Source organism: Lygodium microphyllum, chromosome 12, assembly GCF_053477565.2.
Source record: "Lygodium microphyllum isolate KBCC chromosome 12, Lygodium_microphyllum_v1.1.10, whole genome shotgun sequence".
Lineage (NCBI taxonomy): Eukaryota > Viridiplantae > Streptophyta > Polypodiopsida > Schizaeales > Lygodiaceae > Lygodium > Lygodium microphyllum.
In genome coordinates, this window is record NC_141146.1 from 36,278,410 (window position 1) to 36,350,498 (window position 72,089).

Consider the following 72,089-nt stretch of genomic DNA (forward strand, 5'->3'; position numbering starts at 1 on the left):
ATCATATTCCTCCAACACTTCAATCCACCGACGTTGCCTCATGTTGAGCTCGTTCTGGGTAAAAATCCATTTGAGACTCTTATGATCGGTTACTAGAGTAAACTTGTTACCCAGCAGGTAGTGTCTCCAAAGCTTTAGAGCATGGATGACAGCTAGTAATTCCAGATCATGCGTGGCATAATTCTTTTCATGATTCTTCAATTTCCTTGAAGAGTATGCTACTGGATGACCTTCCTGCATAAGTACACACCCCAAGGCAAGAATGCTAGCATCAGTTACTACCTGGAACTCCTTATTGAGGTCAGGAAGTTTTAGAATAGGTGATGATACCAAACTTTGCTTCAATCTGTCGAAGCTATTTTGTTCGGAAGTTGACCATGTAATGGAAGTCTGCTTCTTTAGTAAGTCTGTAAGAGGTGCTGCAATCAAAGCATAGTTTTTGATGAAGACCCTATACCATCCTGTCAATCCAAGAAAGCTACGTATCTCTTTGATGGATACTAGTATTGGCCATTCAAGCACATCTCTGACCTTGGCTAGGTCTACTAATATTCCTTCTGATGATACTATGAATCCCACATATTCAATCTGACGCTTGAAGAATGCACACTTCTTCATTTTTGCATACAGCTTATGTGTCCTCATTGTCTCAAGGACAATCCCAAGTTGAGATTCATGATCTTCTTCCTGTTTAGAATAGACTAAAGTGTTATCGAAGAAGACAAGCACAAAATCATCAAGGTATGGTCTAAAGATATCCTGCATTAGTCTATTGAAGGTGGCAGGTGCATTTGTAAGCCCGAATGACATAACTAGGAACTCAAAGTGCCCATATCTTGTATTTAAGGCCGTCTTTGGAATATCTTCTTTCTTGATCCTTATCTGATAGTAACTTGACCTGAGATCAATCTTGGAGAAGATCTTTGCACCCTGAAGATGATCAAGAAGCCCATCTATTCTCGGAATAGGATACTTGTTCTTGACTGTTGATTGGTTCAACCCTCGGTATTCAATACATAGTCGAAGTGTCCCATGTTTCTTTTTCTGGAATAGTACTGGAGCTTCCCACAATGATTGCTAGGCCGGATCTAGCCCTGATCTAACAATTGCTTGAGTTGTTTCTTCAACTCTATTGCTTCTGGTATGGACATTCTATAAGGTCTCTTTGCAATTGGCACAGCTCCAGGTACTAACCTAATCTCATGATCTACTTCTCTTTGAGGCGGAAGTTTAGTCAATTCTTCAGGGAATACGTTAGTGTATTCCTTTAGCCAAGAAGGTCCTTCATGAGACTCTTGCTTTTGATCTAACTTGTTGAGTTTGATCAGGTAAACGGGTAATCCTTTTCTGACTCCTTTTATGATCCGAGATACTTTGACCAATTGGATTCTTGGCACACCTGCCTCACCCTGAGTTGTGACAAATTCCCTTTCAGCGTTTTGAAAGGAAACTTGACCCTTTCCACAGTGAATGTGGGCGTCGTTGGGCTTAGGCCAATCCATTCCGAGTAGACACTCATGGATTCCTAAATTCATGACTCTGAATTTGACTGAAGTCTTATTTCCTCCCAGAAAGAATTCCACCTTAGCAATTTGCCTGGTACAAGTTATCTCATGACCATTTGCCAATTCCACAAAAGGGTAGGTGCTTCTACTGTGGCTATTCCTAATCTTTTTGCACATGCTGGTGAGATAAAGGAATGTGTACTGCCACAATCAATCAAGGTTTTGAAACCTTTACCTTGATAGTCTGACGGTGTCTGAATCACCGAGATTTGGTGATTCGGCCCTTTCTTGTGTAAAGCCACTACAAGATATAGACCTTATAGCGACGTTTAAAGCGACGAAAATACAAACAACAAAATTTGCCCCCGTCGTCGCAAAAAGCGTCGTTATTGACGACGCCATAGAATCGTCACTATAACCGTCGCTATATGCGTTGCTATATGCGCATATAGCAACGCATATAGCGACGGTTACAGAGAATTTGCGACGCTGATAGCGACGGCAATAGCGATGCGTGCAGTAAATTTGCGACGCAAATAGCGATGGTAACATAGAAAAAAAAAATTTGTGGCAGGGCAGCTTGCATATAGCACTGTGTGCTGTATGAGAGCCATACAAAATAGTTTCTGCACTGCTTCATACAAAGCGTTTGCAAACAAAAAGAATGTATACTGAAATCATAAAACTGATGGATGAAATAAATACATGATATCGCATAAAATGCGATTGGTACAATCATAAAACAATATCACTAATACATGTTATATTTGTCTACATGGATCGGGCGACTAAAAACTAAAGGTATGTGAGCTCTAAGGATCCAAGGGCGAGCTACAAATCGTCGTCCCCCGAAAGCTCTTCCCGCTGTAAAGGAGCATCAAACGGATTCTGCAGAAAAAGAAACAACATATCAATCCACCATACAATAATGCATTCAAATATCTCATGGTAACTACGGACAAGAAAGATGAGTGACTTACTGGGCCGCCGCGTCTATACAATCGGTCGATCAATGATCTGAGACCGTGCCTCTCCGCATATCGAGTCTCAAGGCCTTGCGGATAGCGATTTGTAATGGAGTGCTGCAAAGAAAACAAAATGCTAACTGTTAGAAACATGATTGTCAGTACAAAGAATATCTCAAAAAAACAAATAAGCAAAACAAAAGAGAATCTTACAAAGTTCTCCAAATATGTGCTGTGGCCGCCACTCCCAAGATGATGTACCGATCCGGCCTCGATTCCTGCCCTCGCCGCCTCCCGCTGCTGACTCCAACGTCCTGGCGAATTTGTAGCCTCCTCCCTCAGTCGGTGCCAGTCGTCTGCATCTAACCACTCGGGCTTTGGAGCCCCACTCTTGATTGCCTTGCGTGCGTCGGATCGTCTATGTGACATGTATGCACGCATACAATTCATCATCCAGCCCGTAGAGAATCTATCCACTGCGGCTGGCACCGGGAACTCCTCGTGCAAGGATGCTACTATGTACTCCTTGCTCCCCTCCCGTATGTTCCTCCAATGATCCAGGATGTTGTGCCGAAAAACTTGTTGGCACAACTCTCTCATGCGAGCCATCACCCTCCTCCCCTCATCATTCATGATGATGGCTCCTGACCTACCATCCACTAGGTATCCATAATCCCTAAGAGTGTACCTTGTATGGGCCCTCTCCCATCTCCGTCCACGCTCCTGGGCATATCCAGGAGACCCCTGAACATCCGGTGTACCGACGGGGGTACCCTCTCCCGGAGTGCCACACAAAGGGGTGCCACTAGAGGGTGTGCCACCAAAAGGAGTGCCACCAAAAGGCGTGACATCTGCCGACGGCTGCGCAAAAGCCGGAGTAACTGGAGTGGGCGTCCCCATAGGTGTGACAAATCCTGGAGGTGACCGAGCTCCAGCTGAACGACAAGACGGAGACACCGCGTCCGTGTCTCCACAGCAGCACCCCCCTGATCCTCCTGCAGTCGCAGTCCCTCCCTCTGGCCCAAGTCGCGAGCGTCGAGATCGTCTACTCGAAGCTGAAGCATCTGATCGTGCCGAAGCTGATCTAGCAGAGCGCCCTGACGAAGAACGAGACAGCTCCTGATCTGCTATCTCTCTGAATCTCACGAGCTGATCAGGAGACATACGTGCCATCATCTCCTGAAACTCCTCATCGCTCATCCCTCGACTCATCCTGAAAATGTCGATACCTGCACAGATAAAAAATAATGTTAGAATAATCAATTTAAACTATACAAAGCACATTAATAAAATCATTTTTGAAAAATCCCTCTTAAAATGCATATCTTGTCTACCTTTATGGAAGATCTAAACAATGAATTGAGTAATACAATTCTCCAAGAATGAAGTATTCTATGGTCCCATGTTAATCTCCTGACACAACTCTGCATACACTGGAAGGTCGATAGAGATGTCACCACAAAACAACGAGTCTGTTTCGTTCTCAAAAAATTCTACAACTTCTGTATTTCCATCATTGTTAGCCGATGCAAGCTCCAAGCTTGCGGTGGCCTCCACCCCTTGTAATTTCAATCCCTCTATTTGCATATTTTCTTCATCTATGCCTGGAACATCGCTTTGGTCGTATACTCTCGCACCTCGAGGAGTTGAAGGTATAACATACCACCATCGAGGTTGTCGGGGATTTGGATAGAAGATTACCTGTTCACAAGCACTTACAAACCGTCTTCAAACCATTGTGACATAAACCATGTCGTATTACAATTAGCAAGCAAATGCCTAGTTGCACCTGTTCACAATGGGCCAGCAACACAAAGGTGTCGCGCAAATCCATCCATTTTTTTTCGGAATCTATTTCGAGAAATCCAGATGGACCTCGTCGAACTGTTGCGCCAGCTCCTCCAAGTACCACTTTGAACCACTGCACGCCGAATATTATCATGGAGAAGCTACGGTAATCCACCGTAATAATACTTTGCAAATTCCCAAAATACTCCATCTCATCCACAACCGTGTTCGGATCCGTTGCTCGTCGCTGGCTCTCTTGCTCAAACCTTGCCATGACACCACAGTCCATTGTGGAGCGCATTTTGTCAATACGCTCCACCCGAAAATGCCGTCCGCGCGACCACGCTGCACTATATATTTTGTACTGCACATTGAAACACTCAAATTAGATGTAGGAAGCAAATTTAGATACGACACATTCTAAACCCCTCATTACCTTTGGACTACATCCCCTCGAGAACTCCCACTCCTCCATTGAGACCTCTGTCCCTTCGTTGGATGCTGCGGTCAAGGCTCCATGCAACCATCGTGTTGACATAAACCGCGGCATCTCCTCCATGCCTTTGGGATATCGAATCGGTCAGTGACGTGTACTGCGTCGGAATTCAGCTCGTGCTTCCTCTCGATCTTGCCTTGCAATCTGGTACTTGGCGAGCCACGTCTCCATGGAGGCATGGTGCAACATACAAAAGCGAGTCACCTTCTCTTCCATTGAGGCATCCATTATTTTTTCTACCCCATTTCCAACCACCACATCTCCAGTCAGCCTGTCATCGTCCTTCAGCGTCCATAGCATTTCGTTGTCTGGTTCCACCGTTGGTAGCCATTGTGAGATATGCACTAACGCCTCTGACACCAACCAACCTTCCGCCATGCTACCTTCCAGACAAGCTCATTGTCGCACAAAGCCTTTCAGGGTTTTCATGAAGCGCTCCAGGAAGAACATCCATCGCGTATGGACAGGTCCAGCAATCTCCACTTCATCCACAAGATGCACAAGAAGGTGAACTTGTATCGTGAGCATGCTAGTGGGCAGGTATTTCTCAAAGAGACAGACCGTCTCAACTGCTCCCCGCCTTGCGGATTCAATAGAGGACGTCTTAATCTCTTTCTGTGAGATCCATTGCACCAAAGTCGACAGCTTGTAAATGGCCCCGCGAATTTTTGGAGTTAGGCATCCCGCGATCGCGATCGGTAGGACAAACTGCCACAAATGAGAAAGCATTAAGAATAATGGTCACTTTTCAAATTTCAAAATGTCCACGCTAATTAAAATCCATTCTGTTCACAAACCTGACATATCTTATGCCAATCATGGGATTTTAGCCCAGAAATTTGATCATCTTTAGAAAATGCGGACCTGAGAGAACGCATCATACCTGTCGGAGTGCAGATAGACTTGATTACTTGCTTCACAATGCGCTCTTCTTTGGTAGACAAAACCCAGGGAGCGCGAGGAAGCTGCACTCCCCCTTCAGCACTCGACTGCGGCCAAAGCGCCTCCATCTTACCTACCTCCTTTAAATCCATTCGTGACCCTATAGTGTCTCTCTTTCCTGTGATGTGGTCCCATAGCAAGCTGCCCACATTTTTGAAAATATGCATGGGATCCAACAAGTGGTTGACCTGTAAGTGGGTCCAATATGGCAACTCGTAGAAAACTGAGAACCGCCGCATTCCATTTGGATGTGAGTCCGGGTTTACCATTTTCAGCTCATACCAGCTTGCAGCGTTCATACGTGCTGGAGGTCGTCCAAGAAAACCTTCCCTGAGTTCATGATCCTCCGGTAAGAAAGCGGCGTGTCCTTGATATACCATCTTCTTCATGGTTCGTGACCTTCGGGAGTCTAACTGTGGCCCACACAATGGACATGCATGATAACCTGAGGTAAGGAGACCTGCAAGGCGATCCACGACCTAGTGAATACTTCATTGAATGAAATAAAATATAGATATTACCGGCGACAACAAAGGTCTGCTCACCTGAGCACTCTCCCAATCTCGGAAAGTCATGCATCGTCCACATGAGAATGGCTCGAATGTTGGCTGACCGCCGACCATCACGCCTGCTCATATCTTGCACCGTGACCCCCTCCTCCCACAAAATCTTAAGCTCATCGACTAATGGACGAAGATACACGTCCATATTTTTTACTTTGTAGCGGCCCGGGACGAGCAAGCTAAGGATGAGATGTCCTTTCTTCGTAGAAAGCCATGGAGGAATGTTGTAGTTGACAAGCACTATAGGCGACACACTGTAAGAAGTCGAGCGCAGACCGAATGGGTTTACACCATCCACGGCGAGACCGAGCCGAAGATTCCTTGGCTCTCGTGCAAAGCCTGGGAAGGTAGAGTCAATGTGGCTCCATGCGAGCGAATCTGCTGATATTCGTTGCACTCCATCCGTGGACCTATTCTGCACATGCCATGTTGTCGTATTGCTGCGCATTCGAGGTGTGTAAACCACCCAAAAGTTGTGCATGGGATTTGGTACTTTGTACATACTTAGTTGTTGTGATTACATTTATTTTCTGCGTATGAGTATAGTAGCGAGTATGAAGGATTGCTTTCAGTCTATGTTGATCAGGATCAAGGAGAGAAGACATTACGACTATATAAACAGATGTAAGAGGAGGGCATTTTCTCAAATCTGTACACAATCAATCTTATTGCTGTGAATAGCAAATACTGCAATGGGCTGGGTTTCTTTTTCACTTTTCTTGTCCCTGAAACAAAGGGAAGATCCTTGGAGGAAATTACAGGGGAGAATAGTGATGAGCCAAGGAATCACACAAATTTACAGATTGGAACTGGGAATGGACATTTGACCTTGTGAGTAGGATATGAAGCTCTTGTTTTGTGCAACATCTAAGGCACTTGTTGGGACATGTCTTTTTTTTTGGGTTCTAGTGTTTCATATTTAGTGGAGGCATATTCGAGCTCATGAAAGGAGCCGTGCTTTGAGGGGAAAAAGGAGAAGCTTTTGGGCTATTTTTGAAAAGGAGGCTTTTTGGGGGGAAAAACCTTGGAGATTCAGATACGCAGGTTTTACTGTTTTTTTAAAAAACTTCATGAAGAAAAAGCTCGGGAATTGGGGGGAAGAAGGGAGTACGGTGGCGGAAGCAGTCGATCTTGGGGGGGCAAGCTCTGCATTTAGAACAGAGGAGGATGGGAGCTATCTCTATTGGATTGTGATGAACCGGACTGCGATGAGCTAAAGCTATGCTTACCTAAAGAGTAGAAGTCTGTCGTCATGTGAGGAGGCTTCATCAATGATAACCACAGCTATATGTTGGCAGCAGACGGGAACGCAGGCGGCGCAGAGGAAGGAACCTGAAGAAGTGCTGCAGGCTGCAGGCTCTCCACAATCTTCATTTTCTATGGTTGTCCTACAATGCTGTCGACAAGCTCCTGTCTCAGAAGCTGTAACCACGTCAAACTTTACCCATGCCAGGCTCACAAGCTTCAGGACAATTTACTGCTTACGACAGAGATGACGAAGAAGAAGTGAAAGGACGAGGACGGGGACGACAGAAAGATTGCAACGAATCATCGACGGATGTAGCTTTGAACGGGGTGACAAAGGCGAGAAGAATAATGCCGAATGCTGTTGCAGGACGAATAGTGACAATGATGCAAGGATGATAAAGCTGTGAAGTAAAAAGGAGCTCGATGAATTCTACAGAGGTCGATAGCAGGAGTGAAAGTGTATCCAGAGATTCCACTTCTCTGCACGACTTTTGTGTTGAAATCTTCCATACTAAGAGATGATGACAAGCTTCTAATCTCGTTTCAACCAACCAACGCCTCCCAGAACTATGTCTAACAAACTCAAGGTATAGGAGTTGCAACCTTGTGGATGCGAACAGAGGTGGAAAGGATGATAAGGCACCCTACTACTATTCTGGATCATGATCACAAAAATTGCAGCAGCAGACAATCTAGCATGAGAAAGGATAAATGCTAAAGTAGAGAGGTATTGTCTCGGCATCAATAGCCTGTGCATCGGCCCAAAAGAATTAGGAGAAAAAGCATAGAGAAATTGAAGTCTGATGGCGATTCATAGAATTCGACGCAGGAGGAAGAACTGGACGTAACGTCTACCATAAAACTCGAGGGAAAAAGAGGATCGAATGTTGAGGTGGAAGAGAAATGCAAGAGATTGGAAATCTGCTGCTCTTTGACATAGAAAGCCTTGGAATTAGGAAGGAGTGTAATGCGAGGATAGAAGGTCTATCAAAAGAAGAGCTTGTAGAGTGTGACTACGAGGGCTTCAAGCCATAGTTTATACAAGGATTTCTAACTCAATTTGGGGCTGATTTTCTGAGTGTGATGATGGAAAGGAAGACATTGCTGCTGCTTTAGTGAAAACTTGAAAAGGTCCCATCGAGGGAATAATCTAGTGCCTTTGATCCTCCTATTAATCTTCATGGGTGCTGCTATGGCTGGGTGTATTCATGGCAGACGTGCGAAACATGTGGTTTATGCGGGGGATGAGCGGAAAGTGTGTGAGGACTTTTTGAGGGATGGTCTGCCCTTGCAAGTCCTGTCGATACCTTTGAGCACCACACTTTGGGCATGTCTCCATAGTCTTGTATTCATCTCGAAACAATATGCAGTCGTTGATACATGCATGGATGTTATTGTAGTCCATGCCAAGCTTCTGTAAAACATGTTGCGCATCATCACGAGACTCAGGCATGGTGTTTGCAGGTGGCAATATATGATATTTCAATAACCTGAAAAAATCATAAAACACCTTGAAAAATCTATCCATGTTTGCAATAATACTGTTTTTTAAAAAAAACAATGAAGTCTGTGTGCAAGGTACCTGAATAACTCAGTCACACTCGTATCGCTCCAACCGTATTTTGCTTGCACACTTAAGAGTGCAAGCAATGTCTTCAACCAAGATACTCGGCACCCATCATATAATGGTATGGATGCTTCCTCTCTAAGCGGGTCAGATGTCTCAACATCCATGGGAATCAATGCATCGAGCATTGCATCCATCTCAGGCTCCAAGATTGTAGGCAAGTCGGGAAGGTTGTCTGTCTCCTCTGGCATTGACGGTATAAATGGGCCTTGCGAGTGGTCGATTGGCTCCTCCAATCCATCCATCGCACGTCCACGAACTCTTCTAATTGGCCGCAAAGGGTGCACTCCCCCTTGGGTTGAGACATCACCCCCCTGGATACAAAATTTACCAACAAGACCCAATCTTATTGTGTATGGTTTTCAATTAGCTTGAGAGTACAATGCATGAAAAATGCTAACTTCAAATTACCGTTTGCTGAAAGTCTGCAATCGCCTGATCAATGATCTTAGATTGAAACTCGCCAAATCGTCGTACGTGTTCTATAGACAATCGGCGTTTTCGTCTAATTGCCAACTTGCATTGAGAGCAAGGACATGGAACACGCTGATTAAGATACGACTCGCGGTCTTGAACAATAGGACCTTCTTCGTTTGCCATCTTATCTACATTACAGCAAACAAGGCTTAAATGGATAGCTTTATGGAGATGTACGTCAAGTTGCAAGTTGACCATAAACCTTGCATTGTATATAGTAGTCGAGAGATTTTCCGATGTTATATCTCGGCCTTGTATCATGCTCAACGATTTGTTTGTCCCGGTAGATAATTTTTTGTTATATCTTAGCTTTGAGTATAAGTAATCCATTTTAAAATTAATGCGCGCCATCTATGAAATTTTATAACTATAGTAATAAAATTTATTTCAATCAATTCTACTCATAGTCATAAGACCTAAGAGAAATTATCCTATACTCAATTTAAGGGTTTCTTCTTCTATAACAATAATTTTGGGTTCATTTTGATGAAGTACGTGGCCGTATGCAAAGCATATTGCATACCATTATCAATACGTATATTATCTTAAATTTCATTCCCTTCCCTCTCCCTCTCTTTCTCTCCCTCTCCCTCTCTTCCTCTCTTTCTCTCACCCTCTCCCTCTCCCTCTCGTTCTCTTTCTCTCCCTCTCTCATTTCCTCCCTCCCCCTCCCTCTCCCTCTCCCTCCCTCTTTCTCCCTCTCCCTCTCCCTCGCTCCCTCTCCCTCCCCCTCCCTCTTTCTCTCCCTCTCTCATTTCCTTCCCCTCCCCCTCCCTCTTCCTCTTCCTCTCCCTCTCCCTCTCTTTCTCTTTTTCTCCCTCTCCCTCTTTATCTCTCTTTCTCTCTCATTTCCTAAACAAGCAAAAAATAAAGTGATTTAAACATCCTCCAAGCAAAAGGGAGAGGGAGAGATACAATGCACTCTCCCTCTCTTTCTCTTTCTATCCCTCTCTCATTTCCTTCCCCTTCCTCTCCCTCTCACTCTCTTTCTCTCTCATTTCCTCTCCTAAACAAGCAAAAAATAAAGTGATTCAAACATTAAACAAGCAAAAGGGAGAGGGAGGGAGAGAGAGAATGCACTCTCCCTCCTTCTCCCTCTCTTTCTCTTTCTCTCCCTCTCCTATTTCCTCCCCCTCCCTCTCCCTCTCCCTCTATTTCTCTTTCTCTTTCTTTCCCTCTCCCTCTCCCTCTCCCTCTCCCTCTCTTTCTCTCTTACTCTCTCGTTTCCTCTCCTAAACAAGCAAAGAAGAAAGTAATTTAAACATTAAACAAGCAAAAGGGAGAGAGAGAGAGAATGCACTCTCCCTCTCTTTCTCTCCCTCTCTCTCCCTCTCCCTCTCCTTCTCTTTCATTTCCTCTCCTAAACAAACAAAAGAGAACGATTTAAACCTTCAACAAGTAAAAGAAAGAGAGAGGGAGACTCACCAATGAGATATGGCGAGCGTGGGCGGCTTCTCTTTGCAACGAGGGCTCCTCCTCTCCTTCACGAACAACGACGGTGGCGGTGGCGGCGGCGGCGGCGGCGGCAAGTCTCTTCCTCCTCTTCTCTCACAAAGCCTTGGCTCTCTCCCTCGCTCTCTCCCTCGCTCTCGCTCTCAAAAGGCGAAGAAAACAAAATGAAAACGGCGCTCTGGTTTCGGCCGAGCTTTTTTTCCCTGCGGCATCGCAATTGGCGTCGCTATATGCGTCGCTATTTGCGTCAAAAATGCGACGCAAATAGCGACGCCAATTGCGACGCATATAGCGACGCCTATAGCGACGCCGATATCCGCCGTCGCTAATCGGCGTCGCTATTGCCCCATTCCCTTGTAGTGAGTGGCATGGACTATCGCTCTTTCGAATTCTGCTTCCATAGTCGGATCTTCATCTTCTTCTTCTTCGCATCTTTGCCTATTGGCAATGTAGGCGGTTCTTCCTCTTCCACGGGTGGTGGCTCCTTGATCGTGGCTTGCTCCTTGGGAAGGCATTTGGTGATGTCCTCTGCTGAGCTTGGGACATTGCCTCTTGAAGTGATCGGGTTCGTTGTAGTGGAAACAATGGAGGTTTCGTCCATTACTTTCAGTAGGAGCAAAGTTGTTGACGTTATTTGTCATTGCTTTCTTTCTTTGTCCCTGATTATGACCTTGAACTCTCTTCATTTGAGGTCTGAATGCTCCTTTGTTCGGGTCATTATAAGACAAAGTTTTGTTACTCCTTGGTCTAGCTTACACCTCCTGAATTATAGGCACCGCTCGAATGAGTGCATCCTGAAGATCTGATAGACGTATAGATTCAAGACGGGTATTTACTGGTGGATTTAAGCTCGCAAAATTTGGACACCTACTGTGTCATGTCCATCTCTGGTGCATACTTTAAAAGTGAGAAGAATTTAGATTTTTATGCGTCAAGAGTGAGTTCTAGCTGTTTTAGCTCGTAGAACTCATTCATTTTCTGCGTGAGATATGTAGGTGGTAAGTATCTTCCCTACACGGCTTTCTTAAGCTTCTCCCAGGTAATGGATCCCTCTGAAATCCCTTGATCCCTGCACCATTGCTTCCACCAAAGTCTCGCTTCACCGGTGAGTTTTAACGTGGCGAGCATAGCCTGATTGGCGGGTGCAGTACCGGCTGCTTCGAAGTAATCCTCCATGGATTCAATCCAAATTTCAGCATCAGCCTGAACAAACCTGCCTCTCTCATCAAACTCAGGTGGCTTTATCTACTTGAGGAGGAAATTCTTCTCCTGGATCACAGCAGTACTTGATATAGGAGGCGAATTTGGAACTTGTACCTGGGGTTGTGCCTGAATAAAGGTTTTCTTAACGTTATTATATGATAATCAATGTTAGTTTATCTTTCATTTTAAGTTCATCTATCTCGTAAACAAGGTAGCTACTTAAATTTTTAACAACTCTTATGCACAACCAAATATTGATAAAAAGAAGTCTTGATTTGTATTTACATAGGCATAGCTCTTTCGAATACAACGTTCCGTGTGATGATAAGTCAGTTGTTACATTTAGCTTGGGGAGGACAACGTTGTATTGCATTTATCTAGAGGAACTGAGTAATAGTAGGGTTTTGGGTCATGGATCTTTAGGAATCGATAACTCATTGGAAGTTCAGGATACCCTTTTCTTTGGAATCCATACTTCTCATGGCGGCCCAACACTTTAATCCTGTCAGCTGGGATTACACGGGTTACTTCCTCATATACATATGAGTTCATCTCAACCCTCCGACATCGGTTATGTAAAGTTGAATTTACGTGAGCTTCCACAAAAACAAACAGCTTCACGACCTTCAAGTCTTCCAACCATTTGATCCTTTTTAGGTTGGTCTATAGATAAGCAAACCGGTGGGCGGCTATATAGTAGATTCCTGAAGACCCCGTCCATCTTCTTTCTATGTATAAAGGTGATGGATTATAAATCTGCTCGAGGATATTCATCATCCCAATTCTTTGTCTATAAAGCGGAGAATGCATTGCAGTCATAAACATGACCCGAAATACCAAAAACTTGTTCCACACTTCAGAATTCTGCAAGACAGCATTGAAGGTAAGGAAATGTTTGGACAGCAACAATTTCTTTACTTCATTTAATTGAGATTTTATAAAAGCAATTTTGTTATTGGTCGGCTCTGATACCAATTGTAACGTGTCCTCTTCGTATCATCCAGGACACGTCTTAGCAGTCCATCGGAAAGGATGTCTAGAAAGCTCAGCCCGGCACTCCCATGGAATGATATGGGACTTGCAATCTAGGTCTTCCCGCATTTGCCACGTAGCGGAAGTATCCTGGCCATTCCCACTTAGGATCGACCGGAATTAGGGTTTTCTTGATTGGTCATTATCCAACACCAACTAGCGTCGGACCCAAGCGAACTACTTTATGCAGAAACGCCAAATCCGAAGCGGATTTAAACTGCACTTGGTTCAAGGAGAATGGGAAAGGAGAGGGATGCAAAGCTCAACCTCTCTGCCATAAGGCATAGTCCCATTTCGTTCCCCTAAAATAGTGTAAATCAGTTAAGAAATAACTCTAGGTCATCGTTTTCGTTATTTGTTTTCTTTGACTATCATCCCGTTGTTCTTTGAGAAAAGTTCCCGGCTAACTGGGACCACCCAACCACAGGACGGACCTATCGCCCATCCTCCGCACTTTCCTCGGTTTGTTTTAGTTATGTAATTATCTAACACATTAATTTGACATGTAACAACCAACTTCTTTAATTAATCCGTTAAACACTGGTTCCTTCACGTAATCTTATCACGTAACATAGAAAAACAATATCAAACAAGTTCTTTATTAACATATCATCATTTTTATCTTTGAAATACAAGGAGTTCCGCCTGTAGACTTGTCCATAATCTGCCCGAAGGCTATCCAGTAATCCACAGTGATCACTATTCCAAGCTTCTGCCCATAGACTAGTATGCGGGCCTCGAGATCCAATCCCAAGTCACGTTAGCCTCTTGTGCAGGACCCGAAAGGCGAGGGATTTACGGTTAGAGCCCCCCCTGGCACCCAAACGTTCGCCTGATCCAAGTAGAGCTCAATGGAGAGACCTCATGCGGCGCGTTCGGTCCAGTTCCCAGCGCGGTCAACAACCCCCTTGGTTAGGGTCAGGCAGGCAGTCGGGGGTAACTAAAACTGCCTCTCCCTTCAGGCCTTCAACCTGAAGTATAGGTATTCATTTAATTTGTAATTCATAAATCAAACAGTGCTCTACAATCTCTAGAAAGCACAAATATTTCCATTAATCGACCGTGTTGTTTGGCAAACTGCTAAGGAATTATTATTTCCTTTTGAGTGTATCAGCACTCGTTCCAAGGTGTCTTGCAACTTGGAGAGATCCTTTATATTCCGGGTTAGGGCGTACCTTATTAACCTATCTTGGTCAACCCTAAAGTTCATTAGATACTTTAGTTTCCGGTTTATAACTTTCCTTATTTAGAAGGATATCCAAGAATACGTCCTTTTGCAAGATAACTTGCATAAGGATATGCCATCCTTGTTGAGGGTATTTACCCTTTCTCCTTGTGAATCAATCACAAGACTAAATGACTTCGTACTTGCTGCGCAAGTCCTGTGATGAAATAATCCATTTTAGATTCTTAAAGCTGACGTATGTCGGACCTAGGGTCTCTTTTTAAGAACCTCAGGGACAACCCTAGTTCTTTTACCTTTACGAAATTAATTGACCCTACAATCAGGGAAGGTAGTCAAGTGCTTAAGGTATAAACGTTTCTTTGGTCTTTAAATCATTCCCAAGGCATATTATGTAGCATAGTATTTCTAAATTTAGATTGATTTGGTTATCTTTTGGAAGGAAATATTGATCACCTCGGCATGATTTGTTATCCTTGTGACAATTGATTTTTTTTCAGTCCTAACTTTATTACTTTGTGGTAGGTAAATTCAATTTAATCTTCATTTTTCCTTGTAAACGAAACTTATGCCAATTAATATTCTTCTCCTTACCAAGATATGCAATTAGCAATGATAACTTCCTAGTAATTTGAGCACCGTTTTTAAAAAAAAAACCTTTCATGAATTTCATCATGACCCGTTGCAAAAAAAAAGAAGAGGGTTAATGGTGCAAGATGCAGCATTTATACCTTCACGAATTTAACTGAAATATACTACTATAGTAAGTAGATAATCTTGTTCATAATTCGTTATAAATGCATGATGTTATTCGAAGGAAACTACGTTCTATACATTATCATTTGTTCAATTAAAGTGAATTCCTTCATTGTAAATAACTTAGAAAAAATATATATCCTACCCTTAACAATTTATCTTTACATGATTTGACTTAAAACCCGATATAAAACCAAGTAAAAACCTGGTTTTGGGGTGAGATATCCACATGTATACCGGGAGATGACCCTCCCGCAGCTACTCCTTGGACTTTCTTAGGCGGCATCACAATTGTAACCCTTCGGATATGAAGGCAGCTTTTACTCTCCCTTTTCGGATTTCCACCGTCTCTCTTTCAAGGCAAGGAGCCGTTTAAATGATTGACCTCGAGAAGGGATAATAAGACCTTTAGGTTCTTAGCTTCTTCGGAGAGGGAAAGGTTTATAGTAGGGAGGAGAGGGAAAAGGGAACACGGGGTTAGAAAGGGCTTAGGGGTGTATTAAAAGGAATATAGGGTGAAATACGGGCTCACAAGAGGGGACTTATAGATTTAGGTACGGGGGAGGGAAAAGGAATTTTGTAGTTTATGAGGCCAAAGGATGTGGAAGATTAATGGCCCATGGAAAAAGGTTAAGACTGGGCAGGGTGAAAGGATTTTTTAAGGGGAAAAAATTGGGAGGGGTTGAAAAAGGTTCTAAGAAAAACCGGGGAGGGGGTTTTTAGTGAAAAAAAAAGGTTATGAGGGTGAAAGGGTAAAAAACACAGGAAGGGGGCTTGAGGGTTTAAAAACACGGGGGAGGGGGAATGAAAATTCACAGGAAGGGATATGAGGGGGTGAATGGGGGCTTGATTAGCCCCCCCTTAGGAAGCTTCCACTTCCTTTATCACGTGGCAGGAGGGGGAAAAACAATCTGGCGGGGGGGGGGGGGGGGGGGGGGGGGGGTGGAATGGGAAATGTAACGATGGCGCTGTGGAGAGGGAAGCTAGAGGGGATAGGCGGCAGCGGTGACTGGTGGCAGCAGCAATCGAGTAGGGTGGCATGTATCTTCTTCTCCTCCTTCCTCGTTAACCGTGTGGCCCACCTTCTTTAAATAGGGGAGGGGAGGGAATCCTCCCCCCTTGCCTATCAGCATGCATGGCGAGGGGCCTGAGCAAGCTCCAGCGAGGAGCTTGCTGGGGCCCCCCCCCTCTATCCCCTATCGGATTGCGGCGTTACAGCTCAGCTCATGCGCCGCCATGAAAGGCGAAAAATAAATTTTTTCTTTTACTTATTCAATATATTACATTTGATGAATGAATAAACAAATAGAGTTGAAGTTATGAATGTTAAAAGTGAAGAAGAGCAAGAGAGCATAATGATCAAAGAAGATGAAGAAGGGAAACTAGAGGAATTAGAAAGATTGAGGGAATGACCTCAAGTCTCATTAGAAAAAAGAGAGTAGTTAGAGAAAATTTTGAGTCTAGATTCTACTAAAGGAGATTAAAAAACAATACCAAACAATAATCAATAAATTCCCACATCTCTTTGCAACTTCATACATAGGAATCAAAAGTATATGAGTGAAAGGGCCAAAAATTGAAATTAAGAAAGATGCCAAACAAATTTTTCAAAAAATAAACCCTTTGACTTTATAACAAATGTTTGTTTTGAAAGAAGAGTGTGAGAAGTTGTTGCAAGAAGCATGCTTTATTTATCCTATTCAACATTCAAAATGGGTAAGTACAATAGTCATACCACCAAAGAAAACTCGTACTTTGAAAATTTATGTAAAGTATAAACGTCCAAATATAGTCACAAAGAGAGACCATTATCCACTTCCTTTCATTGATGAAATTTTGTATTCAATTGCGAGATATGAAAGTTATAGTGTTTATGATGGCTATTCAGTGTACTTTCAAATACCCATTGCTCCTAAATACTACAGGAAAATAACTTTTATAGCACTTTGGGGAGGCTTTTGTTATAGAGTTTTATCTTTTGGACTTTGTAATGGATCATTGGCTCAGTGTCAAGCGTGGGCAAACAAAGTGTTAGCTCCTTTCCTAGGAAAGTCTTTGAGAGATTTCATTGATGATGTTTGTATACATAGTACAAGACTTTAACATAGTGAAAAATTAGACAATGTGTTTGAAAGAATGAATAGTTATGGTTGTCATATAAATCCACAAGAATTCAAGATAGCTAAACCAGAAGTGAAATTTCTTGGTCATGTAGTTTTGAAAAATGGAATTGAGCCTAATCCCAAAAAGGTAAAAGTTCTTATTACTTTAGTATCACCTACAAATACAAAAGAGCTTATAACTTTCATTCATAAGGTAAGATATCTATCAAGATTCATACCTTTGGCATCTCATTTCTTTATCCATTGTAGATGGTAGCCAAGGAAAGATCCCTTAGAGTGGTTAGTAGAAGCTGAGAAAGTATTTCAACAAGTTAAGGAAACTATATGCCATGCATCATCAGTACCCCCAGGCACATAATTGGGAGAGGGCATTTTTTGTGAGTCCATTTGTAGAAGAAGGTGTGATTGGACCAGTCCTTATACAACAAGGAAAGAATTCTTGATACATGAGATCTATCTATTTTCCAAGTCGAATAAAGTTGCAAGTAGAAAGAATATATAGTGAAATTGAACTAGTAATGATTAGTGTAATATCTACTTGTAGAATTTAGGAGGTATTTACTACCAAAACCCTTTACAATTTTGACATGTTATACACTATTGCCACTTGAGCTACAGTATGTTATACTCTTTAGAATTTTGATAGGAGAGTTGAAAAATGGAATGTTGAGCTTGAGGAAAATCAGTATAAATTTCAAGTTGAGGATTTCACTTGAGCTACAGTGTAGGATCTTTTTGACTTATAAGAAAAGTTTATTTTGACTCAAAGGAAAGTTTGGAGATAAAGAAAAAGTGAAACAAGAAATTGAAAACGCATTTTTGATATACTTCAATGGATCATATTGAAAAGCACATGAAGCATCATAAAGAGAGATTGTAGTTTATGATCCACATGGAAAGATGATAAGAAAGAAAATTGTTAAACTTGAGGCAACCAATAACAATGAAGGTGAATATGCAACCTTGCAAGCAACTATCTTACTTTGTCGAAGGATAAGAATTGGAAGATTGAGGATTATAGACGATTCTCTACTATTAGTAAAGAAAATCCTCAGAGTCTTGAAAATCAATAATCCCAAACTTAAGAGAATGTATAATAGAATTAGAAGATATTTAAATTAGTTGGAGACTTGGAGTTTGAAATATATATCCAAGGAAGAGAATCACAAAGCTCATGATGCAACCCAAGAAATAGATTATCAAGTATTTTTTATGAAAGTATATTTTTCTTTATACAGAGGAAGAGATACCCTTGAATTGGAAGAAGAATTTATCTTAATTGGGAAAGTACCATCTAGTGTTCCTAAAGACAAGAAATAGGAAGTGAATGATATTCTTTACGTAAAGAGAGTGGATTTAATCTTGAGGAAAGCATATTAGAAGAAGGAAATATATCATATTCTCAAAATAAATCATGAGGGAGCATGTGGAGGATATTATTCCTACAAAATAACTCTTCAAAATTTTTGAAGTGAAGGATGCTACCAAGTTTTCATAAAGATGCAAATCATTGGTATGAATCATAACATGAATGTATAAGAATGAGTAAGTAAATATTAAGACCAGAAACAAGCTAAACAACTCTTGCTTATGATATTTTTGAAAAATGGAGAATAGATACAATTGGTCCATTACCACATACATATTCAAGAGGAAAGATATACTTTTAACCATAGTTCATTATCTTTCTCATTGGGTGGAAGCCAAAGCTCTAGGTAAATTCATATATGAGGACATATGTTGTAAGTTTGGGATACCTTTAGTGATTCTATCTGATAGGGGACGAAGTTTTAAAGGAGAACTAATTCATTAACTTTGTGAGAAAAGGAAGATAACAAAGAGGTTTGCTTCATCGTATTATCCATAGTGTAATGGTCTAAATGAGTGATTCAATGGTGAGTTAATAAGAATGTTGAAAAAAATGACGAACGATCATCCTCAAACATGGGACATTGAGTTTCCAAGTGCTTTGTGGGCTTACCCTTTAGACAAGAAAGATACATGCTTTTTGCCATTTTAAATTGTTTATGGAAGAGAAGCCTTGTTACCTATAGAAGTGGAAACTTGCGAAAGTTAGTATATGTTGATCCTCTACATCGCATGCATTCAAGGTCTATTTATAAATATCCTTATCTATGAGTTTTTCGTGAATAAAACATAACCCTTTTTTATTAAATCTATAAATAACCCCTTTATATTACACCCTTCTACATGTAAAAAATGTATAAACATGGTATTTTAAAAATACCTTAATTTAAACCCACGTGATGCACACATATATTGATGAGTAATGTACTCGAGAGTGGAAATACCAACTTCAAGGACACTTGAAAAATTGAGTGAGAGTGAGAACAAAAATTATCTCATAGAGAGATTGTTGCAATTACAAGAAGCAAAATTGAACAGAGAAGAGGTGTGTGATCATTATAAAAGAATTCAAGAAAGAAATCTTCAACAAAGTAATAGAATAATTTAAAAAAAGTGAAAAAAGGGGATCTGGTTTTGAGATATAATAACAAGTTGGATCATATTTCCCAAAAGAAATTCCAAATGAAATGTGAAGGACAATTTAGGATCATAGTAACTTATAAAAATGGGACTTATGCATTAAAAGATTTAGATGGAAAGGGACATAAACAAAGAATCAATGGATACATATTAAAGAAGTATGTGTCAAGGCTGATGACAATTCAACTAGAGGAGTGGTTAGAACAGAAACTCATATAACAAAAGAATGAGAAAATTGAATGGATGATAGATGTAGCATCTTTTTATGAAAGCAATTTCTATACATGAATGCTTACAAACTAGGGGGAGGGCTAAGTATGTCAAGTGCTTTTGCATAAACTAAAAATCCCCTAGAAAACCTTTAGATAGGTAAGATTTTTGTAGCTGCTTAGTTATTGTGTGATTGTTTGTTTTGTTATTTTGTAGCTCTATTTTTGTGTTTGTTTAGATCACAATTGCTTTTTGTCATTTCATTTGGATTTTTTGAGTGTGAAAACATGATAGCCTTGGTCAAGATTGGTGTTTCCTTGAACAGGTTGGAGCTAGAGTTTTGCTGATAGCTATGAAACATCTTAAAACACATGTACTTTCTTGCTGATACTATTGCACATCACGAGAGGATTATGGATCCACGAGCACTTCACATTGCACTTGTTTAGATACACTGCACCTAGGGGTTATGTCTAGATTTTATCAATTACTTCCATTCCATAGGTTGGGTTGATACATGTTTTAATATTGGTAATCCATGAATGTAACTTTGAAATAAAGTATTGTGAATGAACTAAAAAGAACATAGGTGATGATGACCTTTTCGGAATAACACACACTTAGAACACCACCATAAATCAAATATCTATAGATTTAAAAAGTAATAGCAAGATTTCAATAACAATATATTAACACACAAAGAATCATAAATGAAATTTGAAAAAATAATCCTGGTATCCAAAAAACATAGTTAATTCAAAGCAACGTGTTATATTATGTAAATCAACAATAGGAAGTGAAGATAGTAATTCCTAAGTCATTGTTGCAAAACAACTATATAGAACATTTTCATACTCATCAATTGTCTAGAAGCATAGGCTTCCACAAATGTCTCAAATTTATAAGGAAAAATAAAATTTATCCAAAACTTCATCATTCTAAAGTACACTTTTTAAAGAATTATAAAAAATGTCAAACATTCAAACCTTAAATAGGAAAACATGTTAGACTTGTGCAATCTATTAAAGTGTCCAATCCATTCGAGTTGTAGCTTGGGATATCATTAGTCCACTACCCAAAACTAGTAAAGGACACAAACACAAAATGGTACTCAATCAATATCTAACACAATGGTGTGAAGTGAAAGTTAAATATTCTTGCCTAAAAGAAATACTTTAAGACCAACGATGAACCTTCAAGCATAAAGCAATTAAAATAATTTGTTATTGTTTAGAAATTAAGCAAACATTTGCATCACCATATCATCCACAAACAAACATGTTAATGTGGTTTCTAAATAAAACAATTACATAAACAATTTGAATGTATGTGGATCCTTTACAACAGAATTGGGATAAAATAATACCATATGTAACTTATGCATATAGATGCTCAATACAAGCATCCACTGAAATAGTTCCATTAAGGGTATTATATGGAAGAGACCCAACTTTTGTTCCAAAGATACCTTTACGAGAAATACCAAATAAATATAAAGATGCAATGCATTCATAGTTAGAACAATGGAGAAAACAACCATTAATGAGAATAATAATTCAAAGAAACCTTCACATAGCTCAATTTAGACAAAAACATTGTATGGTGATATTGGAATGATAAAGTAAAAAAGTGGAGATAAAGTATTAATCTATTATCCAAATAGAAAGGAGAACTTAAATAAATCACTAAAACATAAATGTGTTGATCCATATATAATAAAAAATAACATAAGAAATAATATATATGCTGCAAAACAATTACATAAGAATACAAAAATAATTGCACAAGTGACAAAAATTAAATAGTTTTTTCAACATACATAAGAGATAGTTTCTAAGTTAGGAGGGAGTTGTGGAGCGAGTGGTGGACGCTACCCACACATAGGGCTCAAGGGACATTGGCCAATCAAATTGGCCGCCCAACTCAAATACAACTCAATGGGCATTGCCCATCCAATTGGCCACCTATCTTGGGAGCATTCAATGCTAATAACAAACTGGAGGCCATTTGATAAACTCTAGAAAAACCCAATGGACCTCTCTTGCTTGTATTTAAATAGAGCTTTGTTGAAGAAGAAGCAAAGATGTATTTACCTTACACTCCTTGTGTCTATGCATACACACACTCTCTATCTCTTTGAATTTCGCACCTCTCATAATTCAGACAATATTGAGATAAGTGTACAGAGATCGTAGTCTCACTACTGAGAGATTGGTGACAATCTTCAAGCAATGACAAGTGATACCCTTCTGGTTTATTTTTAAAAATTTCTTACATAAGGATTTCCTTCTAATTGAATCTATAGTTAAAGTAAAAATGTTGAGATGTAGAGAGAGAAGATATGTAGAAACGCGCGATAAAGAGAGAAGGGACACACAATATACGCTCCCAAAGACTATGTCATATTGATCACAATCTACACATATATAGGTGATACTTAGTCTAGATAGGGTAGCTATATATAGCTCCAACGCCCCTACTCAAACAAATGTCTCAAGCTGCTGATGAGAAAACCCTTGGGGAGCACAAGGGAAAAACTCAAGCTCCTATATATAAATGTGCAAACATGATCAATAAGAACTATTATGTGCATGTAAAGTGAATTGGTGCATATGAAGTGAAACGAAATATGTATGTACAAAGATGACCAAGAGGTCTGAGTTATATGTGCTAATGAAAATGCATCAAGATTAGCATAAGGTTGATGTAATGCTAATTGTCCATCATTTTGTAGAAAGTGAGAGTTTTTGGTAGAGCTCACAAGACAAGGAATAGTAGCAAGATGTGTAGAACCCAAACCAAACTTTTGAATAATATCTTCAATGAACTTTGTTTGACATAGTTATAAAACACCCTTTTCTTGATAGCATTGAGTCTAAATACGAAGTCATGAGTGTATGTCTCCAAGATTGACCATATCAAATGCAAAAGATAAAATCTTTTTTACTTGTTGAAGGAAGTTGAGATTATTAGAAACAAGTATGATATCATCTACATATAGAGCAAAAATAACAACACTATATTTGCAAAACTTGACATATAAGTTAGCAAATGAAGAATAAGAGATAAAATCTTGTTTTGTAAGTAAAAGATCAATCTTTTGATACCAAGCTCATGAAGATTGTTTGATACCATAGAGTGCCTGATAAAGTCTACAAGCAAGATTTTCCTTATGTTTGACTACAAATCCCTATGATTGCTCCATGTGTATCTCTTCCTTTGAATCACCATTAAGAAAATTACTCATATCCATTTGGTGAACCTCCAAATCAAACTCAACAGCAAAAACTAACAAGACTCAAATACTTTTAATATGAACAACAAGAGAGAAAGTTCCTTGATAATCAACTCTTGCAATTGTGAGAAACCTTTGGCAACTAGCCTTGCTTTTAATTTGTCAAATGTTCCATCTACTTTTTTTTTAGTCCTACAGACCCACATCCATTTAATGGAAGTATGTCGAGGTGGTACCTCAGTTAGAACCCATGTACCTTTATAGAGAACAAATTCATAGTAAGCTTCCATGGCCTCCTACAATTGCTTCTTTTGTGGGATGACATGGCATCACTATAAGAGACACAGACTTCACAAATATTGAGAGCATTCTCAAAAATATCAACATCATAAACATGAAAAGTACCATGCTCATTATTAATTCGAAGATTAACATAAAGATCAATGCCAAGGTCATCATAGTAATAATAGGTGCAAGTTGTGAATTCTGATTTGAAGAGTCAATATTATCTCATGAAGGAGGTTCATCATCATATAGAAAGGGAAAAGAAGTGAGTAACGACCTTGTATCATCAACGTTCTCTAGTGACCACATCCACCCAGCATCCTCCTGAGACCATGTGCTACCTATAAGTTACTTATTGAAAATATTATCATGACTTATGATTACCTTCTTGGAAGATGGATCATAAAACTTGTATCCCTTACAAAAAGTTGAATATCCAATGAAAATAACTTTCAAACCTAGAGGATCAAGTTTTCAACGAGTCTCTTTGGGTACATGAATATAAGCAATACATCAAAAGTCTAAAAATATGAAACACAAGCAATCTCACCTATCCAAGTAGTAATCTGTATTTTATCAGAACAAGGAGTAGTTGTAGCTGGACGATGATTTTGCACAAGAGTTGCTGTTAAGTCTACTTCAACCTAGAAACATTGAGATAAGCCATAATGAATGAGCATACATTGCATGACATTGAGAATAGTCCTGTTTTTACATTCAACAATACCATTCAGTTGAAGAGAGTAGAAAACTGTATATTCATGATGAATACCTTGATGAGTATAATAATCATTAAAATAATTTGAAATGTATTCTCCACCATTATCACTACGAAGTTTCTTGATGCGACGACCAATATGAAGTTCTATAGCTTTTTTTATATTTCTTAAAAGATAATAAAGCTTCTAATTTTTGTCAAGAGAAAAACAATTGTATATCTTGAGAAGTCATCAATAAAATTTATAAAATACCAATATTGAGATTTTGATGGAGGAAAATGTCCATAAATATCAATGTGAATAAGATCAAGTAAATCTTTAGAATGAGTTGTGGTAGAGAAGGAAAAGGGTTTGTAGAAAATGCTTTTCCAAGTGCATAATATTCACAAATACCCATATGAGAATGAGCTTTCAATTCCATACCTTGAACAAGGTCATGCCAATAAAGATCAACAAGCTTAGAAAAATCAGAGTGGACAAAGTGATGATACCATATTTTGTTTTTAAGATCGCGAGGAGCTGCAAAAACATTGGCAATATCTTCCTTTAAAGATAAATATAAAAGATTACCATTTCGAGGGGCAATAGCTATGGTTTGGACATCTTTCTCAATATGACACTTGGTATGCTCAAAATCGACTAAGAGACCAAGATCCACAAGTCTTAGAACTGAAAGAAGATTCCTTTATAGATCTAGGACATGTAAACCTCCACACAAAATTCTTGTTGAAGAAAGAGTACGGAGATATAAATCACCTTTACCCACTACAAGGAAACGCATGTATAGTGACGGCGGGTAGCGATGCAGAAATAGCGGCGTCGCTATTTGCCCCACAGGAAGAAAAAGAGGGCCGAAACCCGAGCGTGTTTCATTTCGCGCATTCGTGATACATTTCGAGAGGGAGAGTGAGAGAGAGCGACTCTTTTGCATAGAGGGTGAGAGAGGGAGAGGAAGAAGGCTTGCCGCCGTCCGCCGCCACCATTCGCGAAGGAGAGGAGGAGCTGTTGTCGCGAAGAGGAGCCGCCAAACCCTCGTCAAATCTTTACGGTGAGTCCATTCTCTCTCTCTTTTACTTGTTTAGGGTTTAATTTGTGTATATTGAGAGAGGGAGAGGAAATGAGAGAGAAAGAGAGGGAGAGGGAGAGGGAGTGAGAGAGGGAGAGGGAGAGGGAGGAAGAGAAAAAGAGGGGGAAAGAAAGAGAAAGATAGGGAGAGGGAGGGGGAGGAAATGAAAGAAGGAGAGGGAAGGAGAGAAAGAGAAAGAGAAAGAGAGGGAGAGGGAGGGAGGGAGAGAGAGAGAAAGAGAAAGAGAAAGAGAGGGAGAGGAAGAGGGAGAGGGAGGAAATGAGAGAGGGAGAGGGAGGGAGAGTGCATTCTCTCTCTCTTTTACTTTTTTAAATATAATTTGTGTATACATATTGAGAGAGAGAGAGGAAATGAGAGAGAAAGAGAGAAAGAGAGAAAGAGAGGGAGAGGGAGGGGAGGGAAAGAGAGAGAGTAAGAGAGGGAGAGGGAGAGGGAGAGGGAGGAAATGGAAAAGGGAGGGGGATAAAATGAGAGAATGAGAGGGAGGGAGAGTGTATTCTCTCTCTTATTTATTTATTTTTTAATAATTTGTGTATAATCATGAGAGAGGGAGAGGAAATCAGAGAGAAAGAGAGGGAGAGGGAGAGGGAGAGGGAAAGGGAAAGGGAGACATTAAACATAATAGGGAAATGAGAGAGGGAAAGCGAGAGGGAGAGAGAGCGAGACATTAAACATAATAAGAAAATAAGAGAGCGAGAGGGAGAGGGAGAGGGGGGGGGGGAGACGAAAACATAATAGGGAAATGAGAGAGGGAGAGGAAGGGAGAAGAAATGAGAGAAGGAGAGGAAGAGAGCAAAAGGAAATGAGAGAGGGAGAGGAGAGAGAACAAAAGAGAGAATGAGAGGAGAGAGAAAAAGAGATAAGATGTTAAACATAATAGGAAAAGAGAGAAAGAGAGGGTGTGGGTGAGGGTGAGGGTGAGGGAGGGAGAGAAAATGAGAGAGGGAGAGGAAGAGAGAAAAGGAAATGAGAGAGGGAAAGGAGAGAGAAAAACAAATGAGAGAGAGAGGAGAGAGAAAAAATGAGAGAGGGAGAGGAGAGAGAAAAAGAGAAAAAAATCATTAAATCTAATAAAGAAAGAGAGAAAGAGAGGGTCAGGGTGAAGGAGGGAGAGGAAATGAGAGAGGGAGAGAAAGAGAAAAAGGTAAATGAGAGAGGGAGAGGAGAGAGAAAAAGAGAGAGAGAGAGAGAGAGAAAGGAGAGAGAAAAATAGAGAAAAATCATTAAACCTAATAGGGAAAGAGAGACGGTCAGGGTGAGGGAGGGAGAGGAAATGAGAGAGTGAGAGAAATAGAGAAAAGTAAATAGGACCTTACAATAAGCTCATCTTAGGCTCATAGGGGTTAGGTTGATCCTCAACAAACCTAAGGGATATATGGCTAGAGAGCCCTAGCATACTTATGCCTCCTAGCATAATGTTCTTCTTGCAAAGAGACCTCTCATACATGGGGCTTGTCCTAGCCTCCACCACACAAATATACAACGAAGGCAATCAGCCTATCACTATGAAAAACATTCATTTTTCATAACGTAATCCAAAAAATAACTTTGGATATTCCATAAGAATCAATCTCTTTTTAAAAAAACAAATACAAAAAACTAAATCAGCATCATTCATATATATGCTTCGCAAAACTAAAACAACATCACCACAAGATCTCTTAGGAAACTTATCTTCAACTATTAATTTTAATTAATAAATATAATATAAAATCACTTGCAAGGAATGACACTCTTCTATCATTATTCCTCTTTCTTCCTTAAAATAGTCTTAGGAATAAATTTATGCTCTAACCCTTATATATTTGAGCATAATAACTATTTTAAGGTTTATTCTAGGAGTAGTAGTAGTATATATGCAAGCATCAAGCTAGAGATCATGCTTTGGTATCTATGGAGATCCCAATCTCATGCCCTTATGAGGAGTTTCTGGTTCCAGCCGCCTCAGTAGATAGATTTTCTACGGGCTGGATGATGGATTGCATGCGTGCAATATGTCACACAGATGATGCGATGCACGCAAGGCAATCAAGAGTGGGGCTGCAAACCCCGAGTGGTTAGATGCAGACGACTGGAGCCGACTGAGGGAGGAGGCTACAGATTCTCCAGGACGTTGGAGTCAACAGCGTGAGGTGGCCAAGGCACGACTCCAAGCGAGAGTGGTCCATCATCTTGGGAGTGGCAGCCACAGGACATATTTGGAGGACTTTGTATGTTTTTCTTTTGTTTTGCTTGTTTATTTTTTTGCAATATCCTTTGTACTGACAATCATGTTTCTAATAGTTAGCATTTTGTTTTCTTTGCAGCACTTCATTACAAATCGCAATCTGACCGGCCTTGAGATTCGATATGTAGAGAGGCACGATCTCACTTCATTGATCGACCAATTGTATAGACACGACAGCCCTGTAAGTCACTCATCTTTCTTGTCTGTAGTTACCATGTTTAATTAGAATGCATTATTGTATGGTGGACTGATGTGTTGTTTCTTTTTTTGCAGAGTCCGTTCAATGCTCCTTTGCACTACAACAAAAAGGCCTCTTAGACACACTTTTAGACGTGATTTTTAAATTGAGAGAAAATCTTACGAGCGCATCTATAAGCCCGTCTATTTGTGCATGTATCATTTCGCGTCTATAGTCGCATGTATAAGGAAATTCACACGCACCAATAGACGCACTCTAGATGCGCATATACACGCATCAATAAACGTGCATACGAAAACTAAAAATTGTTATTTATTTAATTTCTTTTGTGCATCTACAAGCGTGTCTACATGGAAAATTAGACGGGCACATAGACACGTGCATAGACGTCGTGCTGCTGCGCATCCGAGCCGTAAACACCTCCATTTTTGTTGTGCATCTGTGTTATCTTTTCGCGCGTGTTTCAATGTGTGTGATTGTTGCATTATCTTTCCGTCATTTTCAGTACCCGCATTCAATGTACATACTCCACTTATGTGTTTGTGTTTGAGTGTGATTCAATTTGTGTGCATGTTGTGTGTGTGTCAGAAAAATATGAAAAACTGATGCCAAAGAGTAATAATATGCTGTCAAATTCAATGATGAATTCCAAGAAAAGTGCAGGAAACCGTGGAATCAAAGGAAGCTTCAACATTGAAGTTATGAAGATAGAGGTTACACGTGAACAAGGCTGACGTAATATGCGGGACAAAGCATTTTTTAAGAAGAACAATATCCACATGCCTTGGTAAGAGATTTGACAGATGAGGTTCATGGCTTGAGAAAGGAATTAATCCTCAACAAAAAGATCTGGTCACCTTTTAAAGTCAGTTATGGTGTTGAAGACAAAATTAAATGTGAACTTTCCACAAGGCACACACAGTCAACAGAAGAGCGAGCTCAAGGAGTTCACTTCTGTGTTGCAAGTAAACCAATTAAATATTGGTTCAGAATTTTTGGATATGAAGACAAAAGGAAAAAGGATGATATCACGACACTACAGATTATTACTAAAAGAGTGGAGAGGACCGTCTGTGAATCGAAAAAAGGAATACGCAGATTGGAGAGGGAAAAAGCTAAGAAAAGAGGGATATTTTTGAAAGTGCTATCAATGGCGGGCTTGCAGAAAAGTCAGAAAAAGAAGGATGACGACGATCAAGAAGGACGCTTTCGGAACGAAAAGAAAGGGGACGGGGTGAACCAAGGAGAATAGTATTCTCTTAAGCTAAAAAAAAAACCACACCAGCTATGATTCATTGGCTGATACGGATCTTGAAGGCAGACAAATGGGGTCTTTGACTTGGAATATTTCAACAGAGTAGCATTCCGAGTGAAGGATGAGGACGCTGTTATGATGGAGGTGAATTCGATGAACAAGGGGATGTAACGGTCGAAGTTCCTAAAGAACGACGATGTTGGGTTTGTGAAGATGATCTTCACCAAGCCTATGACTGTGGAGAGCTTCTTTGAATACCCGATCGTCAGGCTCTTTTCAAGTGCGCACGCAGACAAGTTTTGTTGCCCTCCATCACCAAGCGACGACCACTATTTTCAATAGTATGGAACGTTGATTACTGGTCGTCGTCCCTGGACCCTGATTTCCGTCCTCTTCCATTGTTTGAGAATATTTACTTCCGTCTCCTAACGAAGCTTGGAGGAGATACGGAGCATCGAGGACAAGGAAGGAAATGCCACTCAGAAGATGCCTAGCAATTCGAGATTTTCAGAGTCCGCAGGTTGAATCATGATCAAGGGAAAGCCCTTTAGGAAAATGTGATAGCGGGACAATCCCAAGTCCCCAACCAAGCCTCAGCTTCAACCCCAAGCAATGGTGGGTCTGTCGTTAACACGATTCCGTGACAGAATTTGTGTGTCCATCTCTCTCCCATTCATGTAATCACCATCAAGGGACCAACAAAGGAGAAGGAGGAGGAGAAGAAGAGTTCACGTGATCATCATAACATCATTATAACAGCATCACCATCATCGTCATCACCAGCATCTCCCCGGTTGCTCTTGGGAGGCTAATGTATTGTTGTCCTATCTACCCCTCCCCTTTTAATTGTGTGCAGTACACAGGTCCATGCCCTTGCCTCTGTCGGCTTTGACTTTCCCCACCTCCCTTTTGGGCTCCTGAACAAGTCCCATTTGCAGAAGGATACTTGAATGAAGCTCAAGATTTGCTCCAGTGTATGCCTACATTCCCAGATGTTAGTGGCTGGTTAGCTTTGTTATCTGGCTGCAGAAATTATGGGAACTTGTCACTTGGGAAGCATTGCTATAATGAGGTCATGGAACTTGATCCAATTGATGCTTCAGGGTACATGCTAATTTCCAAGATGTATTCTGATGCTCACTTGAGGGAGATTGTGGACTGGATATAGGAGATGAGAAATTGTAAAGATGCCCTCACTGAGACAGAAAAGATAATCTTGGAGGTTGCCAAACTTCTTCATGAAGATTATTTGGCACAGAATGCCTTTACCCCTATGATAGGTTCTGCCCATTTTACAAATCTGTTTGGATGATGCGAAACATCATACATTTCAACACACTTGCAAATCAGGCTGTAGAAAGAAGGAGATGAAGTTTTTGAAGAATGAATGCTGTCTGTGATAAGAGGCAGAAATGCAGAATTTATGAAAATGTATTGTACCAATGCTGAATATCCTCTGCTTGGTCATTTTTGTTGCTCGTGATATGAGATAAACAGTGGCTATGGGTGTCTTCAAGAGGTTATGCTGGAAAACAGAGAATGACTATTCTTTTGTATAAAAAATCCCAATTGAGAACCCTTGATGCTCAAAAACAGGAGTTGGATTGCTAAAAGTTTCTGCTGGTCTAATGTACCTGCTGCTGTTGAGATCTGAATTTGATAGAAAATCTCTGAAAGCATCTGAAATCAGATGTGTGGAACAACAGAAAGTTCACTGTACTAAAGGGCATTGCTTGATTGGATTATAAGTTAATGCTCATTATTCCGTTCAAAGTAAATGACATCATACATCTGAATGTAAACAAAGTGATACTTTCACCTAGATGCAATGCTGACTAAGAGAAACTTCAGTTTATTCTGAACATGAACTTCTTGTAACTCATTTGACAAACAATATGATGATCTTGGCATCAAATATTGTGTTATTGAGATCTTCTTGTTAGTCTTAATTTCTTGCTGTACCTTGAACCCCGTGTTCTACAGCCCTTGCGTGAACTCTACGACATTTCTGGTGAACCCAACGTGAAAGTGCTGCATCACTTTTCAGCAAGATGGGAGACTCGCAAGAAGAGATGACAGATGATAATGTTATGAAGAACCTGTTTCAGTCATTTACCATGTATATGTAGCAGCAAGCGCATGCAAAACGAGATAGTGATGCTATGGATGCCTTGAAAGCTGTCCAACAGGAGATGAAGCAGTTTAATGGCCAGCAAGTATCAACTTACCTGCATTTGTATGAAGAAAAGATGAATTTTTTTGGGGTTTCTCAAGATGTTTGGAGCCGCTACTTCTTGCGGATCGTGGTTCGAGCTCTTGAAGGTCGAATTGCAGAAATTCAAGAAGCACATGCAGGTTGGGCTGAATTTAAAAAGGCATTAAAAGATGAATATTTCCTGGAGGATACAGGTCTTATGAATCGCAAGAATTTTTTAGCATGGGTTTCTATGCCTAATAAGGGACTTTCTGTTACCGCTCTTCTGCGAGAGTTTGAAAGCCGTTATGATCAGTTGGATGGGACTGAACATCAAGCTTTGGAGATGCAGAAAGTGGAGTTATTTTTGCAAGCTGCAGATGCTGATTTACAGGAAAAGTTGGATGATCTTTTGGAAGATCAAGCTATTGATTCAGGTTTAAAGACTGAGTGGAGACATGTCATTGATGCTGTGAATGCTCTTGTTAAGAAGCAGCGCAGGAGAGTAAGATTGCATCGAAATACAGGATCAGTTCCTGAAAAATCCTTGAAGACTTCTTCTTCTACCCCTGCTGCAACTTCTTTTCCTAAGCCTACTCCTCCTATTGTGAATCCACCAGTTCCTTCTGCTCCAGTGCCCTTATCTGTAGATGATGTTATTAAAGGCTTGGCGGATTTGACGATTGAAGCAGTCAAAGCTGAAGTTGGTAAGTTAAAGGAGCAACTTATGTCAGTACCTGCTGTAGCACCTGCTCCAGTGATTGCTTTTCCAGCTGGTCAAAGAAAAGGGCGACGATGTATTTGGTGTGATAGTACAGAGCACCAACACTGTAGAGATTGTGATGCTTTTCAGGAAGCACGTAAGAAGAATGTAGTGTTCTGGGGACAAGATGGGAAGATATGGCTGACAGAGACTGGCGCTCCTCTTGACACGAACTTTGGTAAGGGAGGTATGAAGAAGCTTGTTGATGATATGGCTGCGCGATCAGCTTATGTGAGTGTTAGAGGAGATGCTTCAGCTTTTGGAGTCCAGCTTGAGCAGAAATCTGATGGAGACTCTGCTTTATGGTCTTCTGCCTTGGAGATAGCGAGAAGAGGGAAAGTTCAAACTTCTACTATGACTTGTGTGGGCTCTAGCATCCGAGGAGAAAGAGGATGGGATTCTCCTGTTGACAGGTATTCTATTTTTGCTTATATGGCTAAAACGCACGGTTTAGATGCCATGGTTGAAGAAAAGAGAAGAAGAGATGAGGAGGGTCCTAGCTCCTCCAAAAAGACTAGAGGGGGTGACTTTGTTTCACCACCTATTACAGCTCCACCTATGTCAAATTCTCCAGCTCAAACAGGTTCTGATCAACCAATGGGAGACAAGCAGAAAGAAAAGAGGCAACCAAGAAAAGAGCTAGGATTCAAGCTCTTGTCAGACCTTGATATGCAAACGGATATGAGTAAGATTTTTCATGAAAGAATTTTGAATAGTGAAGTCACTTTTATTGTTGGAGAGGCTCTTGGGATTGCTAGAAGAGAAATACAGGATCAGATGCAGGATCTTTTGCGGAGGAAACGACATGCGATGGAAGGACCTGCTTTACAGGGATTGTGGCATGGAGCTCTTGGGGAAGAGCATGATGATGCAGTGATGGTTGAGAATGCTTCTGTTAATCCGCAATTAGAGAAAATAGTGCAGCCTATACAGTATGAAGATGATGAGACCCCTATTCTCATTCCTCGCAGCCATTTTTCACAAAGTCATTAGGCTAGAGCAACCACTGAGACAGTGGTAAGGATTGGAGAGAAACAAATTCCCTTGATCACTTTAGTTGATCATGGTTCTGAGATTAATCTTATTGCTCGAGGTGTTTATGAGAGTGGCAAGTGGCCTATGGATGCAGAGCATGGCTGGCGCATGAGAGCCGCCAATAATACTTCTGGTGATATGTATGCTGCTTGTCCGAGTATCAGAATTTCTATTGGTAATGTTGAAGAGGATTATCATTGCTTTGTTCAGGATTCATGCTCTTATCTAATTATTCTTGGACAGCCTTTCATTACAGAAGTAAGAATGGAAACAAAAGTGATGGATGATGGGTCAGCTTATGCGCGGATACGCAGTAAAGATGGTATGCGAGCTGTTCAATTTATGACTGTTGGGGTAAATCATCCGAGAAACAGGGACTCCTTGCGTGAGGCACCACTACCTGCGAAGGAGTTGGATTTTCATTAGGTACCGCTGTCTTGCGAGACGCCAGTGGTACGGAGCGGAGAAAAGAGGAGATCTCACCTCCTGGCAGCCAGTCTTTCTCCAATAACTTTGTTGGGTTTACTTCAGATAGTTCAGTAAGTTATCAGAAAATTTCAGATTTGCCTAGAGCTGCCAGGCAGTAGATTGGTCGTAAGGAGAAAGAGTTGAAGAATGCAGGTATTTTGCAAGCAGAAGAGCATGTAGATGGATTGTATGAAGGGATGTCTTATGCAGATACATTGTTTGAGATGAGAGCAATGCTGAAAACTGATGTATGCAAGGGTTCAAAGATCATACATGTGCAAACCTTGGATATGTTTCAGGAAATTTCTGGTTTTATGCTACAAACAGAGTTAGAGGCTGAGAAAACTCAGCAAACTGAATTTATGGCTGATCTTGATCAGCTAATAGAATTGCAGAGGGCTGAATCCATTCAGCCAACATAGTTAAATGCAGAAAAATTTCTGCATACAGAGTTTCAGGATGCATCTATGCAGTCCATAGAGCCGAGGGCAGAATCCATTCAGCCAACAGAGTTGAATGCAGAAAAATTTCTGCATACAGAGTTTCAGGCTGCACCCATGCAGTCCATAGAGCTAAAGACTGAAATTTTTCAGCCAACAGAGTTGAAAGATGCTGAAAATTTGCAGAAATTGCAGCAAAGAAAAGAGTGCTTGAATGATGCCAAGGTGGACACAAAATATAAAACAGTTGATAAGAAGGTTAAGCCGGTTGCAGGCCCGCTTCCTTCTAATAGTGATGAACTGATTGAGAAAGCTATGAAGCAGCCTATGTTGAGGGACCCTGCAAATATTGGACATAAGCTTACTGCTGAAACTCTTGCAGAATTGAAGATTGGAAATGATGATTTTTTGCTTCCAGTGGAAAAAGAATGTTTTAGAGAGATGCTTGGACGTCATGGTAAGGCATTTGCTTTCTTTCCACATGAAATTGGCTGCATTAGTCCCGAATTGGTTGCACCCATGGTCATCTTCACTGTTCCTCATGTACCATGGAATATACGTCCTATACCTGTGCCTAAAGCACACTTGCCAAAGCTGATAGAGTCGCTGAATGAGAAGATTAAAATGGGGATTTTGGAACCATCTTCTGCACCTTATTCTAACAGGTGGTTTACTGTACCAAAGAAGAATGGTACTTTGAGATTTATTCAGGATATGCAGCCCGTGAATAAAGTGACAATCAGGAATGTGGGAACAGGTCCAGTTGTGGATGAATTTGCTGAGGCTTTTGCAGGACGAGCTATCTATTCCCTAGGTGACTTGTATTCAGGTTATGATCAGTTTCAGCTTGCCTTGGAAAGCAGGGATATTACTACTATGCAGACACCTATTGGTCTTGTGAGGATGTGTACCTTGCCACAAGGTGCTACAAACTCAGTTGCTCATATGATGAATGCTATCCATAGAGTTCTTCGAGACTATATTTCGCAGTATACCATGCCTTTTCTAGATGATGTGCCTATTAAGGGTTGTGCAGAAGAAGAAAAGAATGAAAGTCTTGATTTGCGTGGATATAGACAGTTTGTGGCTGATCACTTGATTGCTTGTGAGCAAATATTGACACGATTAGAGGAGGTAAATTTGACACTTTCAGGGTTGAAATCTGTCTTTGGTGTTAATGAAGTCATCATAGTTGGGCATATGGTTGGATATTATGGCAGAAAGCCTTCTCCTGCAAAGGTGGATGCCATAAACAGGATTGCAGAGTATTGCTCAACTACTTCAGAGGTGCGGAGATTTGTGGGAGCTTGTGTATTTTACGTGATTTGGATTCCTCATTTTTCTCATATAGCAGATGTTCTCTATCAGCTGCTTCGAAAGGGGCAGAAATTTCATTGGGATGAGAAGCATTCAAAAGCCATGCGTAAGCTCAAGAAGCTGTTGCAATCAGCTCCTACTCTACGCAAGGCGGATTATCAGTGTGGACGGCCGATCATGTTGACAGTTGATACTAGCCCTATTGGCATAGGTTGGGCAGTGGGACAGGATGATGCTGATGGAAATAGGTATGCTATCCGCTTTGGAGCTAAAGTTCTTAATGAGCGACAAAGGAGATACCCGCAGATCAAAAGAGAGTTGCGGGGAGTAGTCACTGCACTGAAGTGTGACAAAGGATATTTTATTGGAGCTTCAGTTGTTGTGGAAACAGATTGTTTACCTTTGCTTGGCATGATTACTAGTTGCTCGACTCCAGATATAGCGATGCTTCGGTGGATTGCCTATATCAAATCATTGAATCCAGAATTTCGACACATAGCAGGGAAAGATAATCCAGTTGCTGACATGCTTTCTAGAGCGAGATATGAGGATGAGGAGTGAATGCTTGCAGAAGATGATGAGACAGAGTTTGCTGCTTCTGTCCTTATTCATGATTGTCATGTATCTACTGTTGAAGCTTTTATTGAATAACTTTATGTTGATGAGTGGCTACAAATTGGACAGTATCTAAGTTCATTGACTCGAAGAGCTGATTGGACAGATGATGAATTCAAGAAAATCAGAAGGAAGGCTTATGGGTATTTCTTGAAAGATGGTTTTCTTTGGAAGTATCCAAGAAAGAGAGGAGGCTTGCCCTTGAGAGTAGTTTGTGATGTAGCGATGCAGATACAGATTATGCGAGAGTTTCATGAGAGCTCATGGGCTGGACATAGAGGTGTGTGGGCTACCTATGAGAAAATCAAAGAAAGATACTGGTGGAAAGGGATGTATAAAGATGTTTCTCATTTTGTGGAGACTTGCAGGGACTGCTAGCTTTACTCTTTAGTGCGACATCGTGATGAGTTGCATCCCACTTATCCACTATGTATGCATTACAAGTGGGTGGTAGACTTGGTTACTTTGCCAGTGGGACTTTGGTAGATGAGATATCTTGTCTTGGCTAGGGAGGATCTTACAAACTATGTTGAAGGCAGACCGTTGCGGACAAAGACCACCACTACAGTATGTAAATTCTTGTTGGAAGAAATATTTTGCAGGTATGGATGTATAGGCAAGATTACAGCTGATCGTGGAGAGCTAGATGTAGATGAAGCTAGAGAATTCTTCTCACGACTTGGGATTAAATTGGCTCTTACTACTGCCTATAATCCAGAGGGAAATGGCAAAAGTGAAAGAGGACATCCGCCAATAGTTAAAGCATTGGCAAAAGCTTGTAGAGGTCGGATTGGAGATTGGCCGAGATTACTACCTTTTGCATTGTGGGCTGATCGCTCTACACATAGTGTGACTACTGGATACATGCCTGCGGAGTTGATGTATGGGCAAAAACCTGTCATGCCTACTGAAATTTGTGCTCTCACTTGGAGTGTTCTTCCATGGCATGAGAATTTATCAAGGGAAGAGCTTCTAGCCCTTCGGATTCGTCAACTAGAGAGAAGGACAGAAGATGTGCAGCTAGCAGTTGGTCGTTTGAAGGCAGCCCGTCTCAGAAACAAGGACAGGTTTGATTTAAGGCATCGCTTGAGACCTAGAGCCATAAAAGAAGGAGATTGGGTTCTAGTCTACGACAGTAGTCTAGAAAATCAGCATAGTAGCATGAGAAAAATGGTTCAAAGATGGTTTGGACCGTATGAAGTAAGGCAGGTTTTTGACAATGGTACTTATGAGCTGGCTGAATTAGATGGAACAGTATTGAGGGTGCCTATTGCTGGAAAACGAGTCAAGATTTTCAAGAAAAGAGAAGATGAAGAATATGCACTTGAAGCATTGACAGAAGAAGAACAGGTAGAAGAAAGACAAGCAGAAGAGATAGAGAACATAGATGATGAAGCTGATGGAGAAACAGGTCTACTAGAAATAGATGATGGACTTGACCTGTTTGTGGACTTGGATGATCCAGGATAGTTGGCCCATCCGGAGGATATGCAGGTTTAGAGGGGGTGGATGTCGTGCTGCTGCACATCCGAGCCGTAAACACCTCCATTTTTGTTGTGCATTTGTGTTATCTTTTCGCGCGTGTTTCAATGTGTGTGATTGCTGCATTATATTTCCGTCATTTTCAGTACCCGCATTCAATGTACATACTCCACTTATGTGTCTGTGTTTGAGTGTGATTTAGTTTGTGTGCATGTTGTGTGTGTGTCAGAAAAATATGAAAAACTGATGCCAAAGAGTAATAATATGCTGTCAAATTCAATGATGAATTCCAAGAAAAGTGCAGGAAACCGTGGAATCAAAGGAAGCTTCAACATTGAAGTTATGAAGATAGAGGTTACACGTGAACAAGGCCGACGTAATATGCGGGACAAAGCATTTTTGAAGAAGAACAATATCCACATGCCTTGGTAAGAGATTTGACAGATGAGGTTCATGGCTTGAGAAAGGAATTAATCCTCAACAAAAAGATCTGGTCACATTTTAAAGTCAGTTATGGTGTTGAAGACAAAATTAAATGTGAACTTTCCACAAGGCATACACAGTCAACAGAAGAGCGAGCTCAAGGAGTTCACTTCTGTGTTGCAAGTAAACCAATTAAATATTGGTTCAGAATTTTTGGATATGAAGACAAAAGGAAGAAGGATGATATCACGACACTACAGATTATTACTAAAAGAGTGGAGAGGACCGTCTGTGAATCGAAAAAAGGAATACGCAGATTGGAGAGGGAAAAAGCTAAGAAAAGAGGGATATTTTTGAAAGTGCTATCAATGACGGGCTTGCAGAAAAGTCAGAAAAAGAAGGATGACGACGATCAAGAAGGACGCTTTCGGAACGAAAAGAAAGGGGACGGGGTGAACCAAGGAGAATAGTATTCTCTTAAGCTAAAAAAAAAACCACACCAGCTATGATTCATTGGCTGATACGGATCTTGAAGGCAAACAAATGGGGTCTTTGACTTGGAAGATTTCAACACAGTAGCATTCCGAGTGAAGGAGTAGGACGCTGTTATGATGGAGGTGAATTCGATGAACAAGGGGATGTAACGGTCGAAGTTCCTAAAGAACGACGATGTTGGGTTTGTGAAGATGATCTTCACCAAGCCTATGACTGTGGAGAGCTTCTCTGAATACCCGATCGTCAGGCTCTTTTCAAGTGCGCACGCAGACAAGTTTTGTTGCCCTCCATCACCAAGCGACGACCACTATTTTCAATAGTATGGAACGTTGATTACTGGTCGTCGTCCCTGGACCCTGATTTCCGTCCTCTTCCATTGTTTGAGAATATTTACTTCCGTCTCCTAACGAAGCTTGGAGGAGATACAGAGCATCGAGGACAAGGAAGGAAATGCCACTCAGAAGATGCCCAGCAATTCGAGATTTTCAGAGTCCGCAGGTTGAATCATGATCAAGGGAAAGCTATTTAAACAAGGAATGATTGCATTAACCAACCCTCAGTCATGCTTCCCTTAGGCCGTGCTTTTTGCCTCACAAAATCTTTCAAGGTTTTCATGAAGCGCTCAAGAAAAAACATCCACCTTACATGAACTGCTCCACAAAGTGCGATCTTAGTAATCAAATGTATGAGTAAATGTAATTGAATAGTCAAAATGGATTGAGGAAAATTTTCCTCCACCAAACAAACCACCTCAACAGATAATACTCGAGCATCTTGCAATGTGTTTGGATCAATTTCCTTCAAGCTCACGTATTTGTCAAGATGTATTTGAGAATTGTTTATTTTTGTGTAGAAATTCAAAGATATATAATGAAAAAATACAATGTATACACACCTCACAAGCTCTCCCATCTTGTAAATGATATCACGTACATCTTTGGAGGCACAATGGGATATGCTAGTAGGAAGTACAAACTGAATGTAAACAATATTCATAGATCAGATAATTAGTTGAGGAAAAAGTTATCATACCCCAAAGTTTACACATAGTTACTCCACTAGTTACTATATTCATGGTTAGAGATACCGTTACTTGAATCATTTTGTGCCAATCGTGGGTCTTCAAATCAGATAGTTACTCCACGCCTCTTTTCTTTTTCTTTATGAAGGCTCCCTTGAGACATCTCATACATCCTGTGGGTGTTCGAAAGCTATATATTTATTCCTTCACTATTTTTTCCTCGTTCTTTGACAACATCCAAGGTGCATGGGGTAGCTCAATCTTTCCTGTGGGTCCAATGCATGGCGAGGCTCGTCTAATGCGACCAATGTTACGTAAATTCTCCCTTACATTAACTAAATCACGAGCCCCTATCAAGTGATCCCATAATGTAGATATAACATTTTTGAATATGTGCATGGGGTCCAACAAGTGATTGATCTTGAGTTTAGTCTAGTACGGAAGACAAAAAAATATAGAGAACCTAACAAACCAACAATATATTTTGTAAACAATTCATCATGCTAAATACTTTAAAGTCGATCGAGAGAAATGCACTTCTTACCGACTCATGCCGAGTGGAGGGTGACTGTCAACATTAATCCATCTCTCCTTCCAATCTCGAATGGTTAGAGATTGTGGAGTCATTTCATTAGTAGGGAGAACATATTTGGGATGGTCAATAGGAAGAAATCGATGATGATTGTCGTAGATAACCTTCTTTAAACGTGCCGGCCTAGAGGAAACTAGAGAGGGACCGCAATTAGGACATGCATGATATCCTGATGTGGTTAAACCTGAAAAAACAAGTGAATTAATAAAATGCAATTGATTCATGTCTTGAATTTCAAATATAGAGTTATATACATGTACCTGAACACTCTTCGTATCCTGGAAAGTCATGCATGGTCCACAACAACATGGCCTTCAATGTGAAATCTCTAGAGGATGCAGATGCACTTGTATCTTGCACCTCAATACCTTTCCATAACATTTCAAACTCTTCAATCAAAGGCTCTAAGTAAATGTCCATATTTTTTACCTTGTGCTTTCCAAGAATCAGAAGGGACATGCACAAAATAACCACAAAAAGGAGTTTCATGTACGTTGATATATAATTCCCATAACATAGACATGAAATCTTAGTGGTAAAAAAAAACAATGAATACCGGTGATTTTTCTCGGTCCCATTCTCTATACAAGCTGAGGTGTGACATTGCAATTCGACGTGCTCGAAAAATACACCCTCGACAACAATCACATGCATTTAATTTTTCGTCGTAGCCATGCATCTCGATTATGAAGTCCCAATGTTTCATCCTCACTTGAGGATGTGCTCATTGACTCACCAGCTTGCACCGCACTAGGTGATGATGACATTCACATGATTAAACCTAATTCATGACAACATCAAAATATTTGTCATTCATATATTTACATAAGATCTTAATTTTAAATACACAAAAATCATCATAAATATATTAAAACATATTATAAGAATTCACTATCAAAACTTATCTTAAAAACAAAAAAATTTGATAGATCCCAAATGCGCGCCTATATCCGCGTTTAACTACGCGTTTATATTCGCGTCTATACTCGCATCTATCTGAAAAATAGACCCACATATACACGCGTAAATAGACGCACACATCAAAATTCAAACCATACTTAAATCATTTCTTTTTAAACTGCGCCTTTCCTTTCCAACGTTTTTTGCAGTTCTAAAGCTTGAGTTTAGTCGACATGCAGTCTCTTCCTGCCTCACCTCCTCATGACTCACCTCTTTTTTCATTTCAAACACACAAGAAGGGAAAAAGGAAAGCCAAGGAGAGGAAGAAAGAGGAGAACAAGAAGAAGCAGCAAGCAAGCAAGCAAGCATCAAGGGAGGGTAACTTACCAAGGAGAGGAAGAAGGAGAAGGAAGAAGCGCCACCACCCGCAAAACCAAACACCCAATATGAGTCTCTCTCTCTCTCTCTCTCTCTTTCTCTCTCTCTCTCTCTTTGTTTCTCTCTTCCTCTCTCTGTTCTGTCTATTTATTTAGGATTTGGGATTCCATTATGTATTGCATTTTGTAAATCATCAATGGTGGTCGTCGGCCTAAAATCGGTCGACTAGACGCGTCTGATAGCGCGTCTACATCTCAGTGTAGACGCAGACATAGACACAAAAAATGTTTCCTCTCAGAGCGTCTGAGGGCACGTCTTAGAGCGCGTGTGCTGGCTCGTGTGCTCTACAGTGTACATGCGATGATACACGCGCTGCACAGAAGGTTGACTTGCAATCTACACGTGATTATACGCGTGCATTGACCTGGGATATGCATTTGACAGCACGTCTGTGCTACATCTTAGATGCGCAGATAGACGCGTTGGACAAAAGGTTCACTCTGGAGCGCCTCTGAGGGCACGTCTAACCTGCAATTTAGACACGGGGATACACGCGCCAGGTCTCCCAGTTCTGATAGTAAACAATATATTTTTGTAATGATGAATGTGACCAATCCCATGTTTGTGTTTATCAGTTTTCTTGTTTAAGAGAAGCATTAGCACTTAAGTGTTATGCTCAATGTCTAAAGAAAGCTCTTTGAAAATTTAGGTAATATATAATTTTTTGTATGCAAATAAATTTGTCTTTTTTCCTGTGTTTTTTTTGCAAATGTCGTATCCTGGTTCATCTAGCAATGACCCAGATGTGGATCGCATGAATGATACATTGGCCTCCTTTGGCAGGGGGTCAATGCATTTTTTGGAGGTTTTCCTAGTAGGAAGACTTCATGGGAGAGGTGACCAGACACCTTGGCCGCTCTCCCACAACGGACGAGATGTTTAGTGTCATGTCTGGGATGCCTTTGGCGTCTTTGCCTGGCACTACTTCCCAGAATCCACATACAGGTACTCCACATACAGGTACTCCATATGCAAGTACTCCATTTGCAGGTACTCCACGTGCTCCACGTGCATCAGCTGAAGCACAAGCATTTGCAGAAGCACGTGCATCTGCAGAAGCTCGTGCGTCCAACGAGGCAGAGGGCAGTCGACAAAGAGAGAGGAGGGAGAGTTGAGGGGGAGGACGAGGCTTGTGTGGGGGTTGCTTAGGAGGTGGCGAGCGATCACCCTCACCAGTAGATCACATAGAGGAGGTTGTACACCAGTACTATAGAGTTACAGATGCTGGTGGCATCTTTCATGATAATGAGGGAAGGGATGTAATGGCGTACATGAGGAGTGTCGTGCATGTGACGTATAAAGATTGTTTCATTGCCTTCAAAAATCAGAAAAGCAGCTTGTGGCAGGAGGTGTTGAGGGCAGTCCATAGGAGGTACCCAAATCCTGAGGGTTAGCGATTCTCGGATGATTGGGGATGTACAAAAGTGAGGGATATGCTTCACAACAAAAGATCCCACCTCATGACACGGGCCATGGACTCACTGCACAGGCTGGAGGAGGGGTGTGGAGCCTATAGCCAACCACCTATGTGCCACCGCATAGAGTGGAAGAAAGCCAAGAAGAAAGCAGCTGAGAAAGTAAAGAGTCGCCAGCATGTAGAGGCAGGACGGATCCAAATGGAAACAATGGGATCGCGTCGCATTACGGATCAGGCAGTAGAGAGTCGTGGCAGACAGAGTTTGTAAGTATATTTTGATTTCTAGTTTTTTTACATTTATATTTCTTTCAATTGTTTATATATTTTAGTCTAATATATTGTGACTCATAATTGTTTGTATATCTCTAAATGTTTTGCAGACTACCATCGTTGGTAGGACACCTACTCCTAGAGAGGTAGGTTACCATCGAGGCCATAACCGCGCAGCGACATGGCTTCACTTTTATGAGGAGGGTCTCATCACTGAGGACCAATACAACCGGGCCATGAGGATTCGACAGCCAAAGGAGGTATGTTTTTTTTACTTTTCTATTAAAAGTATAACTAATTATAACTTTTTCTCCACCTTGTCTATGTAAGCAACCCTAATCTTTTGTGTGTGTAGGCGAACCCGGATGTGGAGCATAGCGATGAGGGGGATAGCAACGCTAGTAGCTATGGTGGTACTAGCGAGGATGTTTCCTCTTCAGATTCGTAGAGAAGCACCATACCTCCTCATGAGGCCTTCTTTTCTTGTATATGGACGATATCTCTTTGAGCCTACTACTTGCGGACACGCTTTAGGTGGCAAGCACTTAAACTTCCCTTGTAAATGCTTTGATATATAATCAATACATGGACTTTTATTTTCAATTCTCGTGCCCGTAAGATACATTGTCTTTTTCCCAAATACACAATCACAAGGAACTTTCAATCGATCCCCATATAGGAAAAAAAGAGAATTCCCCATGGAATTCCCTAGTTGAAAATACATATAAGTGGGAAAAGTAAAAACTAGGGAAAATGGGACATTTTCTAGTGAGAATAAGTAGGGAATCACATAAGATCTTTCCTATGTACATAGGAAATATCTCCTACATAGGAAAATACAAAATTTTCTATGTAGGGAATAATTCCTATATAGGAAATATTTCATATATAGGAAAAATTTTCTAGAGGTGATTCCCTAGGTACTCTCACTAGGAAATCTCTCATTTTTCCTACTTTTTACATTCCCTACTTATATGTACTTTCAACTAGGGAATTCCGTGGGAATTCTCTTTTTTCCTTATCACTTTATCTACTTTGCCCTTCCTCTTAGACATGCTAATATCAAACAAGAAATTGCACAATAAATTTTTAACTAGAAAATTATATAGAGAATATCATCATTTCTAAGTAAGGATCAATAACATACATCTAATGATCAAAATAGATTAAACAAATTAAGACATCAACATCTACTTCTAGCAACCAAAAGAAAAATGAAAATACTTTTAAAGGAGCATAGAACTAAAAAATAATTAAGCAACATGTGTGTCTTGATTGTTTTATCCCTTAAATCTCCAATATGTTGCAAAGTAATAAATGTTTCAGTAATCCCTCAAATCTCCAATATGTTGAAAAGCAATAAATTCTTAACTCAAAGTAGAAGTTATGCTAAAACTTCCACATCATCTAGACTAAGCACATTGCTGTTTTTGTTTAATACAACTTTGCCATTTCCTAGTAGCCAATAAAGAATCTCCTTAATCATATCATCACTTGTTGGCTTCTTTGTATCCTTAATCAAGACTCCAAAGCTACCTTCAGTCTTTTTGAGATTCATGTATGTACTCTTTAAAGAAAAGTACATATCATGAATTGTAGGCACACCAAGATACTTCAAAAGTATGGTTTCCATGTTCTCTTTTGTCATATTAACTTGCATTGAATAACAAAAAGTGAATAAGTAACTTATTATACTATGTATAGATAATTAAATGACACGAATTATAATATGAAAAGCCATAAATTTAACTACATGATTATATATATATATATATATATAAACTATAAAGCTACCCTTTAAGCATCATTTGAAATGTTAATCTCAAAGCTACAAATTTAACTACATGACTACAATTATATATATCTAATTAAAATATAAATTAACAATAAAGTTACCCTTTGAGTATCATTTGAAATGTTAATCTCAATGCCTTGGTTTGGGAGATCTTTAAATTCCTAATTCAAACAAAATAAAAAATTTAGATTATGCTTTTCATGTATGACATAAACAAAAATATAAACATTTACATCTAGCACCTTTGATTCTTTTTCGTTGATATTGGTACCTCGTTTCATGCTCCTTTGTTGCACAAGAACCTTCATCTTCTCACTTGGCTAGTCAACACGTAAAATAAATAGTTATGTAATAAATCATATCTTTAGTTATTCACTAAACTATGACGCTATTGTTCTCTCACAAACATATATCAAATACCTTCCTCTTTCTTTGACTTTTTCGAGATGTTTCATTAATCTCATCATCTGAATTAGCCTACATTCCAAACTAAAATTAGTAATCACATTAAAAACATTTATATAGAAAAAAAAGTTACATACCTTATCATTGCTTGAACTATGGATACTTTGTTCCAGAGTTTTTTGACGTTTAGTTGAGTACATTATTTTGTCTAAACCATGTAATAATAACTTTGAAAAGTTGGCACAATTTTCCATATCAAGTGTCTCATCTTCATTTTCAACATCCTACGTTTTAAGCATGCAAAGGATAAGATATAGTTAAGAACATGAATCATATGGTTAATCTTAAATTTAATATAAAGCAAAGAACCTCATCAGATGTATAACATTGAAATTCTTCAAAGCTCTTTTCTTCCTCCACGAACATATTCATCTTTGGGAAATGAAAGTTAATGTATAAGTATCTGTATAAGAGACATTCTCAAAGAAAGTTATTAGATATGAGCTTAAAAGCATTACCTGCAATGATAAATCTGTTTGCTTAAATTGTTGTCCTTCAAAGGAGCTAATTTCTTCAAGAGGCTACATCAACAAAATAAGATCATGTGCATACATCAAATATCTCCAAAATATATGGAATCAAATACAAAAGTGATAAACATATAAAATTATAAGATACATTTTCCAAACCTTGTTCATTTGAAATATCATCCATGCTAGGAATGTATACATCAAGTTGATTAGAATCAATAGTATCAACATATGGTTCACTCTGCCATCAATAGACACCCCTAAATGAGTATGGGAGAAAAAGAACTAATCCTACACTTATGATATCAAACTTATAAATCATATCATCTTACCATTGATGATGTTATGTCATTTGATACATTTTGAAGCTTATCTATATCATCCTCTCCAAGAGATGCGGATAATTCTCTCTATATGTCATAAGATTAATAGTTCAATAACTAAGAATCTACACCTCAAATATTAGGAAAGCCAATTAAAAAAAGTAACAATCAACTTAACTTCTTTAAAAGATCTTTTTTCTTTAAATACTTTCTTTCATCTTACTTTGTACCCTTCCACCAGTCATATATGTCATTCTCTCTCCATATGTACTCACATCCAATAAACTTCAATGGTAAAATCTCATGGTGATTCTTTGATATGATTTTCATGATATACTCTTTATCCGCATTTTTATAACGTAGATCATATGGGTTTAAGGATTCAAACCACCTATGTACTCAATGATAATTTTTGAGCATGACAGTGTGTTGACTTTTAAAGTATTCAACCAAGAGCTTTTTTCCATAAAGTCTACCCTCTTCTCTAAATTTCAACATGGGTGGCCGATAGATATCATCATATGATGGTATGCGTATCACTCCTATTGATACTCAAGTGATCAAATATCATTAGTTAGTATAACCATTTCAAAAAATGTCTCATTATCAACATAAGAAAGCTGGTAATACCTGATTCTTGGCTTGAAGAAGTGTTAAGGCAAGCAATCTCAATGTCTTCCTTTCTTGCATTGTCTCTTGTGTCATCTTTAGTAACTTGTTTACCTATATATACATAGAGTTAACCAAAGCTCACAATAATACAAGGTTATGAAAAAATTCAATAACACAAAAGAAAGTAATTAGATATTTTGTATCAATTTGGGTCACCAAATTTGTACAAGTTTTTGATCCTTAAAGTTGGTACCTGCATCTTGACTTGAAGAAACATTATTGCAAGTAACCTCCTGATCTCCCTTTCTTTCATTACCTCTTTTCCCACCTTTTGTTATTCTTTAATCTATATTTATATATATACACACAATTACTCAAAGTTTAAAAATATGAATAACTATGAACATTTTAAATTAGACAAAGAAACTAATTAAAGCTAGTTAATCTCAAAATGAATCACCTAATAAAGCAAGATGTAAAACATGTACCAATTTTAATTTTCAAAGTTTAGTAGAAATAAAGACATATACCTGTATCGTGATTTGAAGAGATATTAGGGCCAATGACCTCCTTAGCAATCTATTCCGACTCTATATGTTGTTGATGACAACGTGGAAGCTTTCCTCAAAGTTGAAATAAAATTGAAGACCCTCATCAGCTGGAATAACGAATGAAAAGTCAAGACATTAAGAAACTCTCACAATGAGTACCCTGAATTACTACCATAGATAACAATCAGCTTGAGAAACTACTCTTGAAACTCAAAACATGACCAAAACGAGGCAAACTGTAACTCCCTGGTGATAGGGTCTCTGGTTGCCACCGACATCCTCAGCCTCTAGAGCCTGATAGGTCAATGCATTTTCTGCAATCCCACAATTAGCATAAGCTGCAATCAGTGTATTCTATGAGACTGTACTCTGCGGGTGCTAAGCAAACACATCATGTGCTTCTGCAAGTAAGCTACACTTGGCGTACATATCAACCATTTTGTTGGCCTGTTTCCAGTCCCTTTTTGAAAACATCAGTGCTTAGTCATTGGCCTACTTCAATGGATTGCATATCAGCACAAGCCTTGAAGCTACAGGCAAATGTGATGACATCTAGAGGTGCTTCTGCAAGTAAGCCACACTTGGCATACATATCAACCATTGTGTTGGTCACAAGCTGGTCTGTTTCCAGTCCCTTTTTGAAAACATCATTGCTTAGTCGTTGGCCTACTCGATGGATTGCATATCAGCACAAGCCTTGAAGCTACAGGAAAATGTGATGACATCTGGAGGTGCATCTTCCAATTGCATCTGTTCAAAACAACCCAGTGCTTCCTTACCAAGGCCATGTTCAGCATATCCTGAAATAAGAGAATTCCAAGAAACTGTATCCCGAAAAGGAAGCTTTCCAAACACACTACATGCTTATGCAAATGAGCCACCTTTAGCGTACATATCCACCAGACTGTTACCAATGTATTGGTCATTTTCTAGTCCATTTTTAACAATATCAACATGTATGCCTTTGTTTCGTTCCATGTCTTGTAGCTTAGTATGAGCTTTGAGCAAGTCAACAAACGTGTAATTGTTAGGTTGTATGCAAGCCTCTTGCATTTTCTGGTTCAGATGGAAAGCATACTCAGTTTCCTCATAATTGATATAGCAGAAAATAAGGGAAGTCTAGGGGTACACATTGTGACAGGGCAAACTATTGAATATATGCTGTGTATCAAGCATGCCAAGTCTTACATACACATCCACCAGGAGGTTGCCAATCAAAAGATCTGTATCAAATCCATGTCTAATGATCTCGGCATGGATTTTTCTCTTTCTGTCAGCATCTTCTTGTTTTACACAAGCTTTGAGCAGGGCTACAAATGTGTAGTTACTCAGTCATACAGACTCATCTTGCATGCCATGATACAGAGAACAAGTGTCCTGCGCTTCTCCACATTCTGCAGCGGCAGAGATGAGGGATGTCCAAGACTAGACATGGTGATGGGGCAATTTGCCAAAGATCTGTAGGGCATCGCACAGGGCATCACACTCAACAAGGAGCGGCACAAGGTAGTTGCCAATGAATCGATGAGTATCGAGGCCGCGTGCAAGCATATAGGCGTGTTAAGTGTCGAGCCATACACAGGTTCTTCCGCTGCCTGCATTTCTGCAACAAGGAGAGGCTCAAGGCAATGGAGCTGAAGATCATGAGCATGGCCGCGATGCCGTAGACATACAACACATTACATCCCTCCTTAGAATGTTAATATGCTTTTGCATACATTCACAACCTTTGACTCTTTCAACAGTGTCTTCTCTCTCACAATTATGCTCTTCTGCCAAAATGTCAACAGCCTCATACCCTACAAAGCACTTGCTGAACCAGCGCATTTTGTAAAATCTATCTTTGATTTGCACCTTTTCCATCAGAGTTTCAGCCAATTTTGCCAATTCATCTGTATTTCCCGTACTGGGATCATCATCCTCGGGAGTGACAGGAGGCAACAGAGCCGTTGTTGGGCATTCATTTTCAAAGACGTGCTTCAACTTTTCATCCAACTCTCTAGAAGCTTCCATAGCCTTGAGCTCCTCAAGGCCACCAACGAAAACATCATTGAAGAAGACTTGTGGTAGGGAGGATGTCCATGTCCTTTCCTCGAGTTTGAGTTTTCTGTTGGGGTAAATATCAACATTGATCTCCACAAAAATGGCCTGAGCCCTTGGATTCGCGATCCCGTCATCCTCTCTTTCTACACCACAGATTCACTTCCGTTGCTGTCGCTGCTACTGCCACCGCTTTGGATTCGTATGCATCCTCATCAAGCACCAATTTTGCATTGTGGATTCGGCTGCACAGCCACTATCCAATCAGAACGAATGAGAGATTTTTATCATGACCTGTGATTTTTTTCAGAGTCGCACTAGGGTTTGAGAGCACAATCCGATTCCTCCAAATGGCTGAGATTCTGGTTCACCTCCCACTCATATGAGTCCTCATCTTTCTCCTCCCTACCATGAAAGCTCTGGAGTGCTCTGCCCTGCATAGCAGGGGTGGAGCACAACTTTTTCCCAGCGATTTGTGAGAACTCATGGTCCAATTGAAAGAAGGCACAGAGCGTGCTTGCCATCCTTAAGCACTTCATCAGGCTTGTCGACATCGTTTTCGCTTTCACACACATCCAATGGCGTTCTGTCATTCACCTCTCAGCATGTTGAATAGTGCGTGAGGGAGACGAGGAACAGGTGAAAACAAGGATTGAGACAAGCTCTTATTTCACCTAAGGAGTCTTAGGACTTGCCTACCTAGAGGATAGAAATCACAATCACTTTGTGGATTCTTGTGAGTTGTCTCATGTAATAAACCTAGAGAAGTCCTCTAGTGTTCAACAAAAATTTATGTCCATGCACATCACTGCTCAATTTTCCCTCAAGAAACCTCAAACTTAGTTGAGCATGAGAATCTCAATTCTACTTCATAGGTAGGTCACCCCTAATAGCAACATAATGCTTGCCTGAGAAATATTACTTTGTAATCAATCATAGGTGAGAGTAGAGAAAATATTGCACTTGGTTCAAAGAGAGTGAGTAGTGGAAGAGAATAAAATGTTGATCCCCTTGTCGATAAGGCATCATCTCACATTAGGCCCCCAAAAATGAAGTTGAGCCTCATATATATCCTACTGAATTTGGAGGATCTAATTAGCAAAGGTACCATACTATTACAACATAAAAAAGCAGCTTCCTTTTATTATCATGTTACATAGGGTTCATTAACACAACATCTAGCACATGACAAACACTTTGGAAAACAACATTCTATTGCACAAAAGATAATATATAAAAAAACCATTCCATGGAGTAGTATAAAATCCATCTCCCTACAGAGAAAACAATTGTCTAGCCTAGGATATGAACTTCCAACCCCATAAGATTGGGTTGTATGTGATTACACTACTTCTGTCAACAACATACAGTAGGAAACTTATTAACTTAGAGCCATGATAAGCTTCCCTCAGCATTAAAGGTATCCTATATAATAGGGTCACTTGGCCTTTTGCCTTCTCAAGCACTCATGTAATCAAAAATACCTATCTCCTAAAAGATCATGGGATCCCAACCCACTAGTGAGTATTTTGGCATCTTATAGGATGTTAAGGCATATTGGGATGGATATGCCAATGGCTTGAACTACAATGATAAAAATTTTGTTAGATTGTTCCATGAAAAACAATAATTTTAGAGAATAGTTTCAAAATATTTGTTATAATTAGACAAAATGATAATTTCATAGAGTAATTGTAAAATATTCGTAATAATGTTTTTTGGGGCCATAAATAAAGTCGTTGGGATATGATCTTCACAAGTATATATGAATGGTCTTGCTAAAAATTCATGTGTCTATTATTTCTAAGGGTAGAGAAGGAATATGATAGTGCTCATGAATTTTCTTGAGTTGTTCCAAGATTTTTGGGAGCTTTGAATTACCTCTAAGGCTTGACTTATAGGAATAACGGCTAGAGCAAGTTAGGAGGGATTAGAGGGTAGCATAAATAGACTTGTCATGGATGTTACACTTGATGTTTGTTATGACCACAAGATGAAACCAGCCAAATAGGTGCCTATAGGAGAAGTTGCTACACAAGATTGCACACATCATAATTTTTGAATTGCCAAATGCATAGCATGATTGAAATCCTCACAGAGAGTACATTAAGATCCTCTAGGGGTTCAGCCTCTCTTGTAGAGATTCAAACCTATGGTTTTTTACCCAACATGGAAGGTTTAAGATGTATAGGAGAGAATAGCCCAACATGCTTTCCTCCCCTCCTTGCTTTTTATAGTACTCTATTTTAATATTGGCCTTGTTGAGCATGTTCTTAGCACAAAAAGCATGCCTTTCTTTTAGCTCTCTTATTTTTTCTCAAAAGATAAATTCAAAATTTTTCGAATCTTAATTTGTTCTTCTTTTCCTCTTGTGTTTTCCTTTTATTATGATGCACTTTCAATGTTCCATTGAGAATTTTCAAGAGTTTCTACATTGTTTGAATTATTTCACCTACCTTTGAGATTGGTGAGAATTTGATATGCTCACATCGATACTTTCTATGGAATTTCTCAACTTCAAACCCTAATAAAATGAGAATATCCAATTAGGATTTCTTTTTTTTGGAGCACTAGTTCTTTGTAAAGGTAATATACTTCCACCCTTGTAAGGCTATTTAGATGTAGCCTTCTTGTTATTCAAGTCACCTCATAGTGAACCTTAAAGTAGCTTCCCATCTATCATGTTGCAAGCTTCCACATAGAGCTAGCTACAATAGTTGGCAATCACTAGAATCCTTGGTACTTATATTTTTGTGTTAAGATATGAAGTTTATAAGTTTAGTGCTAGTTTGAAAGGTGATAATATTTCATCATACAACTAGCAATGTAGTTTGCTTTATTTTCTATAGCCACATGTTTTGGGCAATGCAATTTAGCTTTTTCTCAATATGGCTATGCGCTTTGCCTTGGTGGTTCTGTTTTTCCATGTGCACTTCCATGACCAATATGGTCATGCACTTGGTAATGTGCTTTCATTTTTAATATGGCTATCTAATTTTCATGATGGGGTATATATGATTGTGTGGTTTTCTTGCCATGAACTTTGAATGTTTGCTCTTGTTGCTCATTTGGACAGTAGGGAATATGATGTTAGTGTGTGGAGTTTCTATTTAATCCATTGGTGCAATATGCTTTTTTCTCACTAATATAATCATGAGCTTTGCAATAAGATGGATGACATTGCCATGATATATGCTTGGTCAATGTGGCCACATACTTTGCTCAAGATTGTAAGTGTTATTGTTGCTAAATGCAATGACTCTGTTGTTGGGGCCACACAGTTTGTGTTATTCATGTGTACTAAACATCTTTCTTTTAATTTTCTTTTTTGTTATTGTGATTATCTTTCAACAATTGTGGTCTTGATTTTGTGTCAATGTGAAAAGCTTAGCTGTGAGTAAGTATTATACAAATGTAAATGTCTAATCAATGAATATTTATTTACTAATTAAACCTAGAAAAATCATGAGTTCCAAGTTGACTTGATAGAATATCTATAATTCCCTAGTTAGAGGATAGTACTTGCTAGTTATGACTAGTAAAAAGTAATTTTTTTCTAATTAGGTTGATATTATTACTAGTTATACAATAACTTGCTAGATAATGTTGCTAGATAGGGCTTCAATTTTCTAGATACTATTTAGGAAAAGGATGTTACTAGTTAGAAGAGACTAGTGATGGCAAAATTATCTAGTTATAACTAGAAAATTCTACATTCTTCCTAGTTTGGTTAGTAATCTTCCTAGTTATAATGTGAACTTTCTATATAGTAAGTGGTTTAGAGTTTCTTGTGACCTTTCTCCTTACCTTCTTGAAACCATCGTTATCAACTTGAAATGAGAAATAGAGAATTGTGATAAACATCATCTTTATCTTATCCTCATTGTACCTTTAATTCCCTATTACATAAAAGTAGGGAATCACATCCTTATAATTCCTTATGTAGGGATTTTCAAAGGAATGTGGGGAATGCTCTATATTCCCTATTATAAGATGTAGGGAACTCGTAGGGACTTTCAAAGGAATGTAGGGAATGCTCTATATTCCCTATTATAAGATGTAGGGAATGTAATTTCCTAGTTATAGATGGGGAATATGTACTTGTCTACATAGGAAATATTGGAGAATTTCCTATATTTCACCAAATTGCCTATGTGGGGAACGATTGAAAGTTCCTTGTGAATCTGATGTATGGGAGGGGGAAAAAAAAACCAGAGAGCATGTGGTTGCTTTCTGGTTGCAACCACATGCTCTCTGTTTTTTTTTTCCAGTTCTGTTTTGCGCGTCTATCAACGTGTCTAAATTGCAGATAATTCGTGTTTATTCGCGCATCTATAATGCAAACTACACGTGCTTCATAATTCAAATTAAAAAACGAAATTAATTTTTTTTTAAAAAAATGACATTTTTTGTTTTCTGTTCGCGTCTATCAGTGCTTGTAAAAGCGCGTCTACCAGCGTGTCTATATGCACGTGTATATATGCGTCTATTTGTACGTATAAATTCGTTGATACATGCGATTATAGACACGAAATGGCAGACGTGCAAATAGACGGGCGGATAGATGCGCCCGTAAGAATTTCTCTATATTCAAAAATCGCGTCTAAATGTGCGTCTATGAGGCTTTTTTGTTGTAGTGTAACCCTCATCTATTAAGAGTAGTTCTGGAGCCAGAGGCTGCATCTTTGCATTGTCTCCAAAATGCTAGATTCCTATCCATCAGAGAAGGAGAAAAGATTGTTGTGGTTGATGTGGGCGGAGCCACTATTGATTTGCTAGTGGGTGAGGATTTGCAAAAACCTGAGGCTGATGCTGCAGCGTTAGATACAACCTTATTGTGGCTTCAAAACTAATGAATGATTTGCATTTCTATAATTATCCTTGGACCTAATGCTAGTCCGGTTGTCCATATTTCTTTAGTATATTTAGGGTAAAGGAGCCAATAAAGTGATACTTATCATTAATAAGGCAATAGCTCACTTGTGAAATGGTCTTGGTCCAAGTTGCATATATTGTTAGTCCATGCCAGTCAAATTTAATCATGTGCACACGTGCATACGCATACTCCATTCCTAATTCTATCCTTGAGCTTGCATGGAATGCTCCAAGTAAGCTGCTTGTCATTTTTCCCTTGGGATACCATGGCCCACTTGAAGCATGAATTGGATCCTCCTCTGCTGCAGCAATAGGTGTTCCCCTCGACTATAAACATCACCACCAAGAAAAAGGAAATGGATACCAAGAACTCTTGCCCTTCAAGAGGTAAGGAGATTCTAGTGTGGGTATGAGCTTCTCGTTCCAAAAATTTCCTTCCGAAAGATCATTTGAGAAGTATTGCATGACATGTGGCTGAAAGGGCTAGGAAGGTTTTGGATGTGATTGACTAATGGTCCATTGCTATGAAAATAGACTCTTGCAATCACGGAGAACCTACTAAGAGCTACACAAGGATTTCTCATTGACATGTTGGATGAAAGACAACTAGTTGAGACTCTATCATAGATTTTGCCACGAGTGCTATAGAATCATCAAACTTGGAAAGCCAAAACATTTTGTATACAATGTAACATCTATATATATATATATATATATTCTCATATGATGTGTACTCAATTCAATTAGCTTAAGAAAAGTTCTTTTATTTTTTTCCTTTAAATGTATGATGCAAGTATACGTACTACATATTGACATAATTAAATTTGATTATATTAATGTACATGAGTGACTCATTAATGTTGCAATATAAAAGAGAGAATTTACCTATAAGATAGAATATCTACACTATTCTATTGATTACAATAATAACAATAGATTTGAAATTTATGATCATTAAAACCTATTGAAATCATAGCCATTAGAAAACTGTGACTAGATTGTTCAATTGATAAATACCTTTTAACAAAAAAACCTAGCTAGTTGTATGAATAAAAATTATTATAAATTGGACAAATTTACCTATAAGCTAATCTATGGAAGCTGATATTGAATCATTGTTGATCAAAACCTAAAGGTATAGAATCTTTGCTCTACCTTGTGTTAAGTGCTGCAATAACAATTGATCCAAAAGTTAGAACTAGCATCAAACCCTATTGTAAAGATAGCAAAAAAGGGAAAGCACAAAGAGGAAAAAAGAGAGTATGTGAGTGCGTGGGAAAGAGAAAGCAATGAGCTTCTATCCAATCTTTCCCAAATTGATCTCTACAAAAAGACAATAGCAAGAGTTAGTATTTACATGAAGATATACTAAAAACAAACAATAGAAAAGAGGAAAACACAAAGAGAGAAAGAGAGAGAGTGAGTGAAGAGAACTTATGCAAACTCACTCAATATTATATCTGCAATAAAACAACAGCAAAGGTTTAATCATTCCTAATTCTATGGTTTTTATCATGCGCACACGTGCATACTCAAGAATCAATAGTCAATTTTAAAGCTAAAATGAATTTTCCATAATAAAAAGAAGGTATCTTTTATCATCTTCAAGTACGTAGAGAAATTACGAGATACATATTGCAATGCTTGCTACTAATTGTAAGGTTTCTGTCGCTTGCTGCTAATTACTTATATCAGGCTTGTCAACTGGAGGAACTACCATTCATTAGAGAGAAATGAAAAATTAATTATTAACTCTATTTTTTAAATTCAATGATTCAATGTGTATTCTTAATTCTATAGTTTTTATCATGCGCACATGTGCATGCTTAAGAATCAATTTCAGGTGGTTAAATAATTATTAACTTTGGTTTTTTAATTATGTGAATTAGTAATTTTAGGTGGTTAAATAATTGTGCATCTGTTGACACGTCTATATTAATGTCTATTTGCGCAGATATATAGACGCAAAATTCGTGTCTATTTACATGCATGTTTACACACACTTATAGATGCTGTGATAGATGCGCCCGACTTTGTGCGTCTATGCCTCGTTTCTATTGTAGTGGGTGACACATACTATCAATTAATTTGTTTCTATAAGTTATATTTTATATAAATAATTAAAATGCTTGATCTTAATCTTTTAGTACTAGTGCACATTATTCAATGCTATTTGGTGTGAGGGTAAACATCTTCAAACTCAACGTATAGATGAAAAGAGAAATACCCAAGCTTGTGGTATCCTTGCTCACTTCCAGGATGCCAATGGTACCATGGAAGGTTATTGTGGCTTGATCCAAGATATTCTGAAGCTTGACTTCACACGATTCTTTATATATGTATTGGATGTGAAGTGGTTCAAAGAAGTGGTAAAAAATGGTAAGCATTGCACAATCAGACGTCATCCAAGTGGTTTTGTAATCATTACTACAAAATTTCACCAAAACAAGAATGACACATTAGTACTACCTTAACAATGCGAGCAGGTATATATGCAAAAGCTAAATTTTTTATATGTATACATGTGATACATATACACAATATAATAAGTATTTAAGTTTCTTGCTTTTGTTTTTCAAATAGAGGTTGTGTATTATCCAATGGTAAACAATAACCGATGGTGGTATGTTATCCCTATATCTAATCGTTCAAAACCAATATATGGTAATATTACCAACATAGAGATAGCAGATGACAATTCAACAATTAATGGTGATGTACATGATGACACCATAATGGATGATATGCGTGATATAGTACAAGATGAACCTCACGAGGATGTTCAAGGAAATGCAGAAGAAGACAATAATGTGATTGTCGATGATATTGATGAAGTTATTGAGCAATATAGCAACACATCTGATAGTGGGATAGACTTATTTGTTTCGTTACCTCTTGGTAACATAGACCTAGAAGTAGATAGTTTAGCAAGGGCTAATCTCATTGAAGATGAGATGGATCATTCACAGTAACATACTTAGTTTGCTTAATGATTCAATGTGTATTCTTAATTCTATGGTTTTTATCATGCGCACACGTGCATACTCAATAATCAATAGGTAAGTTTAAAGCTAAATTGAAATTTCCATAATAAAAAGGAAGTATTTTTTATCATCTTCAAGTAGAGAAATTACGAGATACATATTGCAATGCTTGCTACTAATTGTATAATAAGGTTTCTATCACTTGTCGCTAATTACTTATATTAGGCTTGTCAATTGGAGGAACTACCATTCATTAGAGAGCAATACAAAAATAATTATTAACTCTGGTTTTTTTATTCAATGATTCAATGTGTATTCTTAATTCTATGGTTTTTATCATGCACACACGTGCATACTCAAGAATCAATTTCACGTGGTTAAATAATTATTAACTCTGGTTTTTTTATTATATTAAGTCAAATTTCAGGTGGTTAAATAATTACGCGTCTGAAGGCGCGTTTATATTAGCGTCTACTTACGCGGATATATAGACGCAAAATTCGCATCTATTTACATGCTCTTTTACACGCACATATAGACACAATGATAGATGCGCCCGACTTTGCACGTCTAACATACGTGTCTATGCCTCGTTTCTGTTGTAGTGATAGCTCCAACAAACAATACTAGAATTGTGGTCGTATTGATGATGCCCACACTACCACTCGCATGTATCACATGATTAATTTATTGAAATATGGTCAAGTTATCCACTGTAGAACTTCAAGATGTTGCTTGTGATTTCACGTTTTGTACATATCTAGTATATTAATAAAAAACGAATTTGATCAAATGAGTAGAGTAGGAACGCTTGAGTTTTTGGCTAATGAGCTTACTTGTCATGATCCAAGTCATATGTGATCCAGGCATTTAACTAAAGGTGCCTTTACTTTCTAATGAACCATGCTTAGTTTATTTTCGTGTTAAACGCTAGCATGATATTGTTGACGGGCACACAGGATATGTTTCAATCATCTAATTCAACCCCTCGAACCTCTGAAGTTGGGAGACTGGTTTGATTGCGCATGTACATGAGTGGAGTAACGATCCGTTAAGACGCCACCTAGATAAATTTTGTCATTGCACACGGATGATTAAGTACTTTTGTCCATTCTCGCGTGGAACAAGATGTGAAGAGCCAAAATCGGTCATCGTGGGGAAGAAAGATTAGTGGTCACATTATGTGTTTTGACTCACCAGAATACGTAATAAACGGCAAAGAACATGAGGCAAATCATGTGGAGATTCGGCAAAGATGTGCTCTTTTATAACAGCTCGGGATGGCAGTAATGCACTTTTGCAAACTAATATTGGCACGAGAGGATCGACGATCTCTGGCAACACGACGAATGCGAACTCCAATAATGTGGGTGACCAGTGACCACTCCCATATATATACCTACTTGTCAACATTCGATCCATCTTAAGTCAGCTGAAGAAAACAAAAGCGCTAATCTGACTGCGGTAAAGAGATTGTATACGCAGTTACAGAGAAGTTGCTTCTACATGCGTCATGAAGAAGTACTGATCTGTGTCGTTGCCTTAATTATGTTGGTCGCCTCATGATCTTCATTGCATTTCTTGTCGCAGGCGAGACATCAGAAGTTCTTGCTTGAGCGGGTCCGAAACCTTGCTACCATCTTCTTGTGTCAAGAAGAGCTCAATGTTTGCCGACGGATGGACCGAGTCAACGTCATAGTCGGCACGCAGGAAATAGAGCCTCATGTGCAAGTCGGCGACGACCCTGAGGCAATCAGTGAGGAGACCAATCCTATTCCGCAGATGGAACTGTATGTGGACTCGGCTCATCCTTGGACTTAGAGTGTTGTCGACATTGAAGGTGCATGCATTGTTGTAATAATGGTGATCTGAAGCTGCAGCTGCAGGAGAGCTCATGTTCAGTCTGAGCTGATGATTTGACACAGGTGACGCTATTATACCAGAGTACCAGTGATCGGAGCCATTTGGAACGTGAACGGCGGCTGCTGGCATAAGGCAAAACTCATTAGGAAGAGCTGAATCAGGTACATTCGTATCCACTGAAGTTGCAGCAGATCTGTTATAGTTCCATAGTTTGTCACTACTTGCTGTAGGCGTATAGGAACTGATAGCAGCTTCAGAGCTGTGATCATAGTTAGATAGCGATAGCTTCTCAGTACTAACTGTAGACGAACTACTGGTGGAACTGGAACGGAGGTGGCGTAAGTTATAAGCTGATCGCTCGTCAGTGATTAGAGACGCACTAGAGCTGGAGCGGGAGAAACTTAAGATAGACCTAATTATGGAGGCTCGCGTGGAAGGACAGAGAGAAGCAAGGCGCTGCTGCAGCTGTTTCTTGACGAAATCTAGCTCGTAATTTTGCAATAGGGATGGTGGCAGCTCCACCCAAAAGAGCATAAGGCACCATCTACCATCCACCGAGCAGTCAGCTCGCACCATGCCGAGGCCTAGCTCCAGCAGCTCAGTGACTATCCGATATGCTAAGCCCATTTCATCGAGGCAATTTATGTACAACTTCAACAAACGCCTGCTACCCCGAGGCTCAACCTCAGTAGCGATACACACGACGTCATCGCTCGAGTCCTCCGGTGCGCCGAGCTGAGTCTGATCAGCGGTAGATTTCGCGTCAGTACAGGGAGTAATCGTTGATCCAAATGAGGAAGTAGTCGATGTTCTATAACTGCCTTGGCTCTTCCTGACGTCCATCGGTGCAGTCCTGTGATATGCAGTAAGTCTGACCTTATTCATGCTGCACTGACTATATTCATTCTCAGCTGCTCCGCTTGCGGACCCTTGCATGTTGAGTATCTTTGTCATTATCCTGACGCCTTATACCAGCTTCTGGCCTGTCTCTGATATTCTTCTGTGTTTTAAAGCTTAATTTGGTAGCAGGAGCAAGTTTTGCCGCTTGCTAGTCACGGAACTGATGTATCTACGGAATCATGGAACACATGCTATATAGACAAGGCCATACAGCTAGTCCGCCTAGAATTTTGGATGCCGACTAATTGATTGAACGCTGGCGTAATCCTCAAGATCAAAGCTTTTAATTAAGCTTAGGTTTTTTTCTCTTAACAGCATCTCGACTAGACAAGGAACTTTATTGGTTGCATACGCTACTGTGGAAGGGTGCCTGAGTGTTTCTATTGCGATCGATCATAGCTATAATTTCTCCAAGCAGGCAAATGTCGAATTTGTTGCTCCCAAGCTCGAGCTTTTAGTCACCAATCCATTATTAGGTCTTAGCTATAGAATCGCTTCTTGGATTCCAAGTCTTTACTATAATCTATTTTAATTCATTAGCATTGCCCTTTAGGGCACAATGTTTGGTATAGCCTTAGAAGTCGTAGAATCATCCATTTGGAAATTACAATCTTATTAATTAGAACCTGATATTGTGTCAAATACATGAGATGCTTTCACTTTTTGATATTTTGGATTAAAAATTCTTATTGTTAGTCTTCAGTTTCCAAAAACAAAGCTATAATCTTTCATTTTAAGCAATGATATCATTGGCTTCTACAAAGTCTCCTCTGCTTGGTCATTCCCTCCACATCCACCAACATGGCTACGATAACCAAGACTTGCACAAAGCACAATCACATCAGCAATGTGTCAAGGCTATTATGTTTGTGACTATGATGCTCACACTACAGACAAGGGACAAGGTGTATATATAAGGGTACCTGTGAGGTCATTGCCATCTCAAAAAACTTCCTCTTACTTTTTGAGGGTGGAAAAAATCTCTAGTAGCTTCTACAGACAAATGTATGTATCATCTAAACTAGTATCAGATCCTTCATCATGATCTCTAGGTCATCATCCTCATTGGCATTAATTTATGTGTCATTTTCCTCATCGTGCTTTCCCCTCCTCATGTCATCATAAAGCTTGGTGCCTCTCACAACCCACATTGGGGCAAGAGATGCTAGATGTTGGTCACAAGGTAGATGATGCAAAAGATAAGAAAAATACATGTGTTATAGAAGTCAACAAGTCCATGCTTGAGAGTTGGCATGTATACATGAGACGCATAAGACTCACTAATTCTACCATGGACCTCTTTACATGACAAAGCAACCCCCCTCTATGATCTGAAGGTTGTCCTAGTGTTTCTACTTGCCTGGTTTGCTTAGAGTCGCAAAGAGTTGTAACGTTGTCGGAGGGGTTTTTGTCGAAAGGTCGAATCTCCAGGGATTAGAAGTAGAGATAGGAGATGGAAGAGAAGATAGAGAATACCCAAGTGGTAAACACTACAAAGACAAATCACAATGAATTGAATCAATATGTATTGTTAGAACCTGGAAACTTCGCACCAGTCAGAAGCAATCTACAGGCATTAGATATCCTGGAGCTTCCTCATAGAACAAAACGTGCATAAAAATTACAGCTCCTTCTTTGCTACTCAGAACCCAAATCTGATGACTCCGTTGGCTCCGAAAGGGGGATAAAACCCCAGGACACTAGAACACTTGGTCACGGATCTCCCAGATCACTCCTTCTTTCAGTTCAATTTGCAATTTTCATCCTGTTTACAATGATCGTGACACGCACGATTTAGCAATCTGTCCTTCTTGTGAAAATCCCCTAATTGGCTGAAAAAGAAACTTGCTTTTTGCATGCCATCCTAATCTAGAAGCTTTTTTCTAACTTTTTCGGATTTTTACAATAAATAATATAAAAAATAGGCTAAAATTATCAAAAAATCTAGTATTTTCGGATAATCCATGCAAGTCACACTAGTACTAATGGCTCAGATCACATTGACTCTCTAGATCAATAAAGAAGTCGAATGATGATGCATTCCATACTTTTTCACACTTTGTCCTCATAACATCACGACAACATTGATAGTGTTGGTGTGTGAACCTTGGGTTGAGAAATTGGTTTTTGTGGACGAAGTCCATGATCATAAAGCTACAATTATATCCAATGTGGAGCATTGCTTTGAGTTTAGTTTGCATTAAAATAAGGTTTTCTGACAAACTTTCCACAAACGTGAGCTCTCAAGTGAGTTTATTATGGCTATGCCCTTGTAGACCATGTTCCAATGATCATGGTTATCAAGGCAATGCTAATGTATACTATTTTGAGCAATATTATTTTGAGCTATTGACTAAGAAAACCTCACAAAAATAGTATCGAGGCTAAAATTTTCCCCCTAATTTTTACCTTGATGAGAAAATGTCACATACTTGTTGTTTCCATACTCACTACAATAGAGAAGAGTTGTGGAAGGTAAGTTCAAAATCATGGGTTTCTTTATTTGATTTTGTACTAAAGCATGTAATGATGTGGTCTTTTGTATTAGTGAAATCTTCATAAATACTTATAGTTAAATGCTCAATAATTGTCAACCATTAAAAAAAAGTATTTAAAATTAGAGTTGTGTTACTTTTGGCTTTCCATACTTCTTACTAAGAGAACAAATATAAGATAAATGAAAATAGTGGCTCACAGACACTCACATGGATACACACATGAGAGAGACAAGTGTGTAAGTTGCTTAAGCCATCTAAGTACTCAATAGGTGGTTTAAATGTAAATATTCAATCTACACATTCATCTATGCAAATGTAGTACTTAGACTCATGTGGAGAAGAAATCATCATCTCTAAAGAACATTTTCTTGTATTGATGTTGTCACCCTTGCATATAATCTTTTCAATTCCTCATTTTTCACTAACCATTCCTACAATTGAATCAACTTGGACATGATGGTGCCTCCAACCCTTGACAAGCTCTTAGTGCTAAAGACATTGAAAATGTTGAATGTGGCACCTTTTGTTATGGTGGACAAGGTTGATCATGAGGATCAAAATTGTTTATGTTAAAAATAGGAAAGAGTTAGATAGGTGGATTTGTTATTTAGTAAAATATTTCAATGCATCAATGGTTTGTTGAACTAGATATGCTAGAGATGACAATCCACATGTCTGTGGGTAGATGTATACATTTAATGTGATAATCTCATGCAACATGGACAAGGTCAATAGGTAATAGAGTACATGATAGGCCATTCATGCTAAAACTTTAAGTAGCTTGTTTGAGTTGTTTATTATTAAGATAATGAGATATTTTGTGCTTAAAATGCTCACAATAGTTCATGAAAGTTTTATTTGATAGGTAATATTTACATGGCTTGTTATTAAAAACAAGGAAAACTTTTTTATCATTTGAATGCTGATCATCACAATTTTATATGACAATTAGTGTTGGTAAGATTTATAGCCATGAATATTGATATTGTTTGTGTGACATTTCTTTCACACATCCATCTCAATAACTTCAAAAGATTTGAACCCATTTCTCACAAAAAAACCAAAGTTAGCCTTTAAAATCCACATGAAAGACTTACTTTTTTAAACTACTCATTTGTTTTTAGTTTTAGTTTTCTAGATTTAGAAAGGGTTCATTGTAAAATTATGTGGCTAATAATATAAACCACCTCACTTTTTATCTCTTTCTCTAAGTCTTCTCCTCCCTTATCTTCCCAAAAAACATACAATACATTGCATATATGACTATCCACTTCTAGAATACTATTTTAAAGAAATGTCTTCCATCATAATAAATTTGCTCCATTGATCCATTTACTTAAAGGAAAATAGCATTGAGCAAAGTGGCAACATCCATCACCTTTGGCACCTTACTAGTGATGAAGACAAGAATAGCCTTAGCATGAAACCTGAGGGCATTTGGCAAATGTTCTTACCATCCTAGCTAATTATTTCTTCTAATGATATCTCTTCCTAAGGTATCAATAAATAAGTTAGATACTCCTTGAAAAGTGTCCTCCAACTATTGTTATAGTCATTGAAGAGTCATTTGTGTAAGTTTCTCATCTAGTGTGTCACACTCACTCTTGCTGAGTCTATTTCCATCTTTCTCTTATGGTTTAGTGTTGAAATTGTGTTGCCCTATGACAAGAAATTCTTGGAATCTCCTTCAACATCCTCCATTAATGCATTCTGGTTGAGAGCTATGGTCATAATTGCTTCAGAAATTGTCCATGCAATGTGTTGCATGCATAGAAGCATGGTCTTATTGTCTCCATAGGGCAATGTCAATGTGACTAATATGTTGTAATTAGAGATTAATAAATCCTAGCTAATGGCATGAACTCCACAACTTTTGCCCTTTGCGTACATATCTTCATGTTGGTTGAGTCTAGTCATAATATAAGACAATACTTAGACAACATTTATCATCTACTTTCAAATACAAAAGCACAAAGTTATTTGGCCATCTAATCTTGCAATTTTTTCTTAAAAAGTAAGTTATTTTTTCTATCTAGTTACATAAATATGACATATAATGTGTGGTTACAATGGATTTTTGAAGTTTGTAAATAACCATACTACCTAGTTTCTTATGATGGACTTCACATCTTGGAGAAAAACTTCTAAAAATGTAGGATTGAAGAAGATCTCATCGTTTCTTTCAACTCAATCTCAATCTTCCTTTAGTCTTCAACTCACTTTTACTTTGAGCTCTTCCATGATACATGAAATGTGTGTCAATAAAGAGCTAGATGAAGATTAGGAATGTGAGTCCACTCAAGCTGTTTGTAGATTTTTACTTAAAGAAGTGTTTTGCAGGTATGGTTGTGTTGCCAAAGTAACTGTTGATAGAGGAGAATTGGATGCCGATGAGGCTCGCCATTTCTTTTGATGTCAGGAGGCATATTCCACGGTGGATTCCATGAGGTTTTACGGTGGATTCCGTAAACTTAGATGACCGGGGCTCATACACAAAGTGAATTCTTTGTGCGAGAAATTGATGGGGACGCCTGTCCTTTTCGGGCGTTTCATTGATTTAGTGTGTACATGGGTGATTCCATAGCGGGTGATTCCGCAAAATGCATATTAAATTAATAAATGTTTATGAGTTTAGAGTGCACACTTGTAATAAATTAAGGTTAGGATTTATTTCTAACCAGTTGATTTATGTAGCTGAAGACTGCTAGGTATTCACTTTTGTCGGTTTAATTGTACTATTTTACTAACGATTGTGAATGCTTCAGTTGATGTGTAGAGATAGCAGCAGTGGCGGAGGAAAGCATTGGAGTCTAGCGAGTATTCGACCTATGGATTATATTTTGATAGGCGCCATGCCTATATTTTGTTATGTCTATTGAGGCATTGATTATTGATTATTATTTTGTATGCGCCTATGCGCACGGATATGTTATTTCTATTTGGGACATTGTGTTGGGCGTGCCAGACTCTATGGGCACCATCCATTAGCTTTATTTCATATTTTTGTAGAAAGCAAACTTAAAAGCTAAAAGCTTGTCATATTTTTGTAAATTGGGCTATTATTGAGCATAAAGATTGAAATATACATAAAATACATGCTTTGTGAAGCGCTCACACAAGGCATGGGGGGAGATTGAACCCAATTGGTCTCTTGCTTCTTGTCGTTCATGCTTTTACATTGTTTTCTGTGCAAAAAGGTAGAGTTCATTGTTCTTGGGGACCTTTCGGGATTCACTACGTAAGCATACTGCGACCGATCTACGCACCAGTGGTATCATAGCGGAGTTGAGATCAAGAGCTTCCAATCGCTACCTATCTCGAGTGAAGGCGAAGCTCCAGAAACGATCGGGCTCTACAGTCAATCTCGTCACGAACCGTCGATACAGGCATACTTCTGGCGATCAAGAACCCCTGTTTCTACTCTCAGATCGCAAAGGACCAGACTGTACAGGCGGAGGACCACGCATCCATCTCCTTCATTAAGTCATAAAAAAAACCAAAGATAAGCTTTCTTCATATCCAAGTTAATTGCTTCAACAAGGCTTAAGACTAAGCTTAGAAGCTTCAAGCTTCATTTTTTTTTTCGCCGTGGTATCTCAGGAGGTTCCGCGTTTTTCGCGCCGTGCTGAAAACGCCCCCCCCCCACCCCCCACGAAATCAGACGACTGAGTTAGATTAAGCTTCTCAAGCTTAATCCCTTAAGTCAAAGCTAAACTACTCAAGTCATACAAGGCAAGCAAATTCATAAACTTCGGGTCATGCGCACCAAAAGTCAAATCCTGCAAGTCGACTGGAATCAAGTCCTGTAAGTTCATCAAGTCGGCCTAAGTTCTACAAGTCTGCAACTCTGCAAGTCGACTAAGTCTGCAACTCTGCAAGTCAGACTAGTCACCTGGAGTCAGAACTGACTAGTGCTCAAAACTCCTAGAAGGGTTGTTCCTGCGCTGAAACTCTGAACTACAAAGTTGTTCGTGGCAAAATATTCTACCTATCCACAGGTCCACTGAAGTATTTTCAGCAAACGAAGAAGGAAATATCGCAGATTTTTTGAAAATTGAGAAAGAAATACCCAAAAATACATAGCCTTGTAACCCCGAATTTGAGCTACGCTCATCCCGCTAACTTGATTTTGAGTGAGAAATGTCTTTTGAGTTTTACAGGATGACGACTCCACATATGGATGATCCTATGGCTGAAGATGACCTACTTGAGCCTACCATGGAACAAAAGCTGGATCTAATCATGCTGCAATTGGAAGAAGAACGAAGGGCTAGGCAAGCATTGCAAGCGCAATTGACAAAATTACAAAGAGCGTCTACCGATAAAGAAGAACCTCAAGCTGAAGATTTAATTCGACGTATCATCGACGCCACTCTTGAAGCTCAAACCATTTGCAAGGAATCAAAGATAAGTAAACGAAGTTTCAAATTTCGCACTTTCAATGGCATACGAGAAGGAAAGACTGTTTTATCATTCATTAGCCAGTTTGATGACTATTTCCATGAGGAAACCTATCCAGAAAAAGATAAAATCAAGTGTATTACTAATCATTTGGTAGACAGAGCATCACTTTGGTGTACTGTAGTACGCAAGAGCATAGAATGTCCTGCTACTTGGGAAGATTTCAAGAAGAAGTTCATGTAGAATTTCCTTCCACCGCAATTTCATGAGAAGGCGATCAAGCAGTGGGATTTACTTCAACAACGGGATTGCGAGCCTATACCGTAGTATACAGAGCGTTTTTGGAATGCACTCCTACAGCTACGCATGCTTGAAGACGTACCAGAGACGACACATAAGCGGAAGTATATGTCTCGACTTCTTGGACATTACTATGCCGAAGTGAACATGTTCAAGCCTGCTACCCTTGAAGACGCCATCTCACTAGCTCACGACACTGAAGATAAGTTATGCGGTAGAGACAGACGACCACAGCAACTCCAAGCCAATGATAATTATGGATGTAAACAATTCAATTCCAATTTTAGAAGGTTTAATCCAGGTCCTTTCTCTTCACCATCTTTTCGCAAGAATTGGGATAAACTACATGCATTACCCTCCAATGTCAATCCAAATCCCAAGCCTATTCCACAAGCAAATCCAAATGTACCCAGACTTCCAGCCATTGCAAATAATGTAACCAAAGCCAAGCCAATAGTATGCTATAAATGTCACCAGCCTGGGCATCTCGCAGCAAATTGTCATTCAAAGAAGCCACTAGCACATATCAACTATATTGGAGCCATAGACGAAGACGAGCATGAGGATATGCCTGATTTCACTGAAGATGAGGATGACACTACTACTACTTCCAACACTTTACCAGGTATGCCTACTCCACATTCATTATTGACTATGAAATGTTTGGTTCATGGAAAGGAAAAGACTATCTTGCATGATGACGGTAGTACTCATGACTTTATTTCAGCAAAATTGGTAAAGGAATTGAAATTCCTATGCATTATCGCATAAAAGCTGCATTTTTAGGCACTAGGTATAATGGTACACAGGAAGTCCAAGATTTAGAGATTCAAATTGGTTCATACACTGAAAGAAGAAATTTCTTAGTTGTTCCATTACAGTCGAGTGACATTATTTTAGGAATGCCTTGGCGACACCAGCATAACCCAAATATAGATTATTCCACACACACAATGAATATTAATTTTAAAGGAAAATCTATCACATTATATGGTATGCATGCATCTAATATTTTTCAACTGTTTTCGCATACTCAAGCAAAACGTGCATTACGCAAGAGTACTAAATCATATCTCATTTGAGTGAATGAATTGCAAGCAAAGGAAAACTATATGCACCCTAGGCATAAGGAATTTCTTGCATATTTTAAGGACTGTTTTGCCAAAGACCTACCACCAGGTTTACCACCTTCACGTCCAGAAGACCATAAGATTGATTTAATACCTGGCACATAACCACCTTGCAAAGCACCATATAGGCACAATCAGATAGAGCAAAAAGAAATCCAGAGTCAAATTGAAGAATTACTAAATAGAGGTTTAATTCGACCTAACAGTTCTCCATTCGGTGCACCTGTACTCTTAGTTAAGAAAAAGAATAATACCTATCGTATGTGTATTGACTACCGAGCTTTAAATAAGATCACTGCAAAGAATAGGTATCCTATACCTAGAGTTGATGACCTTATGGACAAACTGCAAGGATCTTCTATATTTAGTAAAATTGACCTTAAGTCTGGATATCATCAGGTGAGGCTAGATAAATTTGACATATTTAAGACTGCATTCAGATTACAGTTTGGCCATTACGAATTTTTAGTCATGCCATTCGGATTGACTAATGCACCTGCCACTTTCAGTAGAATGATGAACCGTATCTTTTTGAAATATCAGTACTGTGTGATTGTTTTCTTTGATGATATTTTGGTCTTTAGTCAAAATGAGAAAGAGCATTATGAGTATTTGTCATTAGTTTTTCAATTATTGAAAGAAAATCAATTGTTTGCAAATCCTGAAAAGAGTGAATTCTTTAAGACAGAAATTGAGTATTTAGGTCATATTGTATCATCTGAAGGAATTAAAGTTGATCCTAAGAAAATTGATGCAATATTGCATTGGCCTGTTCCTAAAAACGTGCATGAGTTACACTCATTCCTTGGTCTTGCTAGTTTTTATAGGAGGTTTGTACGTAATTTTTCATTACTTGCTTTACCATTAACAAAACTTATTAAGAAAGGAATTGTTTATCAATGGACCGAAAACCAGTAGAAATCCTTTGACTTACTGAAACGTGCATTAACCAATGCCCCTGTTCTACAATTGCTTGACTTTAATAGACCATTCTTTCTAGTTGTGATTGATGCTAGCGGATCAGGAATAGGAGCTGTACTAATGCAAGACAATCATCCAATAGCATATTCTAGTACTAAGCTGAAACCCTCTGAGCTGAAATATTCCACTTATGACAAAGAACTATTAGGAGTTGTACAAGCATTAAGACAGTGGAAACACTACTTAATGGGTTCAGAATTCATGATAAAGACAGACCAGCAAAGCATTAGACATTTACTTGGCCAACCCCAAATTTCTGACCGTCATATCAAATGGGCTTCCTTCATTCAAAGTTTTCATCCTATCATTCAATACCAACCTGGAAAAGAAAATGTAGTTGCTGATGCATTGAGTAGAAGACATGTAATTCATAATATTTTTGTCATATCTTTTGATTCTTTGATTGCTATGAAAGATACATATCACCAGGATATTACTTTTCATTCTGATTGGAATAAATTAGCTCAAAATAATTTCATTCCTGTTGATTCATTGTCATATAATGATGGATTTATGTTTTATGAAAAGACACTGTGTGTTACTATTCCATTCCGATCTTTTGTTTTGAATGAAATTCATTGTCCCCCATATCAAGGTCATAGAGGTATCATATCTACATTACGCATGTTAACTGAAGATTTTTATTGGCCGCATATGGATGCAGATGTATCTAATTTCGTTTCTGAATGTTTGATTTGTCAAAGAATAAAAAGACATCATGGTAAACAGTATGGATTACTAATGCCTTTGTCTATTCCATCTAAACCTTGGGAACAAATTTCTATGGATTTCATTACTGGTTTACCAAATACTAAATCTAACCATGATATGATTTGGACTATTGTAGATAGATTTAGTAAGCAAGCATATTTCATTCCATGTAAGAAAACTTTAACAGCATCACAAGCAGCACAGTTATTTTTGAAAACCGTTTTACTAACCATGGATTGCCAAAAGTTATCATTTCAGATCGTCATTCTAGATTTTGTAACAATTTTTGGATTACACTGTTTGCTAATCTAGGCACAAAGATTGATTTCTCATCTGTATTTCATCCAGAAACAAATGGACAAACAGAAGCCACAAATAGCACCATTCTCGATCTTTTACGTGCATATACTATTTCTAAACCTCAGACATGGGACACTCATTTGCATTTATTACAGTTTGCACAATACACCGCACACATCTACAAAGAAAGCACCTTTTGAAGTCATTTATGGATATAGATTATCTACACATGTTGCATCTTTGTCTAATAGAATTCAGAGTGCTGATGATATTGCTAGAATGCATAATAGTATTTTTGATGAGGTTAAGGATATGATTGCTAAATCCCAACAATCATATACCAAACAAGCCAACAAGAAAAGACAAGCCATGAATTTCAAAGTTGATGATTATTATTGGCTGAGAATAGAAAAACGTAGACTGCAAAGTGTAGATAGACATCCAGTTGTCAAATTAGCTCCTAGATTCTATGGACCATTTAGAATCATTCATAAGATTAATGATAATGCATTCAAGTTAGAATTACCATCTCATTGGAAAATTCATAATACATTTCATATTAGTTTATTAAGACCATTTACAAGCCAATTACCTACCCACCCTGTTTATGAAAACCCACCTTTATTAGAGGAAAATAATGAAATACTTGAACTAGAAGCCATCATAGACACTGACTTTATGACCACTAGAATTGACCGAATGTATTCTAGATATCTAGTAAAATTTAAGAACTATCCTGTAGAGGAAGCACAATGGATGCATTCTAGAGACTTCAATGCTTTCTCCACTCTGTTAGCTCCACATTGAGCTAATAGCAATTGAGGTCAATTGCTATCCCACCCCAGGGGTATGATGCCAGGAGGCATATTCCACAGTGGATTCCGTGCCACGGTGGATTCCGTGAGGTTTTACGGTGGATTCCGTAAACTTAGATGACTGGGGCTCATACACAAAGTGGATTCTTTGTGCGAGAAGTTGATGGGGACGCCTGTCCTTTTCGGACGTTTCATTAATTTAGTGTGTACATGGGTGATTCCATAGCGGGTGATTCCGCAAAATGCATATTAAATTAATAAACGTTTATGAGTTTAGAGTGCGCACTCGTAATAAATTAAGGTTAGGATTTATTTCTAACCAGTTGATTTATGTAGCTGAAGACTGCTAGGTATTCACTTTTGTCGATTTAATTGTATTATTTTACTAACGATTGTGAATCCTTCAGTTGATGTGTAGAGATAGCAGCAGTAGCGGAGGAAAGCATTGGAGTCTAGCGAGTATTCGACCTATGGATTATATTTTGATAGGTGCCACGCCTATATTTTGTTATGTCTATTGAGACATTGATTATTGATTATTATTTTGTATGCGCCTATGTGCACGGATATGTTATTTCTATTTGGGACATTGTGTTGGGCGTGCCAGACTCTATGGGCACCGTCCATTAGCTTTATTTCATATTTTTGTAGAAAGCAAACTCAAAAGCTAAAAGCTTGTCATATTTTTGTAAATTGGGCTATTATTGAGCATGAAGATTGAAATATACATAAAATACATGCTTTGTGAAGCGCTCACACAAGGCATGGGGGGAGATTGAACCCAATTGGTCTCTTGCTTCTTGTCGTTCATGCTTTTACATTGTTTTTTGTGCAAAAAGGTAGAGTTCATTGTTCTTGGGGACCTTCCGGGATTCACTACATGAGCATACTACGATCGATCTGCGCACCATCTTTGCTCAATTGGGAATCAAGTTATCTCTTACATTAGCCTACAATCCTGAAGGCAATGGTAAGAGTGAAAGAGGTCATCAACCAATTCTCAAAGCTTTGGCAAAGTCTTGCAGAGGGAAGATGAGAGAATGGCCTTAAATGCTTCCATTTACATTCTGGGCCGATAGAACTACCCATAGTGTAACAACATGTTATATGCTGTGTCTGA

The 72,089-nt window shown here is 39.1% G+C and overlaps 2 protein-coding genes and 1 long non-coding RNA gene across 7 annotated transcripts; all 3 read right to left on the reverse strand.

The window, feature by feature from the left end:
- Positions 1-3,494: 3,494 nt before the first annotated feature.
- Positions 3,495-49,882, reverse strand: LOC148027635 (uncharacterized). Of its 5 annotated transcripts, none has more exons than XM_087689338.1 (12): positions 47,151-49,882; positions 46,874-46,966; positions 46,639-46,731; positions 46,018-46,095; positions 45,834-45,926; positions 45,674-45,736; positions 45,525-45,587; positions 45,293-45,439; positions 45,171-45,227; positions 44,993-45,070; positions 44,852-44,911; positions 3,495-3,699 (listed from the first exon to the last, which is right to left on the reverse strand). In XM_087689338.1, exons 2-12 carry the CDS (start codon positions 46,931-46,933, stop codon positions 3,679-3,681), a joined length of 813 nt encoding a protein of 270 aa, XP_087545464.1. In that variant the 5' UTR covers positions 46,934-46,966; positions 47,151-49,882; the 3' UTR covers positions 3,495-3,678. The 5 variants fall into 5 exon arrangements, with proteins under 5 accessions (XP_087545464.1, XP_087545465.1, XP_087545463.1 ...); XM_087689339.1 differs by lacking the exon at positions 3,495-3,699 and adding an exon at positions 44,195-44,608 and having other exon boundaries at positions 47,151-49,881; XM_087689337.1 differs by lacking the exon at positions 3,495-3,699 and having other exon boundaries at positions 44,617-44,911.
- LOC148027636 (uncharacterized) lies at positions 39,909-40,658 on the reverse strand. The gene is made up of 3 exons (XR_015692550.1): positions 40,487-40,658; positions 40,191-40,365; positions 39,909-40,114 (listed from the first exon to the last, which is right to left on the reverse strand). It is a non-coding gene; the product is annotated as an uncharacterized LOC148027636 (long non-coding RNA).
- An 8,757-nt stretch (positions 49,883-58,639) lies between the features above and the next one.
- On the reverse strand, positions 58,640-59,887 carry LOC148027637 (uncharacterized). Its single transcript, XM_087689861.1, has one exon. The coding sequence runs from the start codon at positions 59,885-59,887 to the stop codon at positions 58,640-58,642; it is 1,248 nt and encodes a 415-aa protein (XP_087545987.1).
- Positions 59,888-72,089: the final 12,202 nt, after the last annotated feature.

Excerpts from the sequence above, each read along its gene's own strand:
- LOC148027635 (XM_087689337.1), bottom strand. The coding sequence starts at position 46,933 with ATGAAAGAAAGGGAGATCAGGAGGTTACTTGCAATAATGTTTCTTCAA. Across the intron at positions 45,228-45,292 it reads ATAGTTCAAGCAATGATAAG|GCTAATTCAGATGATGAGAT; the intron begins GTATGTAACTTT and ends TTTGGAATGTAG. Across the intron at positions 44,912-44,992 it reads TCAACGAAAAAGAATCAAAG|GAATTTAAAGATCTCCCAAA; the intron begins GTGCTAGATGTA and ends TGTTTGAATTAG.
- LOC148027637 (XM_087689861.1), bottom strand. The coding sequence starts at position 59,887 with ATGACAAAGATACTCAACATGCAAGGGTCCGCAAGCGGAGCAGCTGAG.